Source organism: Gastrolobium bilobum, unplaced genomic scaffold (genome assembly GCF_033153095.1).
Source record: "Gastrolobium bilobum isolate Gb01-03AN ecotype WA unplaced genomic scaffold, APGP_CSIRO_Gbil_v1 utg20371, whole genome shotgun sequence".
Taxonomy (NCBI): domain Eukaryota; kingdom Viridiplantae; phylum Streptophyta; class Magnoliopsida; order Fabales; family Fabaceae; genus Gastrolobium; species Gastrolobium bilobum.
The window spans coordinates 103,169-175,257 of NW_026898065.1; the positions used below are offsets into that span (position 1 = coordinate 103,169).

The window sequence follows — 72,089 nt, forward strand, 5'->3', positions numbered from 1 at the left end:
CACGACTCGCACCAAAGTTTCATCGACCCGGATCCATCCGACCATTCTCTCCTCACGTTGCAGGAGAAACACATTTTCACCCATGTGTGGAACACATCTGATGACCCATTTGTACGTGATCGTGTCCTTAATGCCAGACACGCTGCAACACGCGATCACCTCGATATGCCGGAGGATATCCAGCCATACCTTAGGCAGGCTAGGTTTTATCACGTTGTGCGTCTGCGCAACCATGAGGTTAGTGCATTATCATTCGTACTCTCACTCATTATGTCGTGTAATTACAAAGAACAAGGAAAAGAAACTTGATTCTTTGAAGAAAAAAATTGCACAGATTATGTCGTGAAATTACAAAGAACAAGGAAAAAAAAACTGCATTCTTTGGAAAAAATACCGCATCAAAAGAACAAACTGCAAGTGAGGGGTTGGGGGGAGGGGGGAGGGAATACATAGTACTAAGTTCGCTATAAAGGCTAGCGAACTGTAACTGTCAGCAAGTAGTTCATTGTCCCATGCAGCGAACTAGCATAGAGCTGCCACGTGTCACCAAGTTCGCTGCAGGGTACAGCGAACTTCGTCTTATGCTACCACTTGTCACCAAGTTCGCTGGACCACTCAGCGAACTATGGGGGGTGGTGCCATGAGGCACATAGTTCGCTTGGACCCTCAGCGAACTACATGCATGTGCGACACGTGGCATGCCTAGTTCGCTGCATGTGGCAGCAAATTTGTCCAGGGTGTCAACATTAATTGCTACCAAGTTCGCTACTTTAAGTAGCAAACTTGATATCCACCAGAAACGTGACACATCAACATACTGAATTCGTTACAGTGCTCAACGAATTTGTCCACGTGACATATTGAAAATAACATTGTTAACGTGACATTTAAATAAAAAAGATGTCAAACAGTGCCATTTTGGTTACTATTCCTTGAAAAGGCGACATGTTGTTTTACTCACAAAATCAATCAAACAATTGCAAATAAAGTCATGAATTAAATCTTGTGTAAGATTTCGTTTATATGATGAGGCGACATTTTTTTTTTAATGAAGATATTGCTTTCATTTCTGAAGTATGGTTGAAGGTATATTCATTCTTCCACAATTCACACAAGTGGAACAAATTGCATAGAAAAGGAACAAAATTTACCGACGATGACAAGATACTTTTTTCATATTTAAAAGACGATGAAATTAAGATTACACAAAATCTGCAATTGTAACATCCCGGGCGCTGACGAGGACGGGGAGTGATCGTCGGTGCGAAAGGACATGGACAAGGAGCGGCTCCTGGCAGTCTTCTAGGGACGGGGGTACATGAATGAATCGAATCAACACTCGAAAGAGAGGGATTCCAGAGACTGTGCTAGTATGGGACGGTACAGTTGGGAATGGCTTATAAGAATTAATTGGTACTACCTATACTAACAAGATGCATCTACTTTTCGGTAGCCCGGATCGGAAGAACTCCATAGTTAAGCGTGCTTGACTTGGGGCAATTCTGGGATGGGTGACCTACTGAGAAGTTTCCCGAGAAGTGTGCGAGTGAGGACAAAGCACGCTGAAAAGTCTCGTGTTAATGTGTGGGGACAGTCGTTAATCCTTGCATGTTGCCGGGCGTTACAACAATGGCCTCAGAAATTAAATTTTTTGACAATTGTATTTGAATATGGAGAGCTTCAAGACATGGAGGAGGCAGCACAAATCAGCCCTCATATGGGCTTTTAGCTTTTCTCGATGGATTTATATGACATTAAAAATAATGAATAAAGAATAAGTTATTAACGTCTAGCATGATTTAATGTTACACTCACTAAAGCCATTAAAATTGGTCACTGAAATCAAAATAAACATTTATTAAAGAAAAAATGTTTCTTATTTCACTCTCACAAAAAGGTAGAACTCATATCTTTACATTTTTTTATCAACTTTTTTTTCTCATGATCTATTTTTTCTTTCACTTAAAATGACACAACTTTACTTTTCTCGTTTACTTAATTATGTTTATTCTATACATTTTATTATTTTTAATACAATATTTACTTAGGTGGGACCACCTCGACGTTTCGCAGCTTTCGCTTCATATGCTTCTTCAGATGCGATATCAGCTCCTTCTCGTTCATTGTTCCCTTCACAGTCACCAAGCCCTTCTCTAAGTCAAGGTTCTCCATATGAACACCTGCATGCGCAACACCACCAATATCCTTAATTAGCCACTCAACCTCCACTTAATTAATTAATTAAAATAATCAATTTAAAAAAAAATTAAAATTAAGCGATTTGTGTCTTTGGTGTAAGGTCAACTCTCTCACACCTTCAAACTTCTGGATTATGCTTCGAATCTCTGTAACGCAACCGTCACAGTGCAACTTGATCTTCAAAACCACCGTGTGCTGAACCAAATTAACCAGTTAATAAATTAATTAAGGTAATTAAATTAAGAGCTTTATTAATCACGTATAATATAATAAGAGATAAGCTCTCATGTGTGTGGAACCATTCACAATAGAAAAAAAAAAAAATACAAAAATTATTATGTGTTGGAAAAAAAAAATACTCCTCTATTACATAAAATATATTTCCCTTAAATTAAACGGTCGAAGATGAACAAGAGAAAAATAAAAAAGATTAATCATTATAAATATGGGTTTTATAATTCTCATGTTGAATGTTAATTGAAATATTATATTGTAGAGATAAAAAGTATGTGGGACCTATGTGTTAGAAAAAATTATATATAGAACCCATGTCAGCACGGAAATCAAAAGGTGTGTAGGAAAATTTTAATTCTCATGTTGAATGTTAATTATAAAACCCTATAAATATAAAAGGAGGATATTTTGACTACCAAAAATTTTCACTACCACCTTACTACCTATCTAATCACCATTAGATTAACATTTTCTCTCTCTTCAAAAACTTTTTAACCTTCTCTCTATAATCCAACGGTGGTTTGATAGGTAGTAAGGTGATAATGGACACTTTTGGAAGTCAAAATATCCCCCACGTAAATATATACCTCTTTAGGCTTATTTTCTTCGTCATCGGGTTTCTTTTCATCGGACTTCTTCTCCGGCGGTTTTTCGGCGGCGGCGGAGGCATCTTGCTTGGGCTGAGGGGAGACAATCTCAACGTTCTTCTTGGTTATGTCGGCCAGCTTATCTCGTAGTTTGTTGGAGTCCATTTTACTAGTAACTGTTAGTTCGTTAGCCCACCGGTCTGCTTCAACGATTTTCACACCTGCATATCCCCAATTTCAGTTTTCTTTTTCTTTTTCTTTTTTCTCAATTTCAAATCTCAAAATATCTATGTGAATCAATTGATGACTCTTCAATTTCTGATTGATAATTACTTTCGGAATAGAAATAGCAAAAGGTTTTATTGATCTTCTCGAGGCATCCCTCGCAAGTACAGTTCATCTTGTAAACGACAGGGACAGGTACGTCGTCTTTCTTGGCTCCTCCATCGTCAGCCTCTTTCTCCGTTTCATTCTTCGGCTCCTCCTCCTCCTCTTTCTGCCATACAACATAAACGACACAAAAATTAAAGAAACGCGTTAGTTGACCGTTAAGACCGAAAAAAATATATTAAATTCCAGGATTCTGGAATATGCTAGTAGTTCTGATTGAGAATAAGGGGAACAAATGAAAATTAAAACTAACCTCTACCATTTGGTTTTTGCCTAATTTGGTGTTTGCCTGATAAGATATGATAAAAAGGAAAAAACTGTGTCATTTTGAACGACATATCTTATATTCTTTTAATCTCACAAAAAAAAAATTATATTTTAAAAAAAATAAATCTATTACTTTTTCTATGATTTTTCTCTTTTTCTAATTTAAAAATGAAACAATGTAATATCCTTATAAATAATTCACATTTTTCCCATGATAAAAATACTATTGTGGTGCTGTGATAGATACGATGAGATTTTGCTCGTTTATTTGAAGAATGGAAATATAGAGTGTGGAGTGAGTAGTGAGTGACGATGGGTTGGTTGGGTCAGAGGGGTTGCGTCATGGTGTGATGTGGTATGAATGATTGATGTTTGGGACCATGGGAGGGGAGAAGTATATATTAATTTATTATTATTATTATTACTATTTGTTTTACAGATACAATAAAAATACTATTTGTGATTAGGATATTTGTGGAGAGTGAATCTTCACGTTTGAAAAAGTGATCATGTGCTCATATTATTTGATCATAATCACTCATTGATAATGAAATAAGAGAAAAAAAAATGTATAATTTTTAAATGAATAATTGCGATCAAATAACATGATCATACGACTTTTTTTCATACGAGAGAATCCATTTCCATACTTGTGATCTTTCAGTTTGTCTTTTTCTTTCATTATGTGTTAAAAAGAAAATAAAAAAAGGTTTTTAGGGTTTCGCCGCCGAGCAGGACTTACTGTAATCGATACTTGGGGTACAGGATCTGCCAAGGCATCATCGATATTGGCACCAGGATTGAGAAGGGAATAAAAAACAACCGCTCCAACAAATAACAACAAGTATAAATGTGTTAGGCTGCCACAGAAGAAACATAGGAGATCAATAACATAAACGAAGATCTTCCACAGGATCCACTTTCTAATCAGGCAGTACAACGAGGAGCTCAAACCCAAACCCAAACCCAAATAGACAAATCCAACTAGGAGTGAATCAACAGTTACAAATCTCCATATCCTTGGCCGCATCAAGATTTTGTGAAGTGAGATTAATCTTGTTGCAAAGCTATTAATCTTGTGGGAGACCACTTCAACAATCTCCTCAATGAACTCAGATTCACACTTATTCCTGCCCCAATTATTGAGTGAAAATCATACTATGAATGATTCATATTAACTAACATTAAAAACCAAATCATAAGACAAATGATGAAAATTAAAGAAACAAAACATGGGAAGATAAAACAGTACCCTATTTTGAGAGTAAAGCCACACAAGTCAGCTGCTTCACGCAGAGCCATTTTCCATTTATGCAACCTCTCCATGTCATCCTTAAACCTCTCCTCATGCTTAGTCAATGCCTCACCATAAGTACCTTTATGCTTTCGCACATCAGAGGGATCAACATCATAGAAAACTGGCAAAACCAACCTACCCTTTTCCTTGATGGAGCGAAAGATATGGACAAGTTCCTCCAAACAAAATGAAGAAAAAGCATATTTCTTAGAGAACACAATGATGGCAATTCTGGATTTTTTAATTGCCTTCTTAAGTGCTGGTGTGATTTTCTCTCCTTTTTTAAGCTCTTTATCATCCTTGAAGGTGCGAATTCCCCGGTTACAAAGAGCTTTGTAGAGATGGCCAGTGAAACCATAACGAGTGTCTTCGCCTCTGAAACTCAGAAACACATCGTATTTAAAGGAAGAGGACGATAATGATTCTCGCCTTGCCATGATTGCTCACTTTCACTCAAATAAAATCGACACAACTACTCGCAAATACAGAAGTGCGAAAACACAGTATTTTGTAAACAAAACAGAACGCGGAGGTGAATTCTTTGCCCTTCCAGATGTTTCTTTTTTTAACTTTTTTATTTTATTTTTAAGTATAAAATAAAATAATAAAAAAGTGGACGGTGTGTATATTTGTAACTTTACTCAGGTTTCAACACAAATTTATTAAAGTAAGATTTAGTAAAAATAATAAGAAAAGGACTTATATAGTATATACGACGATTCCATGCTGTGTTTGGATTTATTTATTTTTAAGTTAAAAAATACTTATAAGTCTAATAAAAAAATACTTATAAGATAAAGTCCAAGAAAAGAGTTAAAAGAAAAGTTAGAAGTTGTTTGGTGATTATTTAAAAAATTTAGTTTATGTAATCCAAAAGCACTTATTTTAAGAAAAAAATTTCTCTCTATATTTTTTTATTTTAATAAAAAACACACAATTCAAGAAAAGTTAAAAAGAGTTAAAAAAAATTCTCTTAGGAGCTTTTAACTTTTAGTTTTTTCCTTTGTTAGAAAAAAGAAAATTTTTCATTATAAGAGTTTTTCTGAAGACCTGTTTAACTTAATTTTTATGTATAAGTAGCTTCTAATTTTTTTTTAAAAAAAAATCCAAACATCTATTTATACACGTGAATGCGGAAGATGACTGATAATTGACTGAAGCAAAGAGAAAACTTGCCTGAAAGTTAATCAAATTCTAGCATCTTAACTTCCTGAAATTGTGATAAAATTGGCTTTTCCACTTTAGTCGCATATTTTTTTAATAAATAATATTTGGTTAATATATTTGATAAAAATAATATCAATGTAATACAGTCAAAAAAGGCTGCTTGACCATATGAAACCCATCCTTCCCTGTGGCAATCTCGAATGATAACCATGGGACTAGTCTTGTCCATTATGCATGCGCTACCCACCTCTAATTTCTCATAGTTAATGGTGAATAATCTTGTAAGATAAGGTATGCATACAACTAATATTAATGGTAGTTTAAGACTTGGGGGTTAAGGCTAGAGAAAGGTGTGAGCAAGTGGGAGTTTCAAAGAAGTTGTCATGGGCTGTGGTAGTGGGCAGGTGTACGAAACCGCGTTGCACGATATAAAGTTGACACCGTGAAATGACCTGATAGTAGGAGTGTCAAAAAAACTGATTCACTTGTACTGCTTTTGACCCGACTTTGACCTGACTCATAAATACTTATATTTTTTGAACTGGTTTAAATACTGACCCACTTTTATTTGGGACAGTTTTAGACCCGACTTGTTTTAATTTTGACTCATTGACTCAAAACTTGACACATACTTATTATGAGAAAAAAAAAGAAAATTACAATTACATTAAAAGAAAAGTTTTAACGAAAAACAATTACGTCAAATTTTTTTACGAAAATTATTTACATAAAAAAATTTCGCAAAATTTTTTGACGAAAAATATTTTCATCAAAATTTGTGACTAAAAATATTTCTGTAAAAAAATTTGACGGTATATTTTTTGTGTCAAATTTTTTTACGGAATCTAAATTTCGTCAAAATATTTCACAAAAAAATATATTCATCAAAAATTTCAACGAAACACATTTCCATCGAAATTATTTGATGGAAAAAAATTTCATCCAAATTCTTTACAGATTTTGAATTTCGGTGAAAGTTTTCGACGAACATTTTCATTAAACTTTTTGACAAAAAAAAATTGCGTCAAAATTTTTAGCGAAACACATTTCTATCGAAAATTTTCGACTAAATATTTTGTCAATTTTTTTGAAAAAATATTTCCATCAAAATTTTCAACGGAACGCATTTCTGTAAAATAATTTTGTAAAAATTTTTGAAAAAAAATATTTCGATAAAAATTTTGACAGAAAAATATTCTGTCAAAATTCTTTAGAGAATCTAAATTTCGTCGAAAGTTTTGAATGAAAAATTTCCCTCAAAACAATTTCCATCGAAAATTTGGACGAAACACATTTCCATCAAAAAAATTTGACGGAAAAAAGATTCACCAAAATCCTTTACAGATTTCAAATTTCGGCAAAAGTTTTCGATGGAAAAAGTTTCTTTAAACTTTTTGACAACAAAAAAATTTCGTCGAAATTTTTAACGAAACAAATTTTCATTGAAAATTTTCAACTAAATATTTTCATCAAGTTTTTTCATAAAAAATATTTCCATCAAAAATTTCTACGGAACACATTTCTGTAAAAAAAAACTTTCGATAAAAAATTATGACGGAAAAAATATTCTGTCAAAATTCTTTAGAGAATCTAAATTTCGTCGAAAGTTTCGAATGAAACATTTTTCTCGAAACAATTTTCGTTGAAATTTTCGTCAGAATACATTCCCATCGAAATTTTGAACGAAAAACATTCCGTCAAAATTTTTGATAGAATTTTTTTCGTTTAAAACATTTGATGGAAGAAATCATTTTCGTCCAAACTTTTGACGGAAACTAAATTTCGATAGAAAATTTAGTTTTGTAAAAATTTTCATTAGAGAAAAAATTTCGTTGCTTTTCGACAAAAAGTATTCCGACGAAAAAAAAATTTTGTGACGAAATTCTCGTCATTTGCAATGTAGAAATTTCGACGAAATTTTGTCAGGAAACCAAGTCAAAAATGGGTCAGGTCATATTTGACTCACTTCAGGAACCAAGTCAGACCCACTTCAGAAACCAAGTCAGGTCAGATCCGATCCAGTTCTGAACTAGTTCAACAAAATCCAAACCAAGTCAGACCTGACTTGGATCAAATTAAAGCGGGTCGGGTCAAAATACCTGACCTATAAAAACCAAGTTAGGTCGAGTCGGACAAAAACCTGACCCACGCACAGCCCTGCCTGATAGAGAACACTTTAGTAATTCTTTTAAAGAAAAGGTGTATGTCATTTTAAAGGATGTAAAATTATATCATTTTAAGTGAGAAAAAAAAATAGATAAAGTGGGAGATAGTGGTGGATAAAAAAAATAAAGATGTGAGTTCTACCTCTTTATGAGAGTAAAAGAATATAAATTATATCATTTAAAAGAATAAATATTTTCCCCTTCTTTTAATCAAAGATTTTTTTACGTAGTAATGTTTCTATGGAACAAGACTTCTGTATCTCTCTTTAATTCGGTTAATATGATTAACACTTTTATACTTTTCTTTCATTTTTCTCCCCTACTTAAGCAAGTATCTTGCAGCTATCCAGACCGCAAACTGGGATTTGGGACTTTAGATATGAAATAAAAACGACAATGTTCCCTTATATTTCAAGGGGACATGAGAGCATTTAAATCCGAAAGATAGGTTAATATGCCTTCAGCATATTACGTTTTAAAGGTCAAAATAAGTAAAGATTTAATTTCAATTGATTCAAAAAGGTATATAATTATGATAAAGATTGCAAATTCATTCTCAAGCTTAACCTCATTAAAAATCTTATATTTTGTAGGAAAATTTACACTAAAAAGAGATCAAATTACAAGAGTGAAAGAAGGAAAGCTTATACCTAGTCATGCTCCTAGCACCAGACTGGCGCTGACAGTGCCAAAATGCAATAAAGCTTCTGTTTCATGGCACCAGAACCGCCAAGTCTGTGCTACTAGCGCTAATGACACTAAAAAGTCACTGTTTCCCCGCGCTAGATGATGCTTCCCGGCAAGTATACCGATCGCACAAGTAATAAAGTGGTAAATAATGTTCGTCTCCACAGGGATTGTGATCTCATATTAATTAATATTCCTTTAAAAAAATGGATGAGTTCAAATGGTTTTGACAAATATTGTCAATTGGTTTGAATATGAGGACTAAAAATAAAGACTTGTTTTTGTGATTTTTCTGTGATGAAGAATGAGATTGTAAACAACAATGAGAAGAGATTTGTAAATATGAGAAGAGTATTGTAGCTAGGAAACACTCACCATATGATCCCCGCTTATTACTTTGGATTGATTTAAAAACACTTATTTATATAAAAACTCAGATAAATATCATCTAAAATAATTAGTTAAATTCCAATCCCTTGGTAATTTAACCATTTAACTTCAGTTGGAATCCTAATCCCTTAGTAACCCCTCATGAGAATTAAGCAATGAATACGATAATTAAAACATCCACAATTAACATACATCTATTCCTAGCATGCATACTAATTGTTATCTTACCCCCTTTCAAGATGACAACCTCAATATTCCTATCTAGGATTCTAACCCTCAGACTATTATCAACTATTAGAGTGATCAATTCTAATAAAGAAAATAGGAATTACGCACAGAGTAATGATAACGAAATTTATATAAACGGGAGAAAATAAACCAATCATTCGTAACAAGGGTTCACATAGGGTTTTTGACCCTAACTACAATAAAAAAGTAAACTAGCCAAACATAATCATGGCTAAAAATCCAATATTCATAAAAAAACATAAAGTAAAAGAGAAGAAGAAGAAGATCAAGAATTTCTCTCCAGAGCTCTCCTTCTGACGCACGACGGTCTCCTTAGGTCCAGAATACCTAATTCTGTGCTGAGCCTCTTTTTTATAATCTTCTTTTTCATCTTCCAAAATAGCCCTCTTGAAAACACGGGCTGTGATTTCCGCAAATTGGCACTCTCAGCGCCAGTTCCACGCCAAGAGCATGGTTGCCTCTGAATCATCACGCCATCAGCGTGAAATCCACGCTATGAGCGTGGGAGAGAGGATGGTTTCACGCCATCAGCGTGAACTCCACGCTATGAGCGTGGGAGTTTCTGGTTCTTCACGCCATCAGCGTGAAATCCACGCTATGAGCGTGGATCTTCATTTTGGCAAGTCTCCATTTGGCTCCAGTTTTGTTTGCTTTCCTACAAAATCAGCATAAAGTCAGTTGAACAATACTGGATTTGGAATTTCAGCAAAGCAACAATAATCGTTGCCTTTTTACTCAGGATTAGCCAATAATCTTCTTCTTTTTGGCTTGACTTTACCCATATGTTGAAGGCATATCAAATCATTCCCAGATTTAAACGTTGTTGTCCCCAGCAATGTACAAAACTCAATCCAGGACATATTCAATTAATCCAACATAACAATCCATAGACACTCTCAGACACAATATTCCATGCATGCCTGATCCAATATCATAAACTCCTAACAATGTCATCAGCTACTTAAAGATACAAGTCTACATTGATTACCCCTCACACAGATAAATAAAGTCCACTCAACACTCAGTGTTTAAGGGTATCATGAGCACTTAATCAACCACAGCTATAACACTACCATAGGCTTGATCATATTCTCAAAAATTCTTAAAAATGAAGAATCAAACACATGCATCAATTGATCAAAAGGACTTCACAGGTTGTAACTTGGCCGGGTTAAAGGGTAGGAATATATGGACGGTAGCTCAAACAACAAAGAGATTGAAAAACTGATGTTATTTCACTTTAACACATTCAACTCAATGGTTTTGCTCCACTAACATTCCCACAGAATTTCGGGAATTAATTCCTTCCAAACACATTTTATGCACATTCACCCTTTTTTTCTTTTTCTTGCTTTTTTTTTTTTTTTTTAAGGGCACAGATGAAATTTACATCCCCTAATATGGAAAAACCACACTTGCCAGAGGCACATCAGTAACAATTGTGAACTATTCAATATTTTGTGAACAATTCAGAGAGAAAATTGAAAATTTAGAATAAAAGGTTAAAATTTGAGAAAATTATTTAAAAAGTTATTGCAGTAAAGGACGCCAACACCTTTTTGATCCCCACCTTGTAAAATTAATTAATGTTTACAGTTAATTACCCAATTGATCAAATAATTCACCATCTATTAATTAATTAGTTAAGCCCTAATCTCTTAGTGATCTTAACTTTATTAACCCTATTAGAATCCTAATCCCTTAGAAATCTTTTTTCAAGTTAATCCTTCATCCCAGTGAATTTTCCACGTTTGCAGTTCATGTAGCTTATCCCTAGTGCGTACATGAACTGTTATTTTACCCTTTGTCAGGAACTAGAATCCCAATATTCCTATTGAAAACCCTAACCCTCGCAATCCTAATAGAGTGACCAATTCTAAAAGAATTATAGATGAAGAACAGGATAAAATAAATGCAATTGAAATAATTAAATATAAAAATTAACCAAACTACAAGGGGTTCACATCAAGAGTTGTGACCCTTACCACAATAATAAAAACTAGCCAGACATGGTCATGTCTGACAATTCAAAATATTCAAAAGAATTCATAAAACAAAATAATAATCAGAATTGAGAAGAGAAATCTTGAATCTTCATTCACCGAAAGCTTGCTCCGATTCCTGTTGCTCGCAATTTCTCCCGTGCAAAAGTTATCCTTCTTTTGAGGACTGAGTCTCTATTCATAGAGTCTTTGACCTTGTGTAGAATCTTGATCTAATCTTTGTCGCAATCTCAGTGCAATCTTGTCTCTGATTTAAAAAGGATTTAATGATGATTGGTCCGCACCTCCCACGCCACTAGCGTGGTTCCCACGCTGTGAGCGTGGGAGTTTTGATAAGAATCCTAGAGCTCCACGCAACTAGCGTGGTTCCCACGCTGCAAGCGTGGACTGCTTGAAAGTTTGGCGCTACTAACGTCAGTGCCACGCTAGTAGCGTGGTAGCTTCTGCCTGTTTTTGATCTCTGGCGCTACTAGCGTGAATCCCACGCTAGTAGCGTGGTAGTCTCTGTATGAAAAGCTTCCTTCATGCTGTGAGCGTCATTCCCACGCTCTTAGCGTGGGCCTTCAGTTTAGCCTTTTCCTTTTTAGCTCCAGTTTTTCCTATGAAATCAACACAAAATCAGTTGTACAATCTCTGATTGAGATTTTAACAAATCAACAGTCATTATTGCCTTTTTTGCTTAGGATTTTATCAATATTCTTTCTCTTTTTGGCTTAGATTTCCCTATATGTTGAATGCATATCACAGGGCAAGTGAACCAGTTTTTTTGCACACCCTTAGTTGAAAGTATATTTATTTATTCTGCCACAATTCACACAAGTGGAACAAATTGTACAGGAAAGGAACAAAATTTACAAACGATGACAACATACTTGTTTCATATTTTAAAAGACGATGAAAGAGTATGTTAAGGATAGCAAATTCTATCTTAGTTATCGCAGCTAAAGATTAGTATCTGATGTGGCTTCAAATGCTATACTGGTCAAATCCGAAACAGGTTCTTTATAAACTTTCCATGCAGTGGTGGAGTCAGTCTCAAAATTTAAATTTTATCAAAAAATTTGGCATATTAAATTATTAAAATATTTATTTTAATTACACAAATTTATCAGAAAAAAAAATAATATTAATTCTAACATAGTTATCTAAATTATGTACTAAATAATATCACATAAAATTAAAAATTCAAATGAACAATTATCATTGATTATATATCAAATCAAATATATAAAATGCACAAACTTTTTTTGTAAACATTTCAAACATAAGAATTTCACTTTCCTCCCACAACATAATAAGTAATGAACCAAACATTGTCCTAAGGATATGAAAACACATAAATATAATAATTATATGGGAAAACATTTTCTCATGTTACATGACAATTCTCATGTTGTGACCCTTCAATTTGCGTGCAAATCTTTTCTTTTCTTTTTCTTTTTTTAATAAATGTGGGACCCACCACTAGTTGAGTCACAATATGAGAATTGAATTCTCATGCAACATGAGAAAATCAAATCCCTAATTATATATATAATAAGCATTGTCCTTCGTCTCGTCTTTCAATATCTTTATTTCTTAAATTTTCAATATTTTCTCGTTAGAGAACATCGGCCTTGTTTGCAACGGAATTAGGTTTTTGACTATTCTTTGTGTGTCTAATAACCCGAAATACAATAGTTTAATGGACCTTCATATTTCATAACTATAGACGTATTATTCATTTGGTTTCATGATTGTTACTTTCAAAGGTTAAGTGTGTATTCTTTTGAAGGACACTAATTGTGTTCTTTTAGTTTTAACACTATATTTTATCGATAAGACATAGTTATAACATAAAAAGTTATTTTTATAAAAAGTTATTTTTTTTTCTCTCTCTACACGTCAGTTGAAGTGACTGAGGAAAAAGAAAAAAAATTTCTTCATATTATAGCTATGTGTTACCAGTAAGATATAATGTCAAAAACTAAAAGGACACGAGGTTTTGTCCTTTAAAATGACAAACTCTTTTCCCTACTTTTAAGGGGGTTTATTTGGTTTAGTTGAGGTCAAATTTTGAAATAGGTCAACTAATCATTTTTGTGATTAAGTTTAGAAGCCTTTCTTTTTTAAAATAATAGGAAAAAGAATAAATAGCATAACTAATTAGAATAAAGCGACAAAAACAAATATACAAGATAAAAAATAACCATATTGTACGCTCTTTATTATTTGTTTACATTTAGATAATTTGTTGTTACTTTGTATTGAGCATTTGATTTTCTATTCATGTGGTGTCAAATTATAATTTTAACCTTGATTAATGTCAAGGCACCTGCTGCTGCGGAGGTGGCTACGCCACTGTTTCCATGATAGTCCCACTCCCACATTTGAAACTATGTCTGCATGATGAGACGAGATAACATCCCATGATCTATGGAGAAGAACAGAACTTGTCACAAAAAGTTCAAGTTCCATTCCACTGCTAAATCTGCAACATCAATGACACAAAATTCAACACAACTAACAATATAAGAATCAGTAGTTCATGTTATTTTCTATTATGGTTTTTCACGTATAAAGAAGTGTTTATTGTTTCTCATGTTTTGCGTATTCATCTCCTATGTATACATAAACGTGTGAGTCCATGTTTTCTGTTTCTCTCTCTTCTCCTCACATGAGTCTATATGGGTCCTATATACTTTATGTGTATGTAGGAGATAAAATTTATCTCGTACTATTAACCCCATACACCAAAATCAAACAGAAAAAAAAAAAGAGAAGAGGAGGAATATTTCACTTATCACATACAATTGAGATTGCCTCATGGTGTGAATAGACAGAACAAGTAACTTTGAAGTAGAAGGCTGTGATGCAGTGTATTGTTCACAAATGATAAAAATGAAGTTTGAGGAAGAGAAATGCTATTGCGGTTATTAATAGTGAGTGATGAGTAACACTGTCATAAGCATAAGAAACTCATTGGAAAAGAAGAGGAAATGGTTGAAGCCATGCAAAGAAAGTAACATGGTTAGTCAACACGCGTCAACCCTTTTTTTTTCATAGCAATATAAAAAGGTTGATAACCAAATAAATTTTATTTTATTTTTTAGATCTTGGACAAAAAAGTATTATCAAGAACAATTTTGGTATAGTGTTTTAGTAAGTCAAATTATTTATTTATTTATTGAAAAAAGAGATTCTGAGGCGAAAGTAGGACGAATAAATTTTTGTTGGCTCATTGAAGGTCGATTGCATATGAGTTATAGCATTAAAATATAGTTAAAGTGATACACAAAGATAAATCAGTGTAGATAACAGGTTAATAATTAAGTGGTATAAACTATAAAATGACTTCTCCTTTAAAAAGTGATCAGACCAAATACACTATGGACGGGCCAATATGTACTGAGCCCAATCACACACGGTTGAGTAGTCTGCATTGAGTAGTCTGCGTAGTTCTTCGGTCTAGGCTTGGAGTTACGTAGTGGATCGTGCCTTGCCTTTGTCCTTTACGTTGGCGTGTTAACACCAAATAGGGTACCTGTGAGAAAACACTCTGATGCTTAAGTCAGTATCAGAGACAGATGTTTTATGTTGTTAATGTAAAGGATGATCGTACCTTGGTGGTATATCGTTTGCTTATATAGTAGCTGCAATGCCGCCTTAGTTAAGGCGGCTTGGCTTCTGAGTGGCCAGGCTTGGGCTGCAGGTTAGTCAGGGGACCTGAGTAGCCTTATTTGCTATAGTGTCTAGTGGCAGAGTCGTGGCGAGCTGGAGCTGTCCGTTATTTATTGGAGTCAAGGCGCGGTGGGGTTGCCTTGGGCCTTAAGTTTACTTCCTAAAGGGGATTTCATACGCGATGTGGGCATCGCGTCTGGTCTGTCGCGATGAGGGCATCGCATATTGCGCGCTGTACTCGTCCCTTGCTTTTTGCTCTGGGACCTTAATGGGTTTGGGCTTCCTTATGTGTCGTTGGGCCCTGATTGAGCCTATATTTTATCGAGATCAAAAAGTTTTAAGAAAAAATAAAATCTTATATAGTAGAATTCTCATTAAGTGAAGATGGTGCGAAACTGCCATGGTAACGCGTTGAAGATTGCAGAATAATACCAAGTAAACCATCGTATGAAATACGCCTTTGTGGGGCTAGTTATGATGACTTGTATAGAGGAGTCATCCATCAATAAACTAAGATGGAGAGTCACTTTATTCATTTTTAATCAATTGGGCACTTTTTTTTTTATACAGGAATTGAACACATAATTTAAAATAATTTTTCCAAATCTTTTATTAGACCAATTTTAGTGGTTTTTTCCCACAGTGATTTTTAGTGTCTGTTTCGATTTTTTTTATTTTATTTTTTAAGTTAGAAGTTATTTATAAGTATAAATTTGGTCAAACAGATTTTGAAAAAAACTCTTATAATAAAAAGCTCTTTTTTTTATAAAGAAAAAAAAAAAGTTAAGAGCTAAAAGTTCTTAAGAGGAGTTTTTTTTTAAACTCTTATTACTTTTCTTGAATTGTGTGTTTTATTTAAATAAAAAGCTATAAAAATAAAGAGAGGTAATTTTCTTGAAATTTTTAAGTAACTTTTAAGCTAAAAATTATATTTAATTATCAAATAGCTTTTAACTTTTTTTAAGCTCTTTTTTTAGCTTTAGCTTATAAGTAGTTTCTAGCTTAAAATAAAGTGTATCCAAAGACCTCACCAAAAAAAAAAAGTATCCAAAGAAGGAAAATATTTATGGTACTACTGTTGTACCATTTACTCTGTACATCTATCCAATAAAAAATAATAAATGTTTGTCATGCTTTATGGAAAGGAGAGAAAAATATTTTTTTTATTCAAATGTCACTTGTTAAATGACAGATATACCTACTACAGATGTATAAAAGATGCGCTCCCAAAGAAGCTCTTAATAGCTGTGATTCATTGGGACTTTCACTTGGACAAAGGTGGAGATGTAGAGACCCAAATTTTACGTTTGAAATGATACTTGACTTTACAATATGATTGTTAAATTAGTAACTTATTATGCAAATTTTAATTAATCAAATAATATTATAGAAAGGGAACAAAATTTACAGACGATGACAAGATACTTGTTTCATATTTTAGAAGACCATGAAAGATTATGTTAAGGATAGTAAATTCTATCTTAGCTATCGCAGCAGGAGAACAAGAAAGAACAGAAAAAAGTTTTAACAAAAAGGAACAACTGAATTAATTAAGGGAAATACTACTCTCATTTTACATTGAGTATTTTCACTATCTCACCATAATCAACAGGTTGAGAACTTTGATTTCCATCATTTGAGGCAAATACCTCGAATTGTCTCAAAACAGATCCAGGGTTCTCAAAACAAGCAGAATTTTGATCAGAACACAAGAGAAATGTTCCGAAAGGCATGTAGTCATTGGTTTGAGAATCATGGTTTGTAATGAAGAGTCTCGGAAGTGGGTCTTTGTGTGACACAACATGTAGAAAGCAAGAATTCCAATTAGAACTACCAGATATAGCTTGTTGCAATCCCTTGTCACCAATAAGGGGTGAACCAAAGGTGATGCAGAGTGGACGATTCTTTCCTGAACCAATGCTATCTAATAGTGATATAGTGAAGAGAGTAGCAACTGATCCTCCAAGAGCATGCCCAGTAATAATCAATGGTTTGGAGCTATTAATCTGCATTGTATCATAAGGGTTTACTGGGGAACAAGTAACGTTATATGCCTAGAAACATATAGAAGATCTATACTATTTTTAAGAAGAAATTTAGCCCATTATTGCTGCTACAAGGTTAATTGAAAAATTAACCACATTTTTTTCTCCCACACAAGGTAGTGTTGGGTATGGCGCACACTCCGCATGCACACAAAGTAGATGTGCTTTTAAAATCTAAATATATATATATATATATATATATATATATATATATGCATATTTTAAATAACACCAACCAGTCCACACATCATTCTCTAGATTTGCATTGAAATCGGAAGAGACTTTAGAATAATGAAAAGAAAAAAGGAGGAGATGTACCTCGGATTTCAACTTATTAAGCTCAGTGAGATTTTCAATAAAGAGGGAAACTGCAGTGTTGTTAACAGAGAAACTTGGATTGCTTTCAACAGGAAGAAGAAAATCAAAGTCATGGAATAACTTCTTCTCCTTGAGATCAGAATATTTAACCAAACCCGGTTCAACAACAGAATATTGTGTGGCCTTAAATGCTATAATCGTCACACATGAATCTTCGTTAACATACCGAAACCATGACACTCCCTTTCCCTCTTTTGAAACTATGCCTCCATTAAGAACCCGGATAACTTTCCATGATCTTTGGAGAAGATCAGAACTTGTCACAAAAGGTGCAAGCCCCATTATACCTTGAAATCTGCAACCACAAAAGACACAAAATCCAACACATTAGCAATGATATAATTAAGAAAACACATAATTCCTCCTACAAAAAGCTCGGCAGCACTACGAAATGTTTGTGATTGCATTAATGGATGCATCTACATAATTCCTCTTACAAAAAAATACAGCTTCCTACAATATACAAAGGCCAAGTGGTCAAAGCATAATGTGAAGTAATTGCAAGGGCATAAACTGGACTGAAAGTAATCCTCTAATGCTCTGCAAGATTGAAGGGGATAATAGCTCTATTGACTATTATACATATTCATCTAATGATTGTAAATGATTTTGCATGGGACGCGGTTGTGAGAGTAACACGTGCCAGCCTAATGATTGACACTTGCACAGAACGCGATACCCATTGTGTCATGTTTTAATACGTTCCCTATCCTAACGGGTCGTTATGCATTATTTAAGTAAAATGTTTGACCAAGAAATTATTCCGGTCAAATATTATAAAAATTACATCACCAAAGTCAAAAGACCTAAAACTTGGATGGAAGTACAGCACTCGGTGCTACAGGGAAATTATTTCCCTGGTCCTCTCTCCCCCATCTTCCTCTCTTTCCTCTCTCCTCTCTCCTCTCCTCTCTCTCATAAAAGGTGCATTGGGCCGGGACCTCTACAAATTTGCTCGTGCTACAGAGTTGTCACTCTTTGTCATGATCACTGCTTATGGATAAGGAACTATATTTGCAAATTAAAAAAACAGCAATATGCCGATAATATTATTACTTATATGAAAAATAAGATCCCCTCTCTTCTTTCCTTTCCTTCTTTCTTCTTTTCATTTTAAAAGATAGAGTAGAGCTATCAATTTGATATTTTGGTGTTCATGACTGATTGCAAAGTCAAACAGCTCAATCACAAGATTGTTAATAACCTGCATCAGTCCACACATCAATTTCTAGATTTGCAGTGAAATAAAAAAAAGTTGTTCACACAGTCCACAGTTCAATTAGAATCCAAATTAAGTATAGTATTTTCCATCTTGCAAATTCTCAAATTCAAATTTAAGCATTTCAACCAATAACTCATTTAACCAGCACGTAAGCTCTAATTATATGAGGTTTTGAGCTGAGTGTGTATCAATAATCATTCTTGGGAAGAATTAATTTTAATTTTTTTATTTTTGTCTTTAGAAAAATTTATGGGCAAAAATATATTTATAACATAATTTGTTTTTATTCTCACTTATATAAAATACATATTTTAATAAATAGTCTGTTCGATTCAGAAGACACAATTTACTATTTATGTATTTGATGAATAACGTGTTTAAGAATAAAAAAAATATTTTTTATGGTTCATTATCCAGAAAAAAAAATTAGTTTTATCAAATATTATTTGTAAGCATTTCTGATCCCCACACCAGAAATATATATATATATATATATATATATATATATATATATATATATATATATATATATGAGTTAGGATCCTTTGACGCCGTTAGATCAAAAAAGATCAACGACTCTGATTTGTAAGCATGTAACACCATTGATCTTTTTTGATCTAACAGCTCTCAGATGAGGTGTCAAATTTAAAATTTAACACCGGTGTCAAAAGATCCTACCTCTATATATATATATTAAAAACATTGTCATAACACCAATCGAGTTGTAACTATACACAAATACTAATAATAATAATAATAAAAAGATAGAGCTTCATCTTATAAAAGGAGAAATGTGAATGGGATAAAACAGTATTGCACTTATACATGTATTATATTAAATTTACATAATTTTATATATAAATATACCTATTATCACTTTTTTCTTGTAATACTGTTATTTATAATTTTTCACAAATATAACAGGGGGTTATGATATATTAAATTAATTTTAAGATGTTATCTAAAGTGTCAGAAATAATACTTTTAAAGAGTAAACCCTGCATTCATTCATGGCATTTCATATAAATATTAATTAACAAGCATACATTATACTCACGCTTAAACTTGCAACAAGGAAAGTAATAGTTTACGGTAGGAGTTATATTAACAAAAAAATTTTCTTACAAATTATTTTTTCTACAAACTATATTAAGTCTGACTAGTCATACTTCAATCAAGAATTTATGACTAGTCAGATTTAGTATAGTTTGTAAGTTTGTAAGAAAAAAAGTTTGTCAATATAACTCTCTCCATAATTTAGAAGGGAAGGACAATTGTAAGAACTTCCAGTATCACAACACAAAGCAGGAAACTAAGAACCCAACCCAATTTCAACAAACGAAATACATAAGAAGGTTACAGGATGAGATAAGATCCTAACTTACTGTTACATTATATGCACATCAGCAGAAATTATAAGTATTCCCAGCATACTTCACATTATAATTTTCAGCATTGTTCATGAAGCTACCGAGTGGTGAATCATATGAAGTTCCTTTAATTGCCTTATACTCATTCCACCAAGTCATGTAGCTGCTTTCTTTCAGGAAAATCTCTATTGACACAGCATAATTCTTGAGCAACCCATAAACATACTCCTCAAATTCAAGCAATTTCCTACAGGCTGCTTCTTTCTCTGTCACGCTAGATTGTGCATCCTTCAACTGTTTGCACAAAAGCAGAGCCTCTTCAACATGTGCCCAAAAGCAAGAATCTATGGTTAAAAGAGCTTCCACATTCTTCTTACTTGTACTGTTTAAGTCACTTGTGGCTTTTGTTGTTCCTTCCTTTAACCAATCCTCCAACAGTTTAAAATGTTTGGACCTTTTTTCAGTCACATAATCTTTACCTCCCTCACTATAGTATTTAGCAATAACAAGTGGTTCAACCATTCTCCTGTAATTAGTCCCAGCACCAAGCCAGCGGGTACGAAAATTTGAGCCTTCTTTCTGAGGCTTCATCTCTGCCTCTTCAACCATATTTTCCCAGTAATTTATGAGGTTTTTCTTGAACTTAACAACATCTAGGTCACTTTTTAAGAGCATCTTCTTGAAGCTGTCATAGTACCCTATGTTTCTATCTTTACAATCCTTCTTGTACCACTCAAGTTGGGCCATGTCTATCTTCACTAAATTCAATTTCTTGGATAGCTCAACTGTTTCCCTCTTCTGGAAAATGATAGTTTCCATCATTGTTACCAAATTATTGATAATGTTTTGATGTTGTTGCTCCTGCCAAATCAGTTTTAGAAAAGAGATCAGGAAAAATTGGATTGACCAAATACTAATCTAATTTCTAGTAAGGTTCACATTTACTATAAAAGTTATTTTAGAAATAAAACATATTCAGCTACCTGCATATGTGGTGTGAATCCTAGCCCCCACAATTGCAAATGGATACTTGCATGCAGTGTATTAGAATAATTCATGTCTTTAGCCTGTACTGTAAAGTCCTTGCAAATTGCTTTATGATTGAGATTTTCCACTATATTTCCATAATCCATAGACTGAAATTCTTGATTTTGATCATGGATAGAGCCCAATGCCACTAGTACTTCCAAAATAGAATCAGGGTTCTCAAAACAAGTAGAATTTTCATCAGAACAAAAGAAAAATGTTCCAAAAGGCATGTAGGAACTGGTTTGAGAACTATAGTTTGTAAAAAAAAGCCTTGGAAGTGGGTCTTTGTGCGACACAACATGTAGAAAGCAAGAATTCCAATTAGAACTACGTGATATGGCTTGTTGCAATCCCTTGTCACCAATAAGGGGTGAACCAAAGGTGATGCAGAGTGGGCGATTCTTTCCTAAACCAATGCTATTTAATAGTGATATAGTGAAGAGAGAAGCAACTGATCCTCCAAGAGCATGTCCGGTAACAATCAATGGTTTGGAGCTATTGATCTGCATGAAGATTGTTATAAACATGTAGAAATCTACACTATTCCTAAGGCTAAATTCACCCCACAATTGCTATAAGTTTAATGAAAAATTATCTCTCTTATCCCAAACACCCTGAAGTTTGTAGGTAGTAATCCCTAACAAAAGAACTTAAGGACAAAAACATTAACAGTACAAGTGGTTAAAGAATATGAGTGAAGAAATGAACCGTTAAGTACAACTGCTTTCAAAATATAAACATACCAATATGCATATGTAAGACTTTAGGATGTCATCTCTTATATATATCATCGGTTCATTCATTAGTTTAGAAAAGAAAATCAACAAGCACTAATCCATGCAGGACAATCAATCTGATTTGTCTCTTTTTGTCAAGGCCATTGCTTATAGTTTATCATGCAGTTCAAAGATACAATTTAGTATCCACATTACGGATTTTTCAGCTTGAAAATTTTCAAAAGCGAAATCAAAATGGGCTTAAAATAATGAAAAGGGAAAGTAGTAGATGTACCTCGGATTTCAACTGATCAAGCTTCTGATGATTTTCATAAAAGAGGGAAACTACAGTGTTGTTAATAGAGAAAGGATTACTTTTTGTACAAAGAAAGTCAAAGTGAAGAAAATTCCTCTCCCTGATATCAGAATATGAAACCAAATCCACTTGCAGATTAGTATCTGATGTGGCCTCAAATGCTATAATGGTCAAATCCGAAACCGGTTCTTTATAAACTTTCCATGATAATCCCACTCCCACATTAGAAAGGATGTCTGCATGATGAGACGAGATAACATCCCAGGATCTTTGGAGAAGAACAGACCCTGTCACAAAAGTTGCAAGTTCCATTCCACTGCTAAATCTGCAACCACAATGACACAAAATTTAACACAAGTAACGATATGTTAAAGAGATATAAAATAATTAATTTAACCTCACCTAATGCCTTAAGATTTTAGGTTGAAATGACGTTTATCATGGTATCACAGCTTAAGTGACCAGAAGGTCACAAGTTCGATCCTCACCACCTCCACTTTCAGGTGGAATTAAGAAAAGCAAAAAGTAGACCAATAATAAGCTTGTGCCATATGCACGCTTCAAGCCCAACAAACTCTTACGTTCTTACGTGAGAGGATGTGTTACAGAGATATAAAATAATTAATTTAACCTCACCCGATGCTTTAAGGTTTTGAGTTGAAGTGACGTTTAACACAATACAAGAATCAGTAGTTCATGTTATTTTCTATTATGGTTTTTCACTGTGTAGCACCGATACCAACACGTGACACGATACGACACTTCGACACGTTAATTCTAAAAAATATTAAATTTCGACACGTTATGAAATTAAATAATTTTTTTTATTTATGCAGTTTATATTATATTTAATATTCAATAATTTAACAAAAAAATAATCTAAACTTATAATATTCATAAATTTTGCAAAGAAACATAAGATATCCCAAATATTTATATTAAATTCAATAAAATGGTAATAGTAATCCATCGACACGTTAATTCTAAAAAATGTTAAATTTCGACACGTTATGAAATTAAATAATTTTTTTTATTTATGCAGTTTATATTATATTTAATATTCAATAATTTAACAAAAAAATGAATCTAAACTTATAATATTCATAAATTTTGCAAAGAAACATAAGATATCCCAAATATTTATATTAAATTCAATAAAATGGTAATAGTAATCCAACGAATGTAATAGTTGGAACTAAAAACTCAATGCAACACAATCTTTGAACTTTTTTTTGAATTTCTATAACTCGTGTTGGAGTGTCGGAGTGTTGAGAGTGTCGGACACACACGTTAGGATTTTTGAAGTGTCGGTGCTTCATAGGTTTTTCACGTATAAACCAAAATCAAAAAAAAAAAAAAAGGAAAAAAGAAGGAATATTTCACTTATCACATACAACTGAGACTGCATCATGGTCCGAAATAGATAGAACAAGCAACTTTGAAGTAGCAGGTTGTGATGCAGTGTATTGTTCACAAATGATACAGATGAAGAAGGTTGAGGAAGAGAAATGCTATGACGGTTATTAATAGTGTTGCAAAGAGTCACACTCACACTATGTCATAACCATAGGAAACTCACTGGAAAACAAGAGGAAAAGGTTGAGGCCATGCAAAGAAGGCAACATGGTTAGTCAACAAATCTGCTGATACCATCTTACAACACAAATTCAGAATAAAAAACTGAGAAAGAAAAAGAAGAAGAAAACTTGTGGATTTTTATTTCATAATCAATGAATATTACAGAAGCAAGAGACACGAAAACCTAGTTCAGCATTTTCCAGGAAAAGTCACTTCTAGTATAGAAATCTAACTATAGTTACAACAGCTCTGGTTACAATAAACCTAACTACAGTTAACAGTAAATAAAAAATGCTTTTATTACACGCCAACCTTTTTATCCAAACCATAAATTAAGAGATATGTCAATGTTGTCGGAAAACTTTAATTTATTCCTATTTTTTATTTTAAAAATAAATTATGAAAACCAATTTTTCATAGGGCTTTATTAATATCATGTGAAATAAGAGAAGCTCTCTTATGTCATAGAGATAGTTATGAGTGGGACCCACTTACTTAAAGAAAAAGAAAAAAAAGTAACACGGAAGTCGATGTATGTGTAGGAGAGAAAAATACTCTCCTACAACATAAGATAATATTTTCCCTTTTTTATAATGATAAAAAAAAGTTGATAACCAAATAAATTTTACTTTGTTTTTAAGTTCTTGGACAGAAAACTATTTTTTAAGAACAAAGAATAGGTGTTTAGGTGTTTGGGTAAGTCAATTTATTTATTTATTTATTTTAAAAAAAAAATTCTGGGGCGAAAGTTCTTACCACACAAATTCAGAATGAAAACTTGAGAAAGAAGAAGGAATTTCTGGAGTTTTATTTCATACTCAACGAATATTACAGAAGCAACAGACACGAAAACCAGCTTAGTATTTTTTTCATATGACAGAAAAAGCAAAGTTAAAAGTAAAGTCATCTCTAATATAGAAATCTAACTATAGTTATAACAAATGTGGTTACAATAAACCTAACTACAGTTAACAGTAAATAAAAAAAAAATGCTTTTAATACTCATTAAAAGTAGCAAGAAGAAATTTCTGTCGGGTTTCGTCGAAGGTGTATTGCATAAGTTATAGCATTAAAATACAGTTAAAGTGCAACACAAAGATGAACTACCGTAGATAACAAGTTTAATAATTAAGTGGATATAAACTACAAAGTAACTTCTCCTTTAAAAAAATTTCTAAAAAATAAAAAAAATCTTATAAAACGAAGATGGTACTAGGAAACTGCCATGATAACGCGTTGCAGATTGAAGAATAATAATAACAAGATAACCATCGTATGAAATACACCTTATGCGGGGCTAGTTATGATAACTTGTATCCCAAAGTCCTCATTTTTACCGACCCTAGGTTAAGGAAATCAAAGGAAACTAAACTTCCTTACCTCTAAGCTTCAGCTTGCGAGAGACCCAAAACTCTCCTTCTTGACTACCCTCAAGTGATGCACGAAAAGGGGTAAGGTTTAGGTTGGGTTTTTTTCCATGAACTCTTGGTTTCTTGAAGGGAGGGAGAAACGAGGAAGGAAGAGAGAGAAAGCCCGGAATGAAATATCTTTTAGTGGATATTAATTCATTTGTGACGTATTGGGCACTTCACTTTTGATACATGAATTTTGGTGTTAAGAAACAGAGTAAATTTTCTTTGTGTTCTAATAAAAAATACTGTCATTATTTTGTTCTTACAAAGAAAATGTAACTTTTAATTCTTCTATAATTTTAATTTTTTTTAAATGTGATTCTTCATAAATTTATTGAAGATTTAATTTAATCTTTAAAAAATTATTAATATTGATCTTTTTTTTCATGCAACAAAATTAAGAATCATGTTTTTTTTTAGAGATCAAAAAATATTTTACGCTAAAAAGTTTAAGAGTAAATAGATGCTCTCATGTTTAAAAGAAAATATGACATAATTATGTGAAAAAATTATAATTATATAAAAGTGAATTAATAATAATGATTTTATAATTGTATTTTAATACTATTGTTTTCTTTTGTTATTATTGAACTATTTTTATATAGTTATAATTCTTTATATTATAAACTCATAATTTTTAACATGAGAGGATTTACTCTCATCATCCTTGATAAAAAAAAGTGATAGATATTAAAATTTTCACATAAATAAATCATATGAAATTTTAATATGAGAGGATTTATTTTTATGAATTTTTAGTGTTATTTCGAAAAAATTTATTTTAAATTTTTCTTTCTTTTTATAAGCACAAATTTAGTTAAAAATGTTTGTACAAAAATTCGTATTATAAAAAGGATTTTTTTATCATAATGAATAAAATAATAAAAGTTAAAAACTTACAAAAATAAACATTTTTAAGGATATATATTAGCTTTTTAGGGTTTCCATATTTATTTTTTAAGTTCACTTTTATTTTGCATTTTTTAATTTTACTCTTTGTCCTAATGATCCATTTTAATAACAAATTATTTATCTTCGTTTCTGAAAACCCTCATAACAGTTCTATATAATCAATAAATAAATTTTAACTTAAGATAATTGTATCAAATAAGCTTTTAATGGCTATGATTCGTTGAGAGTTGAGACTTTTACTTGAACAAAGGTAGAGTTGGAGAGGACCCGCATTTTACGTTTGAAATGATACTTAACTTTACAATATGATTGTTGAATTAATAGTTTATTATGCAAATTTAAATGATTGATACTTTACTAATAGTAGAGGCCCATTTACTTCATATTTATTTTGGGCCTGAACACAACTTTATAAACCTCTTTTTTTTGGGCATTTCCATATCATAATTTTGTCGGATAAGATCATTGTTATCCATTTTATGTAAAAACATCAACTTTGATCCGGCCCATTTAACTCAAAACCTTTCAAAGGTTTTTTTTCTCTCTCTCTGTGTAACATGGTCTGCGATAAAAATGCTAACAACTTTATAGCTCTTAAGTTTTTGATTAGATATTTGAGAAAACTTCAAAAAATCCCTTGAAAGTTTTGTCATAATCACTTACCCCCTTTCCGAAATTTTTAATCATTTACACTTTTACTTAAATTTTTTTTATCACTTACCCCCCTAACTTGATTTTCCATCCAAAATTAAAGTTAACAGAGTTAACTTTTTTAAAAACTACCAAAACTATCCTTAAAAGAAAAAAAGAAAAATTAACCCTTGGATAAGAAAAAAAAACACATTCTTGCACGGCTCTATAAATAAGCAAATGAATATATGGATCATCTTTTGGGAATAGCAAACAAGAAAGGGAATTGAAATATTTAATCAATGAAGTATTTAATCTTAAAATTCCTTCTATATGCAGTAAACACCAAATAATGGGATCATGTAAATTGAAATCTTGCAATTCTGTTTACTTTTCTGCAATGAAAGTGAATATTTTCTGTCTGAAGACCAGAAACACACAACTTGCAAAGGGCTTCAAAGCTTCTTGTGATCGGCATCTCAACCATGCGGTCAAGGTGGTCAGGCTCGCAGTGGCACGGTTCCACTCCTCAATGACTATCTCTTCCCAGCAGTAAGGTTCAGTTAATGGAAAGGTTAATTCTTTTTTTTTAAGGATAGTTTTGGTATCTTTTTTAAAAATTAACTCTGTTAACCTTAATTTTGGATGGAAAATCAAGTTAGGGGGTAAGTGATAAAAAAAATTTAAGTAAGGGTGTAAATGATTAAAAATTTCGGGAGGGGAGTAAGTGATTCTGACGAAACTTTCAGGTTTTTTTTGAAGTTTTCCCTAGATATTTTGGTAAGAATGAAAGTTTAAAAGAAAATCAGAAATCGTGTTCTTGAAAAATTTATATCAGCGGATCAGGAGGAGCCATGACCGGGATCTACGTTACATCAACATCAACATGGACATGATACAATACTCTGATACAATAATTATAAAAATGTTAGATTTCAACGTAGGGAAATGATATTGTAACAATCAAGTTGTTTACTATCATGTTACTACCAATCAATCTCACCGTTAGATTGATTATGTTGATCCAACGGTTATATTTATTTTCATCTTTGTATGCTTATGATTTTTCATATTTAAAGTGAAAGCATTAAATATGAGAAATCATAACCATACAAAGGTGGAAATAAATATAAAGTATTAAATTTGAGAAATCATGACCATACAAAGATAGAAATAAATATAACTGTTAGATCAACATAATCGATCTACCGGTGAGATTGATTGGTAGTAACTTAATAGTAACAAAACTTAGTTGTTACAAATATCCTTCCCCTTCAACGTAGTAGAACATGTTTTGATATTACATAACATTTTTAATTTATATTATATATATTATATTTAAAATTCAATAATTTAACAAAAAAAATGAAGCTAAATTTATAATACTCATTAATTTTGCAAAGAAACATAAGATATCTCAAATATTCATATTAAACCCAATAAAATGATAATTGTAATCCAACGAATCTAATAGTTAGAATTAAAAACACAACGTAACTTTTGAACTTATTTGAATGTCCACAACACATGTCAGAAAGTGTCAGACGCGACACATTAAGATTTTTAAAGTGTCGGTGTATTATAAACTAGAACTATTATCAATGAACTAAACTAGCAAAACCATAACAAGTGGATCAAACTAGAGGAATCATAAGATTCATAACAAGTGAATCTAAGACTAAATCTCAAAATAAATCCTCAAGGTAATTATAGATCATTTTTGTATACTTTGTTAACAATTTCAGCAGATTTCAAATCATGATGTTAACTAATTTGTTGTTCACAAAAATAATAGTTTTGGTCTTAAGCATATAGAAAAATATAAGAAACAATATTAAGAACATATTAATCATTTTATGTAATTACATTTTCTTTTCTCTTTTATAGCTAAACATAATTACTTTTTATTTTTAATGATCTCTTCTTTTTTCTCTTTCATACATTAGGAGAGTTAATATCCTTTTTATTTTCTCTTTTCTTCATTTTCTGCCCCCATCCAAATGGACGCTAAGAGCCCTCAACTCGAAGCAACCATTCTAAACTTGATAGCAACAAAAACCGCTTGGTACATTAGGGACCATTTTTTCATTGGCAGAGTAATAACTAACGTCATTTTCAAAGAGGGCCAACACCTGCTCCCATTGTTGGGACATTGACCATATTGCCCCTCCTTTAATAAAAATTTATCTGATTCTCACTTCTGAAAAAAAAATTGCCAAAATGTCACGCCTGAATCCCGCTGGTCTGACAAGCAGGAATGAACTAGACACGTGTCAGCGTCTGAATGGTGAACCATTCTCGCTGGGCTGCCCAGCTAGAATGACAGAATACTGACACGTGACAAAAATACAGACATCCAGAGAATGCCTGTGTTTTTACCACGTGTCAGCATTCTGTCATTCTAGCTGGGCAGCCCAGCAAGAATGGTTCACCATTCAGACGCTGACACGTGTCCAGTCCATTCCCGCTTGTCAGACCAGCGGGATTCAGGCGTGGCATTTTGGCAAAAAAATTTTCAGAAGTGACAATCAGGTAAAATTTTGCCTAAAAAGTGACAGAACGGTCATTGTCCCCCATTGTTAGTCCTTTAATTAAGACATTCTGATTTTTTTTTGGTACACTTTAATTGAGGCACTCTGACAGCTGTAGGACAGATCAAGATATTAAACTATTTTTGACTTTGAAAAAGCAATAAAGTAAAAATATTTTTGATCTCAGAAAGTTGTGCCAAAAAAAGAATCAAATTTACCGAGGTCATGTTCACATTGACTGTAGTCCTCAATTTCAGACAACAAATACATCCTTGTATTAATTATATGAATCTCTTCCTGGACCACAAGGATCACATAGACAACACAAGCAGTATTGTACTAATTGAATAACACAATAACATGTATAATTAACTTCTGATTACTCAGTTATTGAATACACTAGAAATTCAAACCACATAATTAAATAATTCAAACTTAATTACTACTACAAAAGCTTAATTAAGTAGGCACTAGATAGGTTTTCTATGGGCACTTGTATTTGTTGCCATGAGTCAACATATCAGTGTAACACTTGCCACACTTTTCGCGGTTACCATAAGTTCCTGGAGGCACACATTTGCAGCGGTCACAACAGGTCATGCATGCTCTCATGCACACTCTTTTCCTTGAGTGATTTTGGCACCTATAATCACATAGTGGAATGCAATCTGCCCATAAAAAAAATGAGTACTATTATTTAATTCATCAGATCGTACTACATTTTTTAAAAATATAAGAAATCTTACCCCACATTTTATTCATTGATTTTTCATATATATAATAAATCAGAATCATTATATATAAATAAAATGAATCATTAAATATAAGGGAATTTTATAAAGTAACCACTTACCCTTCTTGGATTTAACCATGGGAGGTGGTGGAGCTGAAACAACAGGTGGTTTCACTACTGGTGTTGGTGGAGTAGGTGCCTTAACTGGTGGTGGTGGTACCTTCACTGGGGGATAAGGAGGTGTTTTCACTAGGGGAGGAGGAGGTGCCTTCACCTGTGGAGGTGGTAGTGGTGGAGTTGGTGCCTTCACTGGGGGATGAGGATATGCTTTCACCGGTGGTGGCGGTGGTGGAAGAGTTGGTGCCTTCACTAGTGGCGGTGATGGAGGATTTGAAGGACTCACCTGTGTACCAAATGCCAAATTTGTAGCTTTATATAACATGAAAATGAATTTTTTCTAAAGTACAATCATACACTCAAGGCTTTTTTTACATTTGTCTGAGCCAAAATTAAAATGAGAAATTGTGAATATACAAATACAAAATGTAAGATAATTCTATCCATAATTAAATAAAAAAAGGGTTTCTAGGATCATTGATTTAACATAACTTCCATATCTATCTCAAGTATAAATTTTCCTTTAGGTAGGAAAATTTGAGAAGATTTAACTAAAAATACAAAGTAATGAAAAACAGCATCTAGTGTGCTATACTTTTAACTATACTCTTTAATGTTCTCCCATTAGTTTTTAAATTTTCTTCTATATGAAGGCATTATGAAGAAAACCAGAAGGCGAAAAAATGAGCATGTTCATTATTGTACAGAAAGGACTAGAAAACCACATGGAGTTGTTAATCTGTTTCCACTGTCAATAAATAAATGAAAAACGAAAAAGAAATCATACAGATAGTGACAATAGTTAGAGAAATGAACTTTTAAATAAGGATGTTCAGATACCAAAAGGGAATCAAACAAAAAAGGAAAGGAAAATTTTGTATGTGTAAACATACCACTATCTTGAGATCTTCATCATATGAAAATACCTGCACATTAAGATATTAAAAATAAAGGTGGGGTATTCAAGTTAAAAAAAAGGGACATAATAAAATGAAGAAAAATAAACTCTTTTTCATTTTCAAATGATGAGTTGAGTGGAAAGTAGAATAAAAGAAGTATACCTTTGTGGCTACCAAGAGAAAAATGGACAGAATAAGAATGGATTTGGAAGCCATTTCTGGAGCAGGGACCAGAAAGGATGGAAGAGGTGTAAAGGGGTAGCTAGTGAGTGTTAATCCAAGCAAGTAGCAACTACAAGATCATGTGTTATATAAAGATGAGAAGTTGAGAGAGATAAGAAAAAGTTGGGTACGGTACCAGAAGAAATGGTTTAGGTGTTAGGCTGGCTAAATAAAACCTCACTGTGTCCTAAGCTGATTCAAACAGCTTCCACCCACGTGCCTACACATTTTTTGTCTACCAAATTACCATATCTAGTTCTCATAAGAGTGTGTGTTGCTACTAATCTATGCTTCTGAACACAAGGCCTGCCTTTCAGAATTTGAACCAAACCCATACTATAGGTGTCAGAATTCATGACATATCATGTGACGACATCAAACTCACCGGTCAAAGTATTATTTGGATCAAGATTTGGGGTCGGTGTCGATTGAGGTTAACAACTCGTGTAACATGAATACAAATATACTTAACACAAATATCATATGACTTTAAAAATGAATCGAACTCTGACATTAATATATTTTATGGGAAATAATTTTTTAAAAGAATTACTTATATAATAAAAATAAAATTATAAGTGAAATTTATAGGTAAGATGAGATACAAAAAAATTGATATTAATTTTCTTATATTGTAAAAAAAAATTATCTCATGTAATAAAAATAAAATTACAAGTAAAATCGATAGATAAGAAAAGGTAAAAAAATAAAGACGAGATCCATTATTTTTTTTATGTATGTAATTATTTCTCTTATATAATATAAGAGAAATATAACCAATATAATTTGTTTTACGAATTAATACAATAAAACTTAAATAATATATTAATATCAAAGCTTGTCAATTGTTATGGTAGTAGACGTAACACAAATAATTTGTAAATATCAAAGTATATAATCTATTATGCGGATTGAATATTATTTTCATCAATATTGTTTTAATATGACACAATATAAATAATGGAAAAAATATTTCTGCAGTTATTGCAGATAACTTATCTATATTTATTTTCAAAACGACGTCGTATTGGTATTGAAATCTTAAAAAATTATAAATATAAAGACTATTATAACTCTGAAATAAATTAAAATTACAAAAATACCATGATTTTCGCTCAAAACGACATCGTATTGGACTTACTGCAGATAAGTTATCCGCAATAACTGCAGAAAAAGCGAACCCATAAATAATATGTAAGAAGATTAAAAGAAGTTAATTTCGTGTTTACAGAATGATATGTGACATAACACAAATTTTTTGTGTCAATTTTTGTCAAAATGAACACGAGACGAATTTAAAAATAAATCAACCCAAATACAAATTTTATATATCATACGAAGCGGATCATATTGAAAATTGTCACACTAATTAAAGCGAGTGTTGATCATCTAATTGGATTTGGTTTGAAATATGAGCTAAATATTTGCAAATGGATTAATGTTATTTATGTACGTCTTTTTCCACTTATTTTCATATTATATTTCAAAATAATAAAATGAAAATATACTTTTTAATACAATTTGTTTTTTTATATTAATAGGTGTGAGTAATAAATATAAAAAGGAAATAATGTGAGAAAATCATTTTTCTTGCTTATTTTCAAAATTTGGAAATCAAATAAACGACTAAAACTTGCACAAAAGATTAAATTGAATCGTCTATCCTTGTTTAATCTCATTGTAAATGTTTTTTTTTTTCAATTCATATCAATCTCTTGTCGTGAAAACATTTATTATAATCCGTACAATATATTTATACAAGAGAAAAATATTTATTATTTTAAAAAACATAATTTTGTGTTTTTTTAAATAAAATTATATTATTTTAATGCATAAGTGAATGAGAGAAAATATAAAAAAATAAACAATTATATGTATTTAAATAAATAAAATTATATATTTTTAAAATGACCAATAATTTTCCATTATACAAGTTATATAAGAAACATGGAAATGTAAAATTGGGGGGGGGGGGGGGGGGGGGAGTTAAGGGTACAACTTCTCGAACCATGTTTAACCAAAGGAGCCAGAACAAAACCAAATTAAAGGAAACAAAAGGAAGAGTGACCATTTTGTCACATTTGGCAAAAAAAAATTACCAGACTGCCACATCAACAGTAAATTTTGTCAAAATACCATGCTGTATCCTTAGCCGTCGTTGAAAGAGTCTGAAAATATAACTAATTCGCATTATCTTATCTTAACTCTTAATTATTTTCAGACTTCTTCAACGACGACTAAGGGTGCAGCGTGACATTTTGGCAAAATTTACTGTTAGCGTGGCAGTAAATTTTTTTGCCAAGTGTTGCAAAATGGTCATTCTTCCGAAACAAAAAGTCTATATAATTTTAATTGTTTTATTCGAACTTCAAAATTATAAACTAAATTATATTAAGATATTGTTAAAATCAAATCATACAATGAAAATTAAATTGAATTTGTTTTGAGTAGGTAGTTTGTGGGAACAAGAATCTTCACATGCTAATCATTAATATGATAATTTTGTTATGAAAAGTTTAAAATAATTGTAATAAAATTTATCATTATTCAAGTAGAACTTATTAACTTTAGATATAATTGATAATGTTAATAAGGAAATAAGATATTTTTACTATCAAATATTTTTCTACTAACTTATTATCACTTTCTCATTGTTGAATCTTATTTTTTAACCGATAATCTCTAGAAAAAATTAAAAAAAATAATAATAATATATTTTTCAAAATATATAGTTATATTAAAGTGATAATGAATTAATAATTGAAATATTTGATACTAAGAATATTAATTCAAACATTTGATAGTAATTGAAACATTTGATAGTAATTGAAACATTTGTAAGTTATTCAAATCCGAACAAATCCCAAACATATAGTCACATCACGTACATGGTCTGTGTACAGCTCATAGTGTGCAGTGGACATGACAAAAAAATGGAGGCACAGGGTCCAAACATTGGCTGTCACCGTACTCGTCATTTAACCCTTTTTTATTTTCTCTCTTGCTTTCAAGTCAACTTTATGAAGTGGAAAACAACTCTCTGATGGGTTGCAGAGATTGCAATTATCATCACAATGGAGGAGCGGTGCAGTATTCTCGATACTTGTGTCCAATTTGTAAAACTATCATGATTGGGGAGCATGCCAGCCAGGAAAATCATGATGAAAACAATAATAGTAAGAGTTCATATAATTTCATATTACATAAGGGAAGATTTATCATGTTATAAACATATATATGATTGGGCTAGCCAATTAAAAAAAGAGTATCACTGTTTTTAATAAGTCTATTAAAAATAAAATTACTTTCACATTGCATAAGAATAATTTTTTCCTAATAATAATACTTCAGCGTACATTACTTATGTCCATTCTATCTTATTTGGATATAAATTTTTATATTGTATAAGATGATATCTTATTCAACAATATATATATATATATATATATATATATATATATATATATATATATATATATAAAGAATAACATAAATAAATGAGTTTATTCATTTTTTATGTATTATATAAAACAATTGATTTCAAGAAATAAGAGAAATTATATTTCCATCTTATTTATAGGATTAATATTTCTTATGTTGTAAGAGATAATTTTATTTCCTATACATACATAAAAGTGTATGGGACCCATGTGAGATTATGTAAAAATAAGAGAGAAATAAAAAATATGAGTCTCACATGTTTTTATGAGTGTATAAGAGATAAAATTGTCACGAAATTATTATTTTTACATTCTAATTTGGGAGAGATCTTTCAATGCAATGATACTATATGCCCTTCTATTCATTTGATGACACTTGAACAAAAATAATAATAATCTTTTTTATTCCATACATATGTCATAGCCACCGTTGGATTTTGATTGGCTTGTCCCACTGAGTAAAAGTGTTATTAAACTCGACTCAGGCATCGACCCGGTCAGAGTACTGGGTCACTGGTTGGACCGGTTAACCCCGATAAATATATATATGTGTGTGTGGGGGTTAGGATCATTTTACACCAGTGTAAATTGCACTATCAATCTTATCCATTGATTCCGTTTGTATCTAACGGCTTAATTTTTTTTAGTAATATGAGCCATTGTATATAAATATATGAACATACAAATTTAATTATATTCTTCATATATAAAATGAGTTAAACAATGTTTACTAGATAAGTTAAAAAAATTACACAATCACACATTTACAAGTTCATAAAGCACAAAAATAATGAAAATGCACGCTATTATTATATCAATTTAAATTGTAACTTGGAATCTCATAGCGTATTTCTCAATGACATTCAAAAGGTCTGACATTGTGAACTCATATTTTTCAAACTCATCTACATTGAAATGACATATGTCACATTCTCTTAATTTATTGTTCCGCAAATTACTTTAATATTGGAAGTTGAAATTGGAGGTCATTGTAGAAGAGTATACTACTAGCAAATAAAATTACAAAAAAATTTAAAATGAATTCTACACTTTTTTATGACAAGATGATACAAGATGGTTTTTATTTTGTTTTTGTCTTTTGTTTTTATAAAAATGTATGACCCGATCGGGTCACCGAGTTTAGCCGGGTTTGACCAGGTCTGATATATGTCTCGTCTGATGCTTGACTCGAACTGATTTGTCGGGTTTCGAATTGGGCCGGGTTTCACAACATTGTTGAGTGGTGAGTGGGGCGGTAGCTCTTAAATAATTTCGCTAATTTGGGGACACTTTTTCCATACCACCGGGGTACATACACTCCTCCCCAAATTGGAAAATTTTCAGGACACAAAGGGAAATACTAAAAAAGTTATAGAATGAAATGGTATCCAATTTTGCTAATTTTGAAAAAAGAGAGTATCGAGTTCAGTACACCCGTGCTATTAAAAAAAACTTTTGGTGTATGGTAGGTAGTTTAAGTTCTAATCTAACACTATTCATTTTTTTTTTCAAGGAAAACAAGATTGCTCCATTCCTATTTTTCCAAATGATTGTATACAAGAATGTTAGAAAGATATAATATAAAATCATAAAAGACTCATTATGTATTGAATTAAGATTTTAGGTTAAATTGATACTTCTCTTATTATTATAGCTTCCATGATTATGGAGTCACAAATTTGATTTACACTGATCCACTTTATAGTAAAATTAAGTTAATATAAGTACGAGCATGATACAATATTCATGCTTTAAGTCCAATTGACTTTCATGCAAAGGGATGTTGGAGAGAAATTGTAAAGAACAATTTCAACACATATCTCTCTGAGAAACTCCTCACACAAGAGCCTTTTGGACCTGAAGTATGGATATTGCATAGGCTAATTTTTTGGTTCTACCTTGTGCTTTACTTAATCACTAGAAAGTGGGGGTGAAGAGAATTAAACACATGATTTCACTATCACATAAACTCTAATACCATGATAAAATAAACAATTTAACTCAATAACTTAAGTTTATAGGTGATGGCCTATCCTATAATGCATGGACACACGATTTCAAAAAAAAATTGTGTATCAGACACCGACACGCGGTCAACGCTTCAATACGCTCCAACACGAGGTCAACTTTTTTCGACATGTGATCAACGCTTCGACACGCATCCGACACGTTTTTTGTTTTTTTTTTTTTAAGGTCTAATTTTTTTTATTAATTAAAAATAAAAAATTAATTTATAAGTCAACTTTTTCTATTATGGAATTTGACATAAAAATTAACAAGGTATGAAAAATTACTTTTGCTTTATATTTATGCTATGAAATTTGAATATTTGATTGGTTATATGACTTGTTGTGGACTATTTTATGTATTAAATATAAATTATATTATATATATTAAAAATATTATTTAACATCAAAACGTGTCATAACCTGTCGAAATATGACATTTTTTAGAATTGACGTGTCGGCGTGTCGTATCGTGTTGTGTCACATGCCCGTGTCGGTGTCGGTGCAACGTAGGGTCTATCAATGATTTTTTTTTTTGTTATCGATCTATCAATGTTTTTTTATATATATTATATCTATCTAATAGAAATATTAAATTTATTTATGAATCTTCACTTACAAATTTAAACCATTAGGCAAGATAGTTGCTTTACGAAGACTTTGTAAATTATTCATTATATTTTTGATAATTAACTTTTATTATATTTTATCATAAATTTTAAATATTATTGTTTGAAACGTTAATCAATAAATACTATTATTATTTTATAAAAACTAAGACACATGGCACCGCCATTTTTGTTTCTTCGTTAGATTCGTGGTTCGTTTTTTTTTTTTTTTTTACATATATAATTTGGAGGTTTTTTCATTCAACCTTTTTTTGTCACTTTGTCCTTGTAATATGGCTCCAAAGCATATTTCTTATTTGAACAACACGTGTATTGAGTTTCGCAATATAGAGACACGTCCTATGATCCACAAATTTTTTTTAAAAAATTATTTAAGACAAAGTTTGAACTCTCTTAAATAAATTCTTAGAAGTTCAGTTACCAACTAAGCTGTCGTTAGCTTTTACATGGTTTGCTTTTTTAAGTCATGCGTGTTTATCCCGCTAAATTGCCAAATTAGTTCCTTCTATTGCAGAGAATTTACTAGATCAGTTCTATGCCAACCCTGTATATGTTTGAAATGGCCCTGACATACTTGGCCTAAGATGCATCGTAAATTTCCCTATAAAATAATGAATGCATACATCTGATTAAGAGAAAGTGAGATAAGATATTTTGAAGGGAAGTATTATAATTTATTTGAAATTAATAATTTATTAATTGGTATAACTAAATAAATTGTAATTATTAAATAAATAAAAATTAACAACTGATATAAAGAATATGACTTTTTAATCTTAAAATCTCCCTCCCCTATTTTGAACGGAGTTAAGAGATTCAAGTAACTGCTGACTTATTGGGTTAAATTATTGAATTTTGCAGACAAAATTACAGTTTAATAATAGACTAAAGTTTTTTTTGGTCCTTGACAAAAAATATGATTCAGCTTTCGTCCCTTACAAAAAAAAAACTCATATCGATTCTTTTTTTGGACTAAATTAAGTCTTCATTGAATTTCTAAGGGACCACATTTTCAAAGAACTGAAATTATAGAGGGATCAAATTTTTTTTTTGTAAGGGACGAGAGTGGAGATCATATTTTTTGTTAGAGATCCAAAAGAACTTTATTCTTAATAATAAAAGACATGTTTGAGGTATATATAAAGGGAAAAAAACTTTTCTATTGTTGGAGAGTGTTTTTCCCTCCTACAGACGCATTGGAAGCAACATTGTTATCTTTTTTTTTGTTTTAATAAGTAGTGAGCTCCATCACTGTGTGTCTGTAATAGAAAAATTATCTATACATTATGTAATACAGGTAGTATATAATGTAACTTTAAAATGAACTCTAGTAAAGCTGTCAAAAAACCCTTTAGCCTTAGGGGCAGCGCATTAGGCCCCACAAGTAGCCCTATTAAATTTAGCTCTCTTTGCTAAAGGGCCATTGTTGTCCTAGCCCGTTGAAGCCCTCTCATTTTGAGGGCTAGGTTGGGAATGGCCCAAGGGCCACGTATATTTCATTCTTTTCACTTTGAGAAAAAAGAAAAGAAACATTCTTCATTTTTCGTTCTTGACGCAGAGTCACAAATTCTTTCTGCCTCGTTGTTTTGATTAGTTATCGCTATTCTCGCTCTTCCTTTAATGCCTTTTGGATTTCGATTAAGTATTTCAGTCCATGTGGCCCAATATCATTGTGGGCTTTTTAGCCCTAACTCACATGAGCTAGGGTTAAATAGGTCGGGCTGACCTATTTTGACAGTTCTAAACTCTATTTTTATTTAGATTTCAAAAGTTACACTATGTACTGCTGCTAGAGATATATAAAACTATTAAAGTAGCCTCATTCACCAACTTAAGCTTTTGGGTTGAATTAGTTCTTTACATGGTATCTAAGTCTTGGTGTCACAGGATCGATCCTTAACTACATAAATATTTTTTGTATATACATTGAGCAGAGTAATATATATAATTTTTTTGTTTATAAACTACATTATGTATTTCGAGTAGTATATCTTATTTGAGCATGTACTACCCATAATACATGGCATAGTTTGTCAAAATTTATAAACAAAAAATTTATAAATATAATGTATCCATTTAAACATACTTTCATATTCAAAAGCAAATCGGTGTTAAAAAAACAAAACATAAACCGCCAATTCAAATGAAGTTTCCCACAACATATTCCATTCGATGCATCCTTTCATGCATTGATGGAGAGAAATGGCTACAGTTTTTTTTTCTTTCAAAAGAAAATAAAATAAAACACCGGTGGTTACAAAAACCGACACTTTTCCAGTATTAAAGACATTGTCCCCTTTTCTCTCAATCAATGCAATACAAACAATAACCATAAATAACATAAATGCTTGATGGCAATGAATTTGCGATGAAGATTTATTAATTGAATCTTTCACATATGCAAATTGCAAAGGAAAAGGATGTGTCATTTAAAGTGACACACTTTATATATATTTTTTATTTTCATAAGGAGGTGATATCTATATCTTTAAAAAAAAAATTCACTCATTCTTTCTCTCGTGATTTATCTCTTTCTCTCACTTAAAATGACACAACTTTGTGTCTTTTAAAATGATAAACACTTTTTTCAATTGCAAAATATATAACAAGACTAAACCAAAGGGAGCGTTTGGTAGAGGTTTTTGTTGTAGATGCCCAGGTAACTTCCACTGATATTCTCTCTTGACCATGTTTGGTACAAAAGCCAAAAAAATATAACCAAGCAAATCCTTTGCCCAGCATTTTGGTTTCTTTGCAAAATTTGAAGAAATTTTATGTTTCAGAAAACCACTTGTGATGTGGTATTTTGGAGTTTGCTGAAAAATGGAGAAAATGAGCACAAAATGGAGACAAAAATGACCCTGAGATGTACTGTTGGTATCAATCTCTTTCCTTTATTTGAGATTCAAAAATTAAAGAGGTTACTTTTGTAATTTTAACACATTTTTCCATCAATATTTTACCTTCAACCAAACATAGACTTAGAAAACTTAATTAATTTTCCCTGTAATATTTTGTCCTATCAAATAACTTTTTTTCAACTTTATCAGCAAAATTTACTTTCCTACCATTTCATCAATAATTATATTTATCTAGTTAAAAAAATGTTCTCCTGTATCAAACGTCGCTGGAAGTCTTCTACAAAATAGAAGGCAACACCACTATATGCATGATCAAGTATAGGATAAGGCCTGATAGTATAAAGTCTGATTGTATAAGACCTGATTGAATTTTAATATTATCCAACGTTTGGCACGATATTGTATAAAATAATATATTATATAAGATAATATCATCTAGTATTTGGTAATGCACTGTATAATACTATATATGAAAAAAACACATGTTTTTAATAAAAATATCCTTTAATAAAGAATTTATATAATTCTTCAAAAAATGTCATATAATATTAATTTTTATAAAAATTTATTGATCAGTGAGTTCAAAATATAAATTAATTTTTATAAAAATAAAAATATTCAATATTTTAAAAATTAATATATTGAAAAATAATTTTTATTTTAATAGATTAATATTAAAATAACATATTAATTTTTGAGAATTACATTAGTCATGTTAATACATCAATTTCTTATCAGGCCTTATCCCTCACCCTTAGGTCGGATTAAGTTATACATCATTTTAATGTATTAAGGGATTTTGCTGTATAAGCTTATATTATACGATGGTCACACCAAACAACTGAAAATGTCATAACGTATAGTATAAGCTTATACTAGCATGCCTTATACGTCACACCAAACAAGCCCTTATAATTCATACAAATATTGTCTTAAGATTGTTAGGAAAATGATGTAAAAATCATTGAAAGAAGATAATCTATATTAGAGAAATTATTTCGACAATATTCACAATTCCATGAAATCCACATTAAAAATTGAAACATAAAATAATACACAGTTAAAGCATACCATACGAAAATATATGAATGCATCAATGAAAAATTTGAGCCCAGTGTTAGATATTGTGTCTTTAAGACAATATTATCCCCTCTATGGTGCCCAAGATTCGTCGACAATTGTTTCTCAGGATAGAACGAATTACTTCTATTCTTGTGGTAGCATCTCCATATTGAATAGTCTCATTGAACTCAACATATCTCTGACCAATCGAACTAGAGTACAATAATGCAAATGCAATGGAAAAAACTATTATAAAAAATCCTGATTCTCTATATATTCACAGGAAACTTAAGGTCATGATTCAAAAGGAACTATTTATCGATGAAACAACACATCTGTTCGACGACAAAAATACATACCTTTTTTTTTATAAACAAATAAGTACCTTTTCAAATCAAATTTCTTATTCATAAAAATAATTAATTTAAAAAAATTAATTCCAACACAAACATTAAACCCATAATTTTATGTGTAACACATTTTCAATGCAAGTTTTGCCAATGCACGTGGCTGTCACTGTAAACAAATAAATAGTAATTTTGGAAACCCAAGTAGTTAGAGAGATTATGTTTATTCTAAGAGAAAGTGAATAACTGAATTAAGTTCAGGTCAAATATATATCTTCATATGTACCTTCCACTGGAGTCACATAAAAATTATACGTATTACCTGATGTGTAAGTTGCAATATCGCCCAATATTCAAAGCAGGACATGTGATATCATGTGCAATGCCTAAGACCCTGAATAACTCAATGGTCGACAGACATGTCTTTGCAGTTAGATTTAGCGATGAACTAGTTTAATTGATCCATATCTGCATTAGATATATGATATTTTTTTAAACTAGATCTGAGTGATGGAGTAATTTAATTCCAACTTGAAAGAAGCCGAAAAAACTATTCAATTCCAACTTGAAAGAAGCCGATAATACTATTCAATTCCAACTTGAAAGAAGCCGAGAATACTGCATTGGACATCTTAACTGCATTGCTGTCTTTCTACAAATCAGAAGATTTTTTTTTTACCAACTGTAATTGTCTCATGAAATGGGTCGGTTCCGATATCTCCACAAACTTTAATTCTTTGAATCGATTACGAGACTAATCCTGAATCGGGGCTTAGTTACAATTAAAACTCTTTCACTACAAGAAAACTGGTATTTGGGGTGTGTGTAGTGTTTAGTGGGTGTGTGTGTTGCAGTTCGATTCTCATGTACTTCAAAAAAAAAGAAAACTGGTATATGGAGGCTGTTTATTCGACGCGGTTTCACTTAAACCGCCTCTAATTGATACATAGAGGCGGTATTTTCGGCGGTTTAATTGATTCGAGACGGTTGACGTGAAACCGCTTCCAAATGTAAATTAGAGGCGGTTAAAATAACCGCCTCCATTTACCATTCAGAGATTGAAACCGCCTCTAATTGCTACCTTCAGAGGCGGTTAAACCATAACCACCTCCAAATGTATATTAGACGCTGTTAAAATAACCGCTTCTATTGACCATTTAGAGGCAGTTGAGATATAATCGTCTATAAATGTAGCAATTAGAGGCAGTTTGAATGTAACCGTCACTGAATTGTAAATAGAGGCTGTTATTTTAACCGCCTCTAATATACATTTGGAGGCGATTTCTCGTCAACCGCCTCAAAATATACATTAAAAATGGTTAAAATAACCGTCTCCAAAGTATATTTAGAGGCGGTTCATGATCTTTCAGACAGTGTGATTTGTAACATCCCGAGTGTTGACAATTGTATGGTTAGTGGAAGAGCTAATGTACAATTGAATGTATGGTTAGTGGAAGAGCTAGCGTACTATCAGCGGGAGGGGTACATAAATGAATTGAATAACACCGGAAAGAGAGGGATTCCAGAGATTGTGCTGGTATAGGACAGCACAGCTGATGATAGCTTATAAGAATTAATTGGTACTACGTATACTAACAAGATGCATCTTCTTTTCGGTAACCCGGAACGGAAGAACTCCATAGTTAAGCGTGCTTGACTTGGAGCAATTCTGGGATGGGTGACCTCCTGGGAAGTTTTCCCGGGAAGTGTGCGAGTGAGGAAAAAGCACACTGAAAAGTCTCGTGTTAGTATGTGGGGATAGTCGTCGATTCTTGAAGCGGCCGGGCGTTACAAGATTCAAAGAGGAAAATCTCTTTGTTCAGCCGTTGGATCGTCCTCAAATTTGATTAATATGTTCTTCTCTTGTAATACTTTAATTTAACCGTTCAGATCGTCCTCAAATTTGATTAATGTGGTCTTCTCTTGTAATACTTTAATCTAACCGTTCTGATTTTTAAGTTGAATTATCTGGTGTTATATATAAATTTCTAAAGATGATTGTTGCACATTGAAAAAAACCATCTCACCTTCACTTTGAAGTCCCACATTGAATTTCACTTGTTCTTCTTTCTCCATTCCCTTCTATATTACAACCCACTAACACACACATATACAAAATTCAATAAGTTATTTATATTCAACTAATAACAATTATATTAACTTTTAAAATTATTTTTTTAAAAACTATATTAACTAATCACTATCAAAAATTATATTAAAAATAAAAATTATATTAAATTTTAAAAGTAACAATTTTAATAATAAAAATTAAGAATTTATATAATTTTAACCATTTGGAGGCGGTTACACGTTATTTGGAGGCAGTTAATATAACCGCCTCAGATTGTCTTTCGGAGGCGGTTAAAATAACCGCCTAAGATTATCTTTTGTAGGCGGTAGTGAGGCGGTTAAAATAACCGCCTCAGAATATGTTTTGAAGGCGGTTAGAATAAATGCCTCAGATTCTGACTCAGATTTTCATGTAGAGGCGATTATTCCAGCGGTTTTAAAAAACTTCCGTGTTTTGCCTCGCGATGGTGTTAAACGAGACGGTTTATGAATCGCCGAACCACCGCCTCTAAATGCAAATATAATCGTCTCGAAAATTCAATTTTCGTGTAGTGTTTGTCCCTTGCCAAATATGTATTTGGTGGTAACTGAATTACATCCTCTAAGTCTGTGTTACCAACTGAATTACATCCAGTAAGTAAAGACTTCATTATTTAAGCACAATAATAACTCTGAGATTATTAGTATATAATTTGGACTCATTAAATATATTATTTTATATAAATCATCCAGTATTCGGTCATTAATTGCGTCGACTAATCCGGATTCGAGTAAGATAATACCATAAGGGCGAAAAGCTCATCCTACCTAGTTTTAATACAATTATATACTTAAAACTGTAATTCGAGATCACTAATTAAGTTAGAACAATTCATTACTAATTAATTCACGTGCTTAGTGATATATATTTACTCTTTTGACTTCTATGTGGTATCTAAGTCCTTGTTCCTATTTTTATTTTGAAAATCAAAATGTATTTTTCCTTACATATTGTCCAAAGTTTCATTCCTATGTTCATGTTATTTTTTTGTAATGAGATGAAAGCGTACGTAGAAGACAAGACTCCATGCAAATCATTCTGGGTAGACCTACATTTATTCTCTATTAACAATACTACTGCACTCTATAAGAGGGTTATAGTAAATAACAATGTCCCAACTCTGAGTATTAGCATGTCCTGCCAGCCAATCTGCGAAGCTGTTAGCTTCTCTAAAAGCATGTGTTAGTTGTGTAGTTCACAAGCCTGTTGAACTGGGGAAACAAGTTATCCAGCCAAAATTGAGTCTCCTTCCCATCCCCAATAAGAATTAGAGAGAGAGAGAGAGAGAGAGAGAGAGGTGACATGGTGCGAAGTTTTGGAGACTTTGAAAAAGCAATAAAGTAAAAATATTTCATTTCAGAAAGATGTGCCAAAGAAAGAATCAAATTTACCGAGGTCATGTTCATATTAATTGTAGTCCTGAATTTCAGACAACAAATACATCCTTTGCATTAATTATATGAACCTCTTTCTGGACCACATGGATCACATAGACAACACGAGCAGTATTGAACTAATTGAATAACACCATAACATGTATAATTACCTTCTGAGTAACTCAGTTATTGAATACACTAGAAATTTAAACCACATATAAATAATTCAAACTCAATTACTACAACAAAAGCTTAATTAATTAGGCACTAGATAGGTTTCTATGGGCACTTGTATTTGTTGCCATGAGTCAACATATTAGTGTAACATTTGCCACACATTTCGCGGTTACCATAAGTTCCTGGAGGGACACATTTGCAGCGGTCACAGCAAGCCGTGCATGCCCTCATGCACACTCTTTTCCTTCTTTGCTTTTGGCACCTATGAGCACACAGTGGAATGCAATCTGCCCATAAAAAAAATCATGAGTATTAATCATTCATCAGATCATATTAAAAAGTTAGCACACATTAAGAATCAGTTCTGAATAACATTAATTAAAACTATGTGAAAATTAGCACATAAAATGTGATTATTTCATTAATTACAACAGAGCCAAGAGAAGAGAGTTATTAAGGGAATTTTATAAAGTACCCACTTACCCTTCTTGGATTTAACAATGGGAGGTGGTGGAGCTGAAGCAACAGGGGGCTTCACTACTGGTGGAGGTGGAGTAGGTGCCTTAATTGGTGGCGGTGGCGGTGGTGGAGTATGTGCCTTAATTGGTGGCGGTGGTGGAGAATGTGCCTTAACTGGTGGTGGTGGTGGTGGTGGTGGAGAATGTGCCTTAACTGGTGGCGGTGGCGGAGTATGTGCCTTAATTGGTGGTGGTGGTGGAGTATGTGCCTTAACTGGTGGTGGTGGTGGTGGCGGTGGAGAATGTGCCTTAATTGGTGGTGGTGGTGGAGTATGTGCCTTAACTGGTGGTGGTGGTGGTGGCGGTGGCGGTGGAGAATGTGCCTTAATTGGTGGCGGTGGTGGAGGAGTATGTGCCTTAACGGGTGGTGGTGGCGGTGGTGGAGTGTGTGCCTTAATTGGTGGTGGGGGAGGAATATGTGCCTTAACTGGTGGTGGTGGTGGTGGTGGAGGAGGAGTATGTGCCTTCACTGGTGGCGGTGGCGGTGGTGGAGTATGTGCCTTAACTGATGGTGGTGGAGGAGGAGTATGTGCCTTAACTGGTGGCGGTGGTGGAGTATGTGCCTTAATTGGCGGCGGCGGCGGTGGAGTTGATGCCTTCACCGGTGGCGGTGGTGGAGGATTTGAAGGACTTGCAAAGTTCACCTGCGTACCACAATGCCAAATTTGTAGCACTTTTAACATGAAAAATGCTATTTTCTAAACACTCGTACACTCTAGGCTTTTGCATTTGTCCGAGCCAAAATTAAGATGTGAAATTGTGAATATACAAATACAAAAAGTGAATTAATTCTATCTATAATAAATAGAAAAAACAAAAACAATAAGAAACAATAAGGGCGTCTAGGATCATTGATTTAACATAACTTCCGTGTCTATCTCAAGGAGATATTTTCCTTTTAAATAAAGGTAGGAAAATTGAGAAGATTTAACTAAAAATACAAAGTAATGAAAAATACTAACAGTGTGCTATACTTTTAACTATACCCTTTAATGTTCTTCCATTAGTCTTTAAATTTTCTTCTATGTGAAGGCATTATGAAGAAAACCAGAATGCGAAAAAATGAGCATGTTCAATAGTGTACAGAAAGGACTAGAAAAACACATGGAGTTGTTAATCTGTTTCCACTGTCAATAAATAAATGAAAAACGAAATCATACAGATAGTGACAATAGTTCATGAAATGAACTTTTAAATAAGGATGTTCAGATACCAAAAGGGAATAAAAAAAATGGAAAGGAAAAATTTGCATGTGTAAACTTACCACTATCTTGAGATCTTCATTATATGAAAATACCTGCACATCAAGATATTAAAAGTAAAGGTGGGGTATTCAAGTTTAAAATGGGCTTAGAATGAAGAAAATAAATTACTTTTCACTTTCAAACGATGAATGAGTGGAAAGTTAAAAGTAGAATTGTAAAGAACCATTTCAACCTAAAACTTTAAGGTATTGAGTGAAGGTACATTAATGATTTTATATTTCTCTAACACGCTCCCTCGTACGAAATCTTACTGGACTTGAAGGGTGGACAATGCACAAACTCTCCTACATGTGCTTAATAAAATCCACAATACTTAATTATTCATTAATTAAATGAAGGGCAGTGAGGATCGAAGTCGTGACATCGAGACGCTCTGATACAATGTAAAAAATCAATTCAACCCAAGTGGCCCTGTGGTTCTTTAAATGGAGTTTATGATGGTATTAGATAAGGAGTGATCAAATGATCATGAGTTCGATCCTCGCCTCACCCACTTTCAAGTGAAATTAAGAAAAGCACAAGGTAGACCATAAAAAATAAGTTTGTGCAGCACAAGGCAAACAAAAAATAGACTTGTGTCATATTCATGCTTCAAGTCCAAAAGACTCTTTCTCGAGGAGATGTGTTCGAAATTTTAAAATTAATTTAACCTCGTACTAATGTCTTGAGATTTTGAGTTGAAACGACATTTAACAAGAATAAAGAAATATACCTTTGTGGCTACCAAGAGAAAAATGGACAGAAGAAGAATGGATTTGGAAGCCATTTCTGGTGGAGCAGGGACCAGAGAGGATGGAAGAGGTGTAAAGGGCTAGCTAGTGAGTGTTAATCCAAGCAATTATAAGATAGAGTGTTATATAGAGATGAAGGATGACGTGAGAGATAAGAAAAAGTTGGGAACGGTACCAGAAGAAATGGTTTAGGTGTTAGGCCGGCTAAATAATGCCTCACTGTGCCCTAAGCTCACTTAAACAGCTTTTACCCACATGCCTACACATTTTTTGTCCACTAAACTAGCTTATCTAGTTCATAAGAGTGTGTGTTGCTACTAATCTAAAGCGTATGAACCCATACTTTGGGTGTTTGACGGAATAAATTTTTGGTGCTACTGTTGCATCAAATATTCAGTATATTTCACCAATAAAAATATTACATGTCAGTTAAAGTTTAATTTTTTCTGTTAATTTTTTTTTCTCTCCTATGATGTGTAATATTCTCATTGGTGAGATGCACTGAATCTTGGTGCAACAGTAGCACCAAAAATTCATTCCATGTGACGACATCTTAGTTTGACAAAATTCACCGGTCAAAGTATTATTTGGATCAAGATTTAGGCGGGTAGCAATTCGGGTTCACAAGTCATGATACAATGAATACGAATATACTTAATACAAATATCAAATGAATTTGAAAATGAATCAAACTCTTTGACACTAATATGATTTATTTATTTTACGGATTGAAACAACATAATATAAATAATTTGTCAATTTCAAAGTTTGTCGCTTATTATATTGACACGATATGACACAAATAATATATAAGAAGATTAATATAAAGTAATTTTGTATTTGCAGAAAGATATATGACACAATACAAATTTTTTAATATCAATATTTTTTAGTATATAATATCAATTTTTGTTAACATAAACATGAAACTAATTTGAAAATAAATCAACCTAAGCATATTTTTCATATTGTGTGAGCAGATCATATTGAAAATTGTCAAGGTAATTAAAGGGAGTGTTGATAATCGGCAAAAAAATTTAAATATTGTTTTTTTAATAAATAATTATACAAATGTAATCGTTTTAAGATTATTTACGTCAGGTACAGCAGTCAAACATGCTCACATAGAACACAGTCAAATACACTCACTTGCGACTTGACTAGGAGAGTGACACACCCAACAGAGAGGTGTTCTCCCTTGTCTATATACATAAGAGATAGTGAGAAGTGGGGTGGAAATATTACCGAATCTTTGTGAATGGAAGAGTTTCCACAAATTGGCAAAGGTTCTGCTCGCGAAGAATTGGCATTGTTGTTGTCGTTTTTGCCCATGTCGTTGAAAGGTGAAAACTTTGAAGAGATTTGGACGAAACGATGGCGATTTAGGGACAGGGGAAGAAGGAACGATGACTTAAGAGTGATGTGTCGTGAAGTTAGCATAAGGATTTGCAATTTATCTGGCCCCACATGAATTTGATTCATATCAAATTTAATTACATGACACAAATAATTTCAAATTAATGAATAGAAATGGACTAATTAAAATAAATATGTAATTACGAAAATTTTCTATTTGAATATATAATTATCTCTCCTAACTCTACCAGCCAAATTCATTTTTAGAAAATTTGAAAATCTATCAAAATTGATTTCATTTATTTTTTTAAAATAACAATACATGGGATAGAATATTGTGACACACAAATAATCATCTATGAAGTACGAACACATGTCTTTTTTTTCCTTGTTGGACACGTTCTGACACATATGTTTTGGGACACGCGATCAACACTCTGACACACATACTTTATGAGATCAACATTTTCTAACACGTGGTTTATGTTCGTGCAAATCTAAATTTCATTTTATTTTATCTTTTAATTAAATATGAAAATTTAATCGATAAATCAAACATTTTCTGCTATAAAATTTGATATGAAAAATTACTTTTTCTTTATATTTATGTTATGAAATTTGAATATTTAGTTGATTACATGACTTATTATCGGCTGCTATATGTATTAAATTTAAACTATATTATATATATTAAAATTAATAAATAGTAAGGAAGCTTTATCAAAAAGAAATTTTTTTAGAGAAATAAGAGAGAGAGGGAATAAAAGAGCGGAGTCTTAGGAATTTTTGATGAAAATCTATTAAAAGAAAAGTAGATAAAGAAAAAAAGATAAAAGTGAATATTAAGTTGAGAATAATTTTTTTTTTCTGTCTTTGCTTTAAAATATAAATGATATGATAGTGTTATTTTTATGGGTTTGAAGTTTGTCATTTTAAATGACATAAGTTATATCATTTTAGGAGAGAGATAGACACAAAAAATAGGAATCATGGGAGAAAAAGTGAGAGCTTTTATAACTTAAATTTTAAATAAAAAATATTATTTTATGTCTATCTCTCTCCTAAAATAACATAATTTTATGTCATTTAGAATGACAAACACATTTCCCTATTTTTATTATTTTTTTCCTTTTCTTTCGATGAGATACCGTATTCTAGTTACTGAAATTTATATTTTCAAAAAGTAGAATTCTATAATTATATAATTTATGGGTAAAGGATTTCTCCAGTCAATGGAGATAAGTTATCTCCGGTGAGCCCAAAATGACGACGTTTTGGGACGGAAATTAAGGTATTTTTGTAATTATAATTTATTACAGGGTTATATTAGTCTTTAGCATTATAATTTTTTAATTTTATAACCCTAAAACGATGTCATTTTGAACTCACCGGAGATAACCTTATTTTCAGTGACTGGAGAAATGCTTTTCCCATAATTTATATAGGAAAAATGTTTGTCATTTTAAATGACACAAAATTATGTCATTTTTAATAAAACTATGTCGCTTTGATGTATTTTTACTATAATCATAAGGATCTTTACTATGAATGTTTCTGATCATAACAATGATTTTCTGTTTATTAATTTAGGTTTAAACGTTTCTATGGTATCATTGTTGTAAATTCAAATTTTTTTGTGAGAGATAAAATATGTCAAATGACGTGTCATTACTTAGATCTCGAAAAATTATGTGGAATCAAAAAAAAATTACCTAATTCGGACGCTCGAGTCAAAAGTTATGGACTTCCAAAATTTTATGGTTAAACTGTTGACTTTTGTGCCACGTGGCTGCACCTGGTGAAACACGCCCCACATGAGAGTGTCTCTCTCCTCAAACACGCCTCAATGAGGAGTGTCTCTCTCCAACCGGTCACACCCCTTTGCAATGTTATTAAAATCGGTCCGGTCATTGACGTGGTCGAGGTACTGGGTCACTGGTTTAACTAGTGGGTCACTGGTTCAATCGCATGACTCGATAATTATATGTAATTCTATAATCTATATTAAAAAATTATGACCATACTCAAATATCTTTAAAAATGATAAAAATTTCAAATATTTTAATATAAAAATAATAAATCACATATTATTATCCAATCAAACAAAATAATAATAATCGTGATACAAGGCTTTAAGTTCAGAAAACGATATCTCTAACTATAAATCAAATCAAAATTTGCTGAAATTGAAATAATATTAGTGTTGTAGGTACATAATTTATGTAAGTCAATAAGCAAAAAAATATTCAAATATGTCCATTATGATTTCTTTTTTGAAAAAAAAAAATGGATTTTTTTTAGGACCGGGCTGGGTCACCGGTTTTCATGAAACCGGCCGGGTCTGACCGGTTCTGTTGCATGGTCGGTCGTTGCTTCAACCGGACCGGTTATATGACCAGTTTACCAGTTTCCGAATCGTCCCGGCCGGGTCGGTTTGGTTTTATTAAAACTGCGAACGTGTTTGACTGCTATACCTACATAACTAATTTCAAAATAACTATATTTACGTAATTATTTATTAAAAAAACAATATTTAAATTTTTTTGTTGTAATTCAATTTGGTTTGAAACTTGAGCTAAATATTTGCAAATGGGTTAATGTTATTTACAGGTGTGAGTAACAAATGTAAAGTAGAAATAATGGGAGAAAATCATTTTTCTTGCTTATTTTCACAATTGGAAATCAAACAAACCACTAAAACTTGCACAAAAGATTAAATTGAATCGTGTATCCTTGTTTTTTTTTTTTTTGATAACATTAAGGGGCGAAGCTCCAAACAAAAACAAACTAACAACCAGAAACAAAAAATAACTATCCAGGGTCTATACCCCTACAAGAGGAGATTCCCTGATCCTTGTTTAATTTCATTGTAAATTATGTTTTTTTTTTTCAATTCATATCAATATCTTGTCGATGACAACAGTTATTACAATCCGTTATATTATATATATATATATATATATATATATATATATATATATATATATATATATATATATATAAATATTTATCATTTTAAATGACATAACTGTATTATTTTAAATGAAATTATATTATTTTGATATATAAGTGGAGGAGAGAATGTAAAAAATTACTAATTATGAATCAAAAAGAAGTAATTTCATTTAAAATGATATAGAGTTATATCATTTAAAATGACAAATATTTTTCTCTTATACTAGTTATATATGAAACAGAAAAATGTAAAATTTTGGGGAAAAAACAAAAGTTATGTGGCACTGATAATTCAAAAAATCAGACATGTCGTATCCAACACTCTCCGACATCCTATTACTTTGACATGCTCCGACATCTATAATATTTAATTTTTATTACATCTCATTAAAAATTGATTGATATTTTAGCAAACTGATATTATAAAAATTAAAAATGAATACCAAATAAATTTTATTGGAGTGCATAAGAGATTTTCAATTTAAAAATATAATAGTAAATATTTACATCTTATGTTTCTTTGTAAAATTGATAGGTATTATAAGTTTAGTTTCATTTTTTTGTTAAATTATTGAATATTACATATAATATACACTATATATATTAAAAATATTATTTAATATTAAAATATTTCAAAATCTAATATTTTTTGAATTAACATGTCAAAGTATCAGATGATACCTTGTTTGGCATCGGTATCAATGCAACTTAAGGGTACAACTTCTCGAACAATATTAAGCGAAGGAGCTAGAACAAAACCACAGGAAAAAAAAAATCTTTATAATTTTGTTTGTTTTATTCGATCTTCAAAATTATAAACTAAATTATCTTAACATATTCTTAAAATCAAATCACACAATGAAAATTCAATTGAATTTGTTTTGAGTATCTAGTTTGTGGGAACAAGAATCTTCACATGCTAATCATTAATATGATAATTTTATGTTGTGAAGAAATTAAAATAATTGTAATAAAATTTATTAATATTTATGCAGAATTTATTAACTTTATATATAATTGATGGAAAAAATTCATTTACAAACTTTTTTTACAAATTACACTAAGTATGACGACAGGTCATACACTCTTGATTAAAGTATGACCGGTCATACTTAGTATAATTTATAAACAAAAAATTTGTGAACATAACATTTTCTATAATTGATAATACAGAAAAATGTTTGTCCTTTTAAATGACACAACTTATATCATTTCACTCTCACAAAGAGGTGGGACCCACACCTTTATATTTTTTTGTCCACTCTCTCCTCCTTTATCTATCTCTTTCTCTCACTTAAAATGATATAACTTTACATCCTTTAAAATGATACATATTTTTTTCTTGAAAATATATGTTAATAAGTAAGTTAACATTATTCAAATCCGAACAAATCCCAAGCAGTTGCTTCATGTACATGGTCTGTTCACAGCTCATAGTAGGGGTGTTCGCGATATGGATTGAATCGATTTTGGAAGTAAAAATCATTTAATCCAATCCCTTCGGTTTGATCATGTGATTATTTATTCGGTTTGGATTTTTTTTAAAATCCGATCCGATCCAATTCATTTTTTTTTTCAGTTTTAATTGGATGGATTTTTGATTTTTTGAAAATCTTAAAATGTGTTTTATTATTATTGTGCAAATAATATATTTTGTATATATTGGCTTCGTAAATTTTATTTTTTTTGAAATACAAAAGTATCAGTAAATGATAATATAATTTTTTTTTGACAATGAGATATAAAGCAGATGGAATTTTGTTGATTAGTTGTGACTGAGTTCTTTCTTGAGTTTAGTTTATGGGTTAATGGATCTTGAGTTTAGAAATTTTTGAACTATAATTGGGGGAAGACCCAAGTAGGTAGAGTGATATTAATATATTGGATCGGTTTGGATTGGATCGACTTTCATCAACCAATCCAAAAATTGATCCAATCCAATTAAAATTTGCGGATTTTTTTTTATTTTTGATTTCGGTTAATGATTTTTTGGTTCGATCACCGCGATTTGAATCGATTTATATCGGTTGATAAACACCCTGTCACATAAGATGCTATGGACATCGAATTTTTTTGGGTGCTATTATTCAGTAGTCCCCATTTTTTAAAAAGGAAAGTTTTATCCCGTTTAAATTAATATTTTTATCTTTATTTTCATTTAAATTCCAATTTTTTATCCTTTACCAAAAATTTGTTGTGGGCATCACAAAAATTAGGAGGCACAGGGTCGAAACAATGGCTGTCAGCGTACTGGTTATTTAACCCCTTTTTTTTCTCTCTCTCTTGCTTTCAAGTCAACTCTATGAAGAGGAAAACACCTCTTTGATGAGATGTTTTTTTTTTTTTAATACAAGAAAGTTTAAGTGAGGGTAGACATCGGTATTTTACTAGAGTCAGGGAAGACCTTCCAATCTCTTTGAAGATTTCTGGGAGAGATTACATATCACCCACCAACAAAGTTCTCCTATGAAAAAAATTATTAATTTATCCTATTTTTATTTTTATAGTTATTTTCTTTTATATTTTCTCTTTCTCCTTTTGAAAACCGAAGTACCTATTTCCAAAGTATTGAAAATGTGATTCTCAAGGAAATATTGAATACATGGAATGTACCTACTCGAATATATCTTTTTTCCAAATGGAAAAATTACATTTTCATTTATATCCCTTTTTTTCCTATTAAATCCCAATTTATTTCTCATTAGATAAAAATACACCTACATATGATATACAAAAGGTTTTCTCACTCGTGAGATGAGTTTTAGATATTGCAATTATTATCATAATTAGATGTGGCAAAACGAGATTCTTGTCCCACCATAAGTTCGTTAAGAAATATGTTACGTTGACTTGTCCCGTCTTAAAAGAGGAGCTACAAAACTCAGCGCGCCTTACCTCATTTAAGTGGGCCGGGAAAATTGGAGGGCTGGGGTGGGGGCGAGTTTGAAAAACTCAGCCCGTCCCACCCCATTTGGCAGGCAGGGTGGACGGACCGAGCTGTTTTGCCACCTCTAATCACACTGGAGAAGTGATGACAATCTTCTTGATACTTGTGTCCAATTTGTAAAAGGCATAAAACTTTCATGATTGGGGAGCATGTCAGCTAGGATGACGATAATAAAAAATAATAAGAATAATACTTCGAGACACATTGCTTATGTGTCTATTATATGAGTTTAAATTTTTTTACTGAATAAAATTATTTTCTATATACATAAAAATATTAGCTTTCAACTTCTCTTATTATATAGGAGATGCTTTGAAATTTTCTGACGGTGCATTTTTTTTTTTTACAAAATAAAGAAACTGACATGAAAAATGAATTGAGAATAACATGACAAAACACGTCTTCTACAATAGAAGTGTTTTTCTCTTAAAATATAAGAGATTATATGAGAAAAAGAAAGAAAACTAAGAAAACTAAATTCCACATATTTTTATATATGTGTAGAGGATAATTCTATTTCATATAATATAATAAACTTTAATCTCCTATTATATTTCATTTATTATTATTATTATTTTTACATTCTAATTTGGGACCTACTTTTGATGTGTTATAGCTGATAGGTAGTGTGAGTTCCAATGCTATTCATTTATTTTCCAAGGGAAAACTAGAATACTCAAAGGGAGCGTTTGGTTCGGGGTATCAAGGAGGATGCCTATGCAAGTGAAAGTGGGAAAGCAGAACAGCCATGTTTGGTTCACGGTTTCCTTCAATTTCCCCATCTAAGCGATTTGCATAGCTTTCAACTTTTTGTAGTAGATAACAAGGAAAATTCACTGTTATGAAAGCCAATTTGTATGTGATTTTTCAAACTTAGACTGGGAAATGAAGGATAGGGCAAATGGCATCGGACCATATTTCCCTCATCTAAAGCGCGTTTTGTGGGTTGAAAGAGATAAAGAAGAAAGGGTAACCAACCAGTACAAGCGCTTAACAAAATAACACAAGACAACGGTTAACAGATACAATACAAAAAACCAAAACATGGCGAACATCATCGTACCCTGTTTCGTCACCGATGATCGACCCACCCTGTTGCTCATAATCTTCGCCGGTTTAGAACTCACCACCCACTTTCACGGTCAGCGTGTAACCGCTGGTTCTGTTTAGTATTATTAGTAACACCACCAGAAGAATCACCAACTGCGATTTGTGACCTTGCCAATCGCAACTATAGGCTCAGTGTCTATAATCTATCTCTATAACCTACCCTCACTGGATCCATTTTTCTTTTTCGCGTTTCTGTATAATTTACAATTTTTTAATTTTCTCAAAATTTTTAAAAATAGGGATATTTTCGTAATTGTCACTTATTTCCTATCTATATTTTACTTCAAACCAAATATAGACTTTATAAATCTTACCTAATTTGTCCGGTTAAATTTTTTTCAACCAAACAACTTTTTTTACATTTTTCTACCAAACTCACTTTTCAACCATTTCTCTATCAATTACATTTCCTTAATATTCAAAAAATTTCTCCTGAACCAAACGCCTCCGAATACTATTTTTACCAAATAATAGAATACAAGAATTTTTAAATATTTGTTAAATTTTTTTAATTAAATTTTATTATATTTGACCATAAATCTTAAATATTATTGTTAGAAATAATAATTAATAAATCTATTAATATTTTTAAAAAATTAAAGCACTTGGCACTGCCATTTTTGTTTCTTTTATTAGATACGTGGTTTTTCAATCCATGCGTGTTTATCACACTAAATAGCAAAATTAGTTCATTCTGATTGCACAGAACTTACTAGTTCAGTTCTATGCCAACCCTATATGTGTTTGAATTGACCCTGTTGACATACTTGCCACTTGGCCTAAGATGCATAGTAAACTTCCCTATAAAATAATGAATGCTTACATCTGATTAAGAGAAAGTGAGATGAGATATTTTTAAGGGGGAGATTATAATTTATTTGAAATTAATAATTTATTAAGAAGAATAACTCAATAAATTATAACCATCAAATGAATAAAAACTAACAGTTAATATTAAGAATAAAACTATGTACCAAAAAAAAAATTAAGAATAAAACTTATTAATCTTATTTCGGAGACGAAATATCCTTTCCCCTATTTTGAAACATGAGTTAAGAGGTTGAAGTAACTGCCGGCTTATTGGATTAAATTATTGACTTCTGAATAAAAAACTAGAATTTAATAATAAAAGTCATGTTTGAGGTACACGTAAACTACACAGGTAAGAGTTCCTTTGTATTCATGAATAATTTTATATGTGTAACATATTTTCATTGCATGTGGCTGTCACTGTAAACAAATAAAAAATAGTAATTTTCGAAACCCAAGTAGTTAGAGAGATTATGTTTATTCTGAGTGAAAGTGAATGGCTAAATTAAATTCAAGTCAAACATGTATCTTCACATGTACCTTCCTATAGAGTCACATAAAAATTAACATAGTACCTGATGTAGTAACCGAGAAAGTTGCAACATAGCCCAATGTTCAAAGCAGCACATGTGAAATCATGTGCACTGCCTGAGACCCTGAATAACTCATTGGTCGACATGACTTTGAAGTTAGATTTAGAGATGAGCTAGTCAAATTGATACATTAGATATATGATATTTTTTTTAAACTAGATCTGAGTGACGGAGTAATTTAATTCCAACTTGAATGAAGCCGAGAATACTGCATTTGACATATTAATTGCAGGCTCTTTGATTAAAGCGAGGTGTTTGACATTTTAATGTACTAATTTATATCCAAGGGAGTCGTTTAGTATCGTGAAGTGACCCAGCGGTAATGAGTGCCATGACCCTCCGTGGGGCATTTATTATTATTTTATTTTTTCAAGTGAGTGCTGTTAGGGGTGTTCATCAACCAATTCGAACCGCGATGACCGCACCGAAAAACCGATAACCGAATAAATCGAAAATCGAAAAATCGAAAACTGAAAAAAAACCACAAATTTTAATTGGATTGGATCGGTTTTTGGATGGGTAGATGAAAATCGATCCAATCCAAACCGATCCAATATATTAATTCTCTCTACCTACTTGGGCCTTTCTCCAATCATAACCCAACATTTTTTAAATCCAAGACCCATTAATCCATCAACTAAATCCAAGAAAAAATCTAGTCACATCCCATCAACAAAATTTTATCTGTGCAGAGCTTCATATTTCATTGCTCAAAAAAATAACTATATTATCGTTTACTAATGCTTTTGTATTTCAAAAAATAAATAAATTTACAAAGCCAATATATAACAAAGATGTTATTTGCACAATATTCATGAAACTAATTTTAGGATTTTCAAAATACCGAAAACCGATCCAATCCAAACTGAAAAAAATTGAATTGGATCGGATTTGAAAAAAAATTCAAATCGAATGGATGATTACATGATCAATCCGAAGAAATTGGATCGGATGATTTTTGCTTCTAAAACCAATCCAATCCAGACCGCGAACACCCCTAAGTGTTGCAACCTCTCTCGGGAACTCATACGGGTGTGTCAAGTGACACGATTTTATTATCTTAGGCAATTTCGTTACCATAAAACTTCGGAAGATCACAATTTGTGACTCGAAAATTTAAATTAGATATTTTTTTTATTTCACATAACTTTTCAAGATCTACGCAATGACATCTCATTTAATATATTTTATCTCTCATAAACATAATTCGAAATTGTAATAATGGTATCTTAATCACAAGAAAAAAAATATTGTTTATCCCTGCTCTGTTTCTTCTTTCCCTACTGCTAGAGTTCTTTATTTTTGCTCTCACTTTTTCTTCGTTTTATTTTCTTCACAAAAATAAATTTTGAAATTAACTATTGTCTCGCACAAGAAGCTAAACAAATCAAGGGTTTCTACCTCTTTCCGTCAAAATTTCACAAACATCATATACTATTATCCTAACATATGCTTCTGAATTTAAAAACTCTTGTGATTATGGTATCATTGTTACAAATTCGAACTATGTTTGTGATAAAATATGCCAAATGAGGTGTTATTGCGTAGATCTCGAAAAATTATGTGAAATAAAAAAAATTATCTGATTTGGATTTCTGAATCAAAAGTTATGACTTTTCGAAATTTTATGGTAACAGGACTCTGCCTAGGGTAACGAGATTGTGCCATTTGGCACACCCTTATGAGTTCCCTAGGGGGTCGCGACACTAAATGTCGTTGTGCCCCAGCAGCACTAAACGACACTCATAGGTAAATACCGGGAATCAAATAACAGATAGGGAAATTAAAGGGGTTTGTTCAAATAGCCCTTAATTGCATTGCTGTCTTTCTACAAATCAGAAGAAGATTTTTTTTTTATACTGATTCCAATTATCTCTTTGAAATGAGTTGGCTCCCCGGGTATTTTCATGAATTTCAACTTTTTAAACTGATTATGGGATTAATCCTGAGTCGGGACATAGTCATAGTTAAAGCTCTTTACTTATTACAAAAAAAAAAAAAAAAAATTCTTTACCTCTCCCCAAAGATGTATTTAGTGGTAATCAAACTCAGATTCTCTACTCATCTATTTAACTTGTGTTGCCAATCGAGCTACACCCATTAAGTAAAGACTTTTTGACTTAAGCACAACAACAATTCCCTTGAGGTTATTAGTATATAATTTGGACTCACTAATTATATATATATATATATATATATATATATATATATATATATATATATATATATATGTTGTAAATCATCTGGTATTCGGTCATTAATTGTGTTGATTAATCCGAATTTGAGTCGGGTAAGACCACAACGGGACAAAATTCTTCATACCAAGTTTTAACACATTGTATACTTACGACTCGAATTCGATATCACTGATTAAGTTGTAACAACTCCTCACTAATTAATTCACGTGCTTATTGATATATCCTTATTTTTATTTTATTTTTGGTAAAATATAATTATTCTTTTTACTTTTGTATAGTACCTAAGTCTTTGTTCTTATTTTCATTCTGAAAAGTAAAATGTATTTTTCCTTACATATTGTCCAAAAATGTTCATGTTATTTCAATTTCCAGTTCCCTCACATATCTGTAGAATATCCAAAATTTAAGCCAACCGATCATTTTTTCCTTGTTTCAGTTGTTGTTTGGGTTTAAGAACAAAACTAATTAATAACCATAATTCTCATTTATTAGCAAACAAAACATTCTTCGGATAACATCATAATTAGTCAGGAGATTTTCCACTCTATGAGGTCTAAAAAAGGTAAGAAAGGCTGGATGGCTGTGAAAGTAGACTTGGAGAAGGCTTATGATAGGGTGAGCTGGGAGTTCCTGGAGGAAACTTTGATCTTAACTGGTCTGGCTGCAAACATGGTGAAGCTCATCATGGCTTGTGTCACCTCCTCTACAATGGATATTCTTTGGAATGGAGAAAAATCTGGTGAGTTTAAACCATTGAGAGGGATTAGACAAGGTGATCCCCTATCTCCCTATCTTTTTGTTCTTTGCATTGAGAGATTGGGTCATATGATAAATGCTGCGGTTGATCATAAGGATTGGGTTCCTGTGAGGCTGGGTAAGAGGGGCCCCCCAACATCTCATCTGTTTTTTGCAGATGACTTGTTGATTTTTTCTGAAGCTAACAGGATTCAAGCTGAGTTGGTGTCTGGCATCCTGAATCAATTCTGTGAAGCTTCTGGTCAGAAAGTTAGTTGTAAGAAAACAAGGTGCTTCTTCTCCAAAAATGTCAATCATACTAGACGTGGGGAGTTAAGCCAAGTCCTAAAATGTGGGATTACTGCTGATCTAGGCAGGTACTTAGGTATTCCTATACATCACAAAAGAGTGAACAAAAATACATTCAGGTTCATTCTTGACAAAACAAACTGTAGACTTAGTGCTTGGAAAGAAAGATCTCTCTCCATGGCTGGTAGAGTGGTGTTAACAAAATCGGTGTTGGCTGCCCTCCCTAGCTACTCCATGCAGACTTCCTTCATTCATGTTGGTGTGTGCGATGCAGTGGAACAGAAGATGAGGGGATTCGTGTGGGGATCAAGTGTGGAGAGAAGGAAAATTCATGCTACCTCCTGGGATGTGGTCTGTAGAGCTAAGGAAGCTGGGGGGTTGGGAATTAGGAATTTAAGGTTGACTAACAAGCCTTCTTGATGAAAATTGGGCACGGTTTGCTTACCCATAGGAATGACTTGTGGGTTAAAGTGCTGAAAAATAAATACAAAGTTGCAAATAGCCTGACTCCTAGCCTTCCTAAGAGAGCTGGTGGTTCGAATCTATGGTTGGGATTATCCAAAGTTTGGCCTATGTTATATGAAGGTTCTAGGATATTGGTGGGAGATGGGATTGGGACTGCATTCTGGAAGGATAAATGGCTATCTATTGGGCCTCTTATAGATCATGCTAACCTGGAAATTCCTCCAGAGGTGATGGAGTGTGATGTTGCTCATATGGTGGACTCTAATGGGGATTGGAAATGGAAGGATTTCAAAGATTTGATCTCGCAGGAGGCTTAGAATCTTATCAAAGGAATTTGCCCTCCTAACCCGAATGAAGGTGAGGATAGAGTGATATGGGACTGCTCTCAGGATGGGAGATTTTCTTTGAAATCTGCCTTTGAACTGCTGAATGATGAGGACCACAGCCAGCATCAAAGCCATTGGAGCACAGTTTGGGGGTGGAATGGCCCTCCAAGGGTCAAAACCTTTCTCTGGATGCTTCTTGGAGAAAGCCTTCTTACAAACCAAAGAAGAGTACAAAGGCATTTGGCTACTGTTAGCACCTGTCCCAGATGCTTATCTACCACTGAGAGCTACCTGCATGCTGTAAGGGATTGCAGTTGGTCTAAAAAGGTCTGGCTTAGTTTTATTGCACCTGATAAATGGCCTGATTTTTGTTCAATGCCTTTAAAGGGCTGGGTGACTACTAACTTGGGAGGTAAATCTTGCATGTTAGGTGGATTAAATGGAAATATTCTTTTTGGTCTTATTTGCTGGTTTCTTTGGAAAGAGAGGAACAAGTTTCTGTTTGAATGTATCATTCCTAAGGAAGGAGAGACAGGAAGGTTGGCTTGTTCTTATCTCTCGAATTTTGTAGATGCTTGTGTTCTCTATAGTAAGGCTGGTTTGCAGAGTAGTGGTAGGAAGGAAATCTTAGTCCAGTGGTGTCCACCTCCTTCGGGTTGGATTAAAGTGAATACGGATGGCTCCTCTAAGAGTGTATCTTCACTAGGTGGGTGTGGTGGGGTACTAAGAGATAATGCTGGGGATTGGATTCTTGGTTTTGCAAAAAATCTTGGTGACAGCTCCTCGGTCCAAGCTGAGATTTGGGGTCTGTATCTCGGACTACAAGTTGCCTGGGACCTTGGCCAGGAATATCATTCTTGAAGGAGACTCTCAAATAGCCATTAACATGATCAAGGAAGGAGTGGCGGATGATCATCCCTTAGTGGGGCTGGTAAGGAAGGTTACCAATCTGAAGAATCTGGAGTGGCAGGTAGAAATTGTTCATACATTTTGCGAATGCAACCAAGTAGCCGACCGGCTTGCTAATCATGTCACTGAGCGAGGAGGGGACATGGTATTGATGAATCATCCTCCTGAGGATTGTTTTGGGTTGCTGAGTAGTGATGCTAGAGGTGTAGCCTGGCCTCGCTTAGTTAGAGGCTTGTAGTTTTGTTTTGTTTTTAAGTTCCTTTGTATTCAAAAAAAAAAGCAAACAAAACATTCTCAAGACGTAACCTATATATCATTATCAATATTAGTAATGATGATGATTTCTATTTTGTCGAAAAGTGAATTAAAATTTAATTCAAATTGTAAGCTACAACCATGACTAAAATATAAATAGAAAAACTCATTTAAAGTGATTTGTCTCTGAAATAAGTAATTAATTAAACCAATAATCAATACACTATTTTTTATTTACTTTTAAAATAAATTCACTTTAGCTAAATACAAAATTCCAATACGTGTCTAAAGTATAAATGACTAATTCAATCCAAAAATTTAAACTATTCAGTAAAAGTCTTTTTAATTATTTATATTATTCTTTAACATAAAGATTGAAGGCGAAACAACCAGAATTAAACATGTTAATTTGTAAAATAGAAGATTGTGCACTATCACTCTATCAGTCTATCACCACCCAATAAAATTTGAGAAATTCGTCTTCCTCTTCCTCGAAGGAAAATCACCACCATCCAAATTTTGGGGTGTTACTAATTATATAGGTCTCACTATCAATTTAATTATGCAAGATCCTCCTCGAGAAAGAATTTGAGGATTGATCAAGAAATTTCATAAAATTTTATATGTTTTATCGGTATTTAAAATGGGCAAAAGTTCAAAAAATCTCTTATAATTATTTTATAACCATTTAGTCCCTTATATTTTTTTCAAATCATTTATCTCCCCCGTGATTTTTTTTATCCAAATCCATTGTTTTTTTTTAAACAATCCAAGTCCATTGTTTTTTTTTTGGTATGCAATCCAAGTCCATTGTTAAAGTCATTAAATATTGAATTAATATGTTAATTTTACCCTTATGAACAATAAAAAAATGCAGAGAATGTAAGTGATTAAAAAAAGCACAAGGAGGTAAGTAATAAAAAATTAAACCATAGTGAGTTTTTTGATTTTTTTTGCAACGATTAAAAAAAGAAAAAAACTTGATATTAAAAAAATGTGGAACTAAAAAAAATTAATATAGTAGATCATTGCAAATAAAAGGTGTTCTGTTAAACTTGGGTCTCATATATTTTTATATTTTTCATTTATATGTGTATTTTATATTTGTTGCTGTTAAATTTGAATATATTATTTTTATACATATTTATAGTTACTCAAGGAAAAACTATTATTGTCTTCGTAGTTTAATTATTTTATTTTAATTATATCTATTTTTTAATAAAGAAAAAACTAATATTTAAAAATATATTAAGAATAAAATAATAAAAATAAAGCACCAATAAAAAAATATATTAACATTTCAAAAAAAAAAAATAAGAACTTTACATTATCTATTCTTAACTTAATCACATTATAAAAGTGTCAAAAAAACATAACAATGTTCATTTCAATTCTCATTTTTTTCACAACGAGGCCTTAAATTTTTTTTCTTGGGCAGCAAATTCTATGTTAAATAGAACACCCTTTATTTTCAATGCCAATTATTCCCATTAGCTAGTTGAGTTTGATATTGTTTGTTACATCAAGTTTTTCATTTTTTTCATTTTTTCAATTGTTGTAAGGGAAAGTTCAAAAACCCACTCATGGTTTAATATTTTATCACTTGCCCCTTATGCTTTTTTTTTTTTTAATTGTTCATAGGGGAAAAATAAATAAATTAGTCCAATATCTAATTATGTTTAAGATGGACTTGGATGTAAAAAACTATAAGGGAGGTAAGCGATTGAAAAAAATATATATATAGGAAAATAAATGATTATAAAGCAAATCACATGAATTCTTTTTTGAACTTTTCCCTTTAGTAACATACGAGTGTAAGCTAGCTAAATTTTATATATATTATTAAATCTTGATTTCACTTATATCTAATGATTTACATGACCAATAAATTAGAACTGTTAGATATAAATGTGACTAGTAACTATTTGACTAATAAAAAATAAAAAATGTACACATGTATAAGTTCATAACCCCAATTATGAAATTATGTTAAGCACCAACGTCCCCATATACGTGTTTGATAAAAACACAACTCATTTTTTTTTTTGTAATAAGGAGGGGCAAAAGCCCCGAACAAATAAAAAATTACACGATGAGAGAATTTAAAAGAACTACAGAAGCATCCTGAAGAAGGAGCTCTAACAAAGAAGAAGGTGGAGAATGATAAACAATAAGATTACTATCATCCTCAAAATACCTAGAAGCAAACCAGTGAGCACATCTGTTATTCTCTCTGAAGGTGTGGACCAATCGAACATCCCAATCTTCAGCAAGCCACTTGTGAATACGGAGAACAACCTGTGAGTTTCTGAGATTATAGCTACCTCCTTGAATAGTGCTAAGAGCAATTTATGAGTCACATTCCAAATCCAATCTCCTAGATTCAGTACCCCAGGCCAACTCTAAACCTTTGAGAATACCCCAAAGTTCAACATCTAGAGGGTTACAGAAACCTAACCTGAAGGAGAATCCACCCAGAAAAGCACCATTATGATCTCTAATAATACCTCCACAGCTAGCATGCTTCCTAGAAAGGGATGAAGCACCATCTGTATTAATCTTCAACCAACCAGGTTCAGGACGACACCATTTAGTAGGCTGATGAACATTAGGGGAGCTGTAAAAAATGCTTCTAGTCTTACCTCTAGCATCAATTAAATGCGCAATAAAATTAGAGATTACAAACTTATCATTGCTTGGTCTCCGAAAACTATCATCATGGATTTGATGATTACGCCAATTCCAAAGATGCCAGCAAGTAGTATAAAAAACATCTCTCCAACCAACATGGTTATGATGATTCCAACCCTTACTCACATCTCTGATGAGTCAAGGCTGCAAGTCTAACGTGAAGAAATATATGTGGTTAGTATATGTGAAAAACAATACAACTAGATGATAGTTGTCTCCAATTCATTAGAATTGGTCTAATGGTAAGAGATTGAGTTAATTTGTATGAGGTCAAAAAATCAAATGGCCAATAATATGTGTCTTATTTTCTCTCTTTATTCCGAATTTTAATGTGTCCCGTTTTCATCGCCTGTCAAGTTCACAAAGTTAGTTAACATAGGATTCCCATGGTTATGAAAAAAATCTTATTTAGAGTATAGTACATTTTTTTCTTTTTTCTTTTTGGGTTTTATAATTCTCAAGTTACATAAGAATTGAAATCTTATGTTGTAGAGATAAAAAATATTGAGACTCGTATGTTAAAAAAAATTATGTGTAAGATCCACGTCAGCACATAAATTAAAAGGTGTGTAGAAAGATTTCAATTCTCATGTAAAATGAGAATTATAAATTTCTTTTTTTCGGAAAAAGTACATCTATTCAATAACGCAATGCATGTCCATAAAATGAAGGCACAATTTTTCAGTTGGACCTTCTTGGGCCGACCCATTGCCCACCAAACAAGACCCCTACGTGATGGGACAGGGAAACCACATTTACCAAATCCTCACTTTTGTTTGGGCCCTGTCCCCTCGCATGTTCTTACGAGAATGTTAATGACTTAATGCTTATATGTTTGAACAAATAATTATTAGTCTAATTTAAACCGCATTGTTTTTCATAATAATTTATTTATTTTATGAAAAGAAGTTTTTAGTTCTATCATAAGTATTGAAAAATAATAATAATAATATACGTGACTGTTCATACATTGTGCTTTGGTCTATAGTCTTATTCTCACATCAATATCAATTGAAGCCTTTTATAATCAAGTACTCTTTACAATTTCTTCAAGACATAATAATAATAAAGAAAGTTAACTAACACTTTCCAAATACAACACCCTTAAATTAGGTCTATAAAAACCAAAATAACTGAATAGGCTTTAGTCAGGAAAGAGTGAATAGGCGACTTTTTTTAACTTTTTTTTTTTCTTCCTCGAAATCAATTGTTCTTACAGGAGCACTTCTAGTTTAGGCAGCTGCATATTCTTCATCTTCAAAACTCAGATTTAATGTCTGTAATCTAAAGCCTGAACCTTGTATGGTTTCTACCAGACTAGAAGCCACACCTGTAGCTTGGACTGTTGTCTGTTTTTTCAACTGAACAAGAGCACAAAAAGTCAGTAATGATATTGAAGTTAATTTAAACTCATTTTATAGTACTTTATCAAAGACAAATCCACATCCTAAATTGTCTTCTAGGGGCTCATGAGAACTCGATTCCATATATAATAAGATATAGTAACCCATTTTGGCAATTGTATTAAAGAACTTAATGTATACCTCTAAAGTTGCGAGTCCCTCAACAAGCTGAACCTTCAAATCGGTAACACCCTCTGTCTCCTATAAATATATATGTAATGGAACATTGATAAGCAAGTATTAAGGGCAATGACCCAAATTTCCAAAAGACAATGACAGCATGCCAAAATAACGAAGAAAGAAGACAATCAAAGAAGTGACCAACACATTATTTCATAGAAACAGAATTGAAAGCTTTATATTTATAAACACTTAATGCAGGGCATATAAATAAGAGACACGCCCATAACTAGATTAATCAATCGATGTTGCTGCAGACAAAGAAACACTCCCCCTCATATCACCGTGATTGAGGAAGCAGTATTTGGTACTGACCAGTCTGCATGACATGTTTACTTCCCGGAAGGCCAAAGTACTAACATATTACAGAAATGACAATGTTATTGTATACTTTTAGCCAATCATGTACAAGAGAGCCAACTACTTTTAGCTAGGCTTATAGAGGAGGGGAGAGACATGCTCCAACATAAATAGGAGCTCCATTGTCTCACACCCCGCCAATATATTGGAATGGGACTTACCCTCCTTCATCCCCATCCTTTGACCTTCTTTTAATTACATTTGAATCCAAGATACACAAGATTGGGTCTGAAACTCTGAATAAACATCACAAACATTTGATATCTTACTCTTTCTCTTTCCCTCCTGCATATCGTGATCTAATTAAAGGAAACCAGCCAACAAAAACCGCTCATATCTTTTTGAGAAGAAATTAATAGTAAGTTATTTTAAAAACCAGAACCTAATCAGCAGAAGTATTATATTATGGCTGCTATGTTCATCAAGGAACAGAGTAACAACATGGGTGGAAATATGAAAACACACTATGCCAAAACAAAAAGACGTATTTGCATAAAAATTATATTCACATTGAAGTGATTAGAACAAAAATAATTAGATTAAGAAAGTTCATAGACCTACCTCTAAGGCTTTGGTCAATGCTGGAATTGCTGTTTCATTCAATGCTCCCTCTGCCTTCAAATATGTGAAAGTAGACAGTTAATCTCAAGAAAGCAAAACAATCACAAACAGTAAAGTGTCTAGCTGAAGATCCAACAACGACTCAAAGCAAAATAGTAAAATTATCAGACAGACTCGGAGCCCACTTATTAAGGGATCCATTAGCTTAGGGCTTAAACATACATAACACTGATCAGTGATCATTGTTGGTAAGAAGGCACGACGGTTAATTTCTTTGGCTAAGTTCCCTATACATTGATGACAGGCACACATCTATTCCACAGCTCTTGGACAATGATTCATAGTAGTCACCATTTCAACAAGTCTATTTCATCGCTGTTCTAGTTTCATATAATGCCTAAATAATTTAGTACCCCAATTGCATAAAAAGGTATTGACTGAGTTAACACAGTTAAATTAAAAAAAAAAAAAAATCACTCCCCATTAAACCCGACTAGCTAGTGTGGGTGGAGAAAATCCTTGTACGCAGCCTTATCCTTGCATAATTGCAAATAAGTTGTTTCTTGAATTCGAACCCATGACTTTTTAGTCACGAAGGAACAGTTTTACCACTGCTTCCGGTTCCTCACTTTCGTTAACACAGTTAAATAAAGAACAAAAATTGTCAACTGGGTAAGTCTGCAAAATTCATCACAAGTTGGATTTAAAGGCATAAAAAGGTTCCAAACTCTAAAATTTTCACATGGGCTTTATAACAAGCGCATACTACTCATTCATGTTAAACTCACAAGCATACCTGAAAGAACATTGTAAGAGTATCAGATGGGGAAATGGGAACAACAACAGGTTGCTGTTCCGAGGTTAATGGTTGTTGCTGTTGTTCAGACTCAGTGCTAACTTCTTCTTGCTGTGAAGCCAATTGGGTTTCTTCTTCCACAGCTTTGGCCACACACACTCCACGGTTCTTAGTTGTTTGTGCCTTCAAAATTGAACAGAGAGGACGAAAGGGAAAGTTGCAAAACGCAAGGGAAGGAGAAGATGTAGTAGGAATAGTAGTAGAACAGAGACGAATGGAGTGAAGAGATGAAGATGAATATAGTGTGGCCATTTTCAAACACAATGCCAAACAAACACCTTACCTATCCACACCAAAACATCCTTTTATGTTCGCGCAAATTGGTAACCTTTGACGTTGTCTCTTTCTTAGCATCCACAAAACCGTCCCGTGTTTATCTCTCAGGCCCAGTACTCTCCCAAGGCCCAATAGGGAAGATGTTTTGTCTCGTAGACACCGGATCATCGACCAAAGTGTCACTATTTGAAAACAAAATTCATCAAAATGTCACAGAAATAGTACTTTTTATTAGACTGTCACGCGACGTAATTCGCTACGATGGATAGCGAATTATATTCGTCAATAATTTTGTGATACGTGGCACATTTTCACATAAAAAAGCTAACTGAACGTAATTCGCTACCAGTCGTAGCGAATCACGTCACGTGGTAGTCTGGTAAAAAATACTATTCGCGTGGTATTTGAATAAAAAATTTATCAAACTGTGACACTTTAGTCACTGTTCCCCTAGACACTCTCATGAGCAGTTGGTTTGTTTGATCGGTTGATCCGTAGATCCCTGATCGGTCAGATTTAGTTATTGAACCAGTTATATATTTCACACGATATAAAACACGTGAACCCATTTTTGAACCAAGTTCAATCACTATTAAATCGGCACAGGTTTAAAAAAAAATTAATTTTGTGAAATTTTTGACAAAAGACTTGAGAAATACCATTAATGAAATTCGAACCTAAACTCTAAACTATGCAAATTATAACTTATAACACTTACTAGTAATCAAACTCTAATTATTAGTTAAAATATTTCCAATTTTATATTATTTATTATATATATTTAATTTATGTAATTGAACCAATAATACACTGATTAAACTGGTGATATACTAACCTAATATTCCGATTCAATCACCGTTGAAATTTATAACATTGCATCTCTTATTTGTTTTCTTATATAAATTTGTAAATGTAGCTGATAAGAATTGACGCCCACTCTAGGTGAGGCTTGAATTTAAACTATATGTAATTTTATTTTAAATCGTCACTGAAATTGGTGACTTTCCCTTATCCTGCCACGTATAAAAATTCCTCCACTAATTTAAATTTTTTATGTAAATTTTTTTTTTATAAATATAAAATAGCAAAAAGTGTATAGAATCACCCTAACCTTAATGCCTACACATAAGCGCTTTCAACTTGAACTTCATTCTAATTAATTCATTATTTCTAATTATTATTACATTAGATCTTTCAGTTAAGTTAACTTATTAACGATAAATAAATTCAAACTATTCATTTTTCTTAAATATAAACAATTTCTTTATATTTTTTATTTAAAATTTTTATTATATTAATTTAAATTTTTAAGTTAAAAATGGATAAAAAAAGCACAACTTGCATTCTCTTCCGCTATTCCAACAAAAATAAGAAATATTTCAAGTATTGTGTTTTCTTAACTTTTTTTTTGACTTTTTAATTTGAAAAAGTTTAAAAAATATATAATATGACTTTTTTAGTTAAAATTATGAATTACCGTCAAACAACACTACTACAAAGAAAAATAGCCAATAATAATTTTTTTTTTCCTTTTTGATTGTATAATCTATAAAATATCCTAAATTCTATTAATTAGGAAGAATGCATTTTAGCAAAGGAATTTTCTTTTTGGAGTCGATCATGACATGAAGCAATGTTAGCATATACTTATGATAAGGTGTTACATTAGTTTCTGAGACAATGTTATCCAAATATCACAGCAGAAGCTTTTGAGTCCCAAAGCAAATAGTGAGCATCTAAAGGTTTATAGCATATTCATCCTTACAAGATTGCCAACAGTATATATGCTACATTTGTCATGGCACTATGATAGTAACCTTGGGAGAGCCTACTCTAAAAACTAGTTTATAAGGTAAGAGAGCCCAAAGTTTATATAAATCCTATGCCAGAATCTAATATTTCCAATATGAGACTTCAAGTAACATACCTCTTACTTAACACACTATTCAGGCATGGCATACCTTAGACACTGCCTATACAAGAAATGTCACACACACACACATATATAAATTGTGAAATTTAACTGGCTTCTTTATTGGGAAATAATTGTCTCATTTTACATGAGATAACTATCTCATGTTTCTCTCACATAAAAAGTTATGACATCATTTTTTCTTTTTTCTTTTTTTAATGGATGGTGGGCTCTACCATATTATGTATCTATAGTAGGAGATACTTATCTCCTACAACATGAGAAAAATAGAACCCTTCTTTACTACAGCAGAAATATACCATAATTTCCAAAAGATGAAAGCAAAGGCACAAGCCACACTTCTAGTCGAGCATTTAAAGCAGCTGACAATCTTCTTCAACTTGACCAGCTGCAAGAGTTTAGGATCCAATAAAATTTATTTTACCCTTCCAAATACAGATATGAAAATAAAATCTATAGCAAGCTAAAGATGCATTTAGTTTGTTTTTTGTTTTCATTTTCAATGGATATGTTTTCACTTATAATTATAAAAATGCCACCTTGTTTTTACTGGTTCTAGTTTTTGGTTTCTGATAATAAGCTTTGGCTGCAACTCATTGAGTACTTGGTAAATGGATTTTCATTTATCAGGAAAACAAAAAATTGAAGCATGTAAGTAACTCAGAAGAGTCTTGGGATCTAACCTTTTAGATTTATGGCAAGGTTTGCTTGAACATCAGCTTCAGAGTTATATTCCTTGAACATCAAGAAAAGCATGTTATTTGTAAACAGATTACCAAAAAAAAATAAAGGGAGTTGTCATCTAAAAACAAAAAGATAAAAACAGTGAGAACTGCATGTAAATCTTCATATAACTATTGGTGCTAGTGGTCTTAATTATACATATACAAACTATTATAAATGCATAGTTTAAGCAATATAGGTTGTTGCCAAT

General features: G+C 32.0%; 7 protein-coding genes across 12 annotated transcripts in view; all 7 read right to left on the reverse strand.

The window, feature by feature from the left end:
* Positions 1 to 1,837: 1,837 nt before the first annotated feature.
* On the reverse strand, positions 1,838 to 5,489 carry LOC133312533 (uncharacterized). 3 transcript variants are annotated; one of them, XM_061513748.1, is made up of 7 exons: positions 4,930 to 5,489; positions 4,420 to 4,807; positions 3,664 to 3,699; positions 3,354 to 3,516; positions 3,021 to 3,241; positions 2,316 to 2,394; positions 1,838 to 2,180 (listed from the first exon to the last, which is right to left on the reverse strand). In XM_061513748.1, exons 1-7 carry the CDS (start codon positions 5,409 to 5,411, stop codon positions 2,041 to 2,043), a joined length of 1,509 nt encoding a protein of 502 aa, XP_061369732.1. In that variant the 5' UTR covers positions 5,412 to 5,489; the 3' UTR covers positions 1,838 to 2,040. The 3 variants fall into 3 exon arrangements, with proteins under 3 accessions (XP_061369732.1, XP_061369733.1, XP_061369734.1); XM_061513749.1 differs by lacking the exon at positions 3,664 to 3,699; XM_061513750.1 differs by lacking the exon at positions 2,316 to 2,394.
* An 11,374-nt stretch (positions 5,490 to 16,863) lies between these two features.
* LOC133312546 (senescence-associated carboxylesterase 101-like) lies at positions 16,864 to 18,000 on the reverse strand. Its single transcript, XM_061513763.1, has 2 exons — positions 17,659 to 18,000; positions 16,864 to 17,301 (listed from the first exon to the last, which is right to left on the reverse strand). The coding sequence occupies exons 1-2, from the start codon at positions 17,998 to 18,000 to the stop codon at positions 16,864 to 16,866; spliced, it is 780 nt and encodes a 259-aa protein (XP_061369747.1).
* On the reverse strand, positions 17,938 to 25,494 carry LOC133312531 (senescence-associated carboxylesterase 101-like). Of its 2 annotated transcripts, XM_061513745.1 has the most exons (5): positions 23,766 to 23,952; positions 22,351 to 22,696; positions 21,294 to 21,842; positions 20,326 to 21,171; positions 17,938 to 18,013 (listed from the first exon to the last, which is right to left on the reverse strand). In XM_061513745.1, exons 1-4 carry the CDS (start codon positions 23,780 to 23,782, stop codon positions 20,344 to 20,346), a joined length of 1,740 nt encoding a protein of 579 aa, XP_061369729.1. In that variant the 5' UTR covers positions 23,783 to 23,952; the 3' UTR covers positions 17,938 to 18,013; positions 20,326 to 20,343. The 2 variants fall into 2 exon arrangements, with proteins under 2 accessions (XP_061369729.1, XP_061369730.1); XM_061513746.1 differs by lacking the exons at positions 17,938 to 18,013; positions 23,766 to 23,952 and adding an exon at positions 25,330 to 25,494 and having other exon boundaries at positions 19,959 to 21,171.
* Positions 25,495 to 29,917: 4,423 nt separating this feature from the next.
* LOC133312547 (gibberellin-regulated protein 14) lies at positions 29,918 to 31,399 on the reverse strand. Its single transcript, XM_061513764.1, has 4 exons — positions 31,346 to 31,399; positions 31,178 to 31,210; positions 30,288 to 30,570; positions 29,918 to 30,102 (listed from the first exon to the last, which is right to left on the reverse strand). The coding sequence occupies exons 1-4, from the start codon at positions 31,397 to 31,399 to the stop codon at positions 29,918 to 29,920; spliced, it is 555 nt and encodes a 184-aa protein (XP_061369748.1).
* Positions 31,400 to 45,506: 14,107 nt separating this feature from the next.
* LOC133312548 (extensin-1-like) lies at positions 45,507 to 49,259 on the reverse strand. The gene is made up of 5 exons (XM_061513765.1): positions 49,173 to 49,259; positions 47,196 to 47,228; positions 46,137 to 46,575; positions 45,897 to 45,998; positions 45,507 to 45,700 (listed from the first exon to the last, which is right to left on the reverse strand). Exons 1-5 carry the CDS (start codon positions 49,257 to 49,259, stop codon positions 45,516 to 45,518), a joined length of 846 nt encoding a protein of 281 aa, XP_061369749.1. The 3' UTR covers positions 45,507 to 45,515.
* A 17,286-nt stretch (positions 49,260 to 66,545) lies between these two features.
* Positions 66,546 to 69,264, reverse strand: LOC133312539 (uncharacterized). Its single transcript, XM_061513757.1, has 4 exons — positions 68,887 to 69,264; positions 68,091 to 68,144; positions 67,131 to 67,190; positions 66,546 to 66,947 (listed from the first exon to the last, which is right to left on the reverse strand). The coding sequence occupies exons 1-4, from the start codon at positions 69,196 to 69,198 to the stop codon at positions 66,819 to 66,821; spliced, it is 555 nt and encodes a 184-aa protein (XP_061369741.1). The 5' UTR covers positions 69,199 to 69,264; the 3' UTR covers positions 66,546 to 66,818.
* Positions 69,265 to 71,089: 1,825 nt separating this feature from the next.
* The window catches only part of LOC133312554 (uncharacterized), a 4,299-nt gene continuing 3,299 nt past the window's right edge, over positions 71,090 to 72,089 (reverse strand). For all 3 annotated transcript variants that reach the window (XM_061513769.1, XM_061513771.1, XM_061513770.1), the window contains exons 9-10: positions 71,839 to 71,890; positions 71,090 to 71,543 (exon numbers count right to left, since the gene is read on the reverse strand). In XM_061513769.1, coding sequence (XP_061369753.1) covers positions 71,509 to 71,543; positions 71,839 to 71,890 — 87 coding nt within the window. In that variant the 3' untranslated portion in view covers positions 71,090 to 71,508. The remainder of the gene's footprint in view (positions 71,544 to 71,838; positions 71,891 to 72,089) is intronic.

Coding starts and splice junctions, on each gene's coding strand:
- LOC133312546 (XM_061513763.1), bottom strand. CDS start 18,000: ATGGGGCTTGCACCTTTTGTGACAAGTTCTGATCTTCTCCAAAGATCA. Junction 17,302..17,658: donor TTAATAAGTTGAAATCCGAG/GTACATCTCCTC, acceptor GATACAATGCAG/ATTAATAGCTCCAAACCATT.
- LOC133312539 (XM_061513757.1), bottom strand. CDS start 69,198: ATGGCCACACTATATTCATCTTCATCTCTTCACTCCATTCGTCTCTGT. Junction 68,145..68,886: donor CTCTTACAATGTTCTTTCAG/GTATGCTTGTGA, acceptor ACATATTTGAAG/GCAGAGGGAGCATTGAATGA. Junction 66,948..67,130: donor AGGGACTCGCAACTTTAGAG/GTATACATTAAG, acceptor GCTCTTGTTCAG/TTGAAAAAACAGACAACAGT.
- LOC133312547 (XM_061513764.1), bottom strand. CDS start 31,399: ATGGCTTCCAAATCCATTCTTATTCTGTCCATTTTTCTCTTGGTAGCC. Junction 31,211..31,345: donor TTCTCTTGGTAGCCACAAAG/GTATACTTCTTT, acceptor CTTAATGTGCAG/GTATTTTCATATGATGAAGA. Junction 30,571..31,177: donor ATGAAGATCTCAAGATAGTG/GTATGTTTACAC, acceptor TTTGGTACACAG/GTGAGTCCTTCAAATCCTCC.
- LOC133312533 (XM_061513748.1), bottom strand. CDS start 5,411: ATGGCAAGGCGAGAATCATTATCGTCCTCTTCCTTTAAATACGATGTG. Junction 3,700..4,419: donor TACCCCAAGTATCGATTACA/GTAAGTCCTGCT, acceptor ATATCTTATCAG/GCAAACACCAAATTAGGCAA. Junction 3,242..3,353: donor TTGCTATTTCTATTCCGAAA/GTAATTATCAAT, acceptor GGGGATATGCAG/GTGTGAAAATCGTTGAAGCA.
- LOC133312531 (XM_061513745.1), bottom strand. Junction 21,843..22,350: donor TTGATCAGTTGAAATCCGAG/GTACATCTACTA, acceptor ATCTTCATGCAG/ATCAATAGCTCCAAACCATT. Junction 21,172..21,293: donor GATTCACACCACATATGCAG/GTAGCTGAATAT, acceptor CTGATTTGGCAG/GAGCAACAACATCAAAACAT.
- LOC133312548 (XM_061513765.1), bottom strand. CDS start 49,259: ATGGGCAAAAACGACAACAACAATGCCAATTCTTCGCGAGCAGAACCT. Junction 46,576..47,195: donor ATGAAGATCTCAAGATAGTG/GTAAGTTTACAC, acceptor TGTGGTACGCAG/GTGAACTTTGCAAGTCCTTC. Junction 45,701..45,896: donor CATTGTTAAATCCAAGAAGG/GTAAGTGGGTAC, acceptor TTTTATGGGCAG/ATTGCATTCCACTGTGTGCT.